At 38.8% G+C, this 72,089-nt stretch overlaps 2 protein-coding genes and 1 long non-coding RNA gene across 4 annotated transcripts in view; 1 reads left to right on the forward strand and 2 right to left on the reverse strand.

Moving 5' to 3' along the window:
• Positions 1-13,371: 13,371 nt before the first annotated feature.
• On the forward strand, positions 13,372-31,217 carry SRRM2 (serine/arginine repetitive matrix 2). Its single transcript, XM_087915505.1, is given in 18 exon segments — positions 13,372-13,669; positions 14,937-15,209; positions 16,085-16,189; positions 16,336-16,515; positions 16,917-16,994; positions 17,146-17,208; positions 17,745-17,771; positions 18,258-18,308; positions 18,388-18,477; positions 18,574-18,763; positions 19,233-21,215; positions 21,217-22,732; positions 22,735-24,136; positions 26,070-26,327; positions 27,269-27,397; positions 27,513-27,629; positions 29,200-29,215; positions 30,158-31,217. Coding segments are annotated over 17 exon segments (6,771 nt in total). The 5' UTR covers positions 13,372-13,669; positions 14,937-14,970; the 3' UTR covers positions 30,485-31,217.
• A 5,465-nt stretch (positions 31,218-36,682) lies between these two features.
• Positions 36,683-39,844, reverse strand: LOC113451319 (uncharacterized). Its single transcript, XR_015739937.1, has 3 exons — positions 39,788-39,844; positions 39,009-39,131; positions 36,683-36,821 (listed from the first exon to the last, which is right to left on the reverse strand). It is a non-coding gene; the product is annotated as an uncharacterized LOC113451319 (long non-coding RNA).
• A 27,937-nt stretch (positions 39,845-67,781) lies between these two features.
• The window catches only part of ELOB (elongin B), a 9,803-nt gene continuing 5,495 nt past the window's right edge, over positions 67,782-72,089 (reverse strand). The window contains exons 3-4 of one of the 2 annotated variants that reach the window (XM_026711740.2): positions 71,824-71,932; positions 67,782-68,121 (exon numbers count right to left, since the gene is read on the reverse strand). In XM_026711740.2, coding sequence (XP_026567525.1) covers positions 68,012-68,121; positions 71,824-71,932 — 219 coding nt within the window. In that variant the 3' untranslated portion in view covers positions 67,782-68,011. Of the gene's footprint in view, positions 68,125-71,823; positions 71,933-72,089 lie in introns of both variants that reach the window. The other variant, XM_026711737.2, reaches the window with a different exon arrangement.

Genomic DNA, 72,089 nt, shown 5'->3' on the forward strand with positions numbered 1-72,089 from the left:
GAGGAGAGCTACTGGACTCTGCATAGAGTCATTGGATGGAAGTTCCCAGTTCCCACTGCCACCCGTGTTTGAATGCGATAGGGTACTGAACGATCGCAGTCAGATCGCAACACCTGAGGTCATAAGTAGCATGCCCTATGTACAGCACCGGGTTCATCACTTCCCCGGTCTAGATCCAGAGGCTGAGATCTTACTCTTGCTGGGAAATAATGCCCCATGTGCCTTTCTCTTCTCCGAGTCAGTCGGCAGCCCTGTAGATGGCCCAGTGGCCATCAAATCTCCACTAGGATGCGGGATCATAGGAATTGTCAGTGTCGATTGGATTCAGGCCCCAACCAAGGCAAATGCCTTAGCACCATCCATTCCAACAGCCTTCTGATGCCTTCTAGCACCATTGAAAACAAGAATGCTGTTCCAGACTAAAAGGCCACCGGTGATCAGTACACTTTTGCTAGGATACTCTAAACGGCCGCCAGCAACCACCAGACATCCACTAAGATGCTCTACACGGGCATAGGCCTCCGCAACACCCTTTCCAACAGCTTCCTGACGCCCTTTGACACTGTGGAAACAAGAATACTGTTCCAATCCTAAAAGGCTGCCAGAAGTGACCACCAGACTTTCACGATTGGTACCAAGGGTACCTGTCAACCCTAAAAGGCCGTGAAGCGACCACCAAACTTTCACCATTGGCACCAAGAATACATGTCAACCTAAAAGGCAGCCAGAAGCGACCACCGGACTTTCACCTTTGCCACCAAGAGTACCTGTACACCCTAAAAGGCCACCAGAGGTGACCAGCAGACTTGTACCAAGGGGCCGAACTTGAAGATTGAACCTCAAGCTTTGCATGCTTTGCTTTGTTTGATGCTTTATTAATGTCTACTGTTTTTCTTTGTTATCTAGTTAACTGTTTATCTTAGTTATATAGTTATTTGCTATTCAGATAGTATTACAGTCTACTGCTTATCTTAGTTTATAGTTAATTATTTTTTTCTTCTCTTAATAGTAGAATAGTTGGATAGTTAGGTAGCAATTGTGAGCTGTCCCCTTAAGGGAATGCATCATGGTAAATGTAGTTAAGGTCTCCTAGGAAATGTAGTCCATGTCACGTGACCACATCTGTAAACATCTGTCACTAAATTGACCCTCAATGGGTCGGGGAAGTTTTCCTCACTCTTGGCTGAACTCATGGACTTGTGGTAACTGTTCTACTTCTATCGTTACAAGATGGGAGAAAAAGGATAGGAGATAAACCATCTTTCTACCCATAAGACAGATATGCAAAGGATTGGCCATTAAAGAAGAATGTGAGTTATGAGGATACCTGATGAACCAATAAAAGTACTTTGTTATGGATGTTTTGTGGAGTTTTGTTTATCTATCTGCATCTGTACAGGATACAGAACACAGACACTTGGCAACTGACTCATATGTATGATGGTTGCAGTGTGCTGGGTCATGAGATCCTCTTTTGCGATTGTCAAACAAAATCAATAGGGAATCCAGATTCACTTAACGATCCTGTGACTAACTTAACCACTGCTGTGATTCACGTAACAACTGTGGTTAGAAAAGGAGTGCTTACCAATATCTCACTTAGCAACAGAAATGTTGGGGTCAGTTGTGGTCATAAGTCCAGGATTACCTGTATTTGTTTAATCTATGGTTTGGTAAGCCCTGCCAACTCATCCAAGAAATTACACACTGCTCAGAAGTAATAGTAAGGGCTTACAGACTTCCCTGTAAATACCTGATTGATTTCTCTGAGAAAATAGTTCTGCACTAATGGAGACTTTAATCTGATTTACACCTTGAAGGACAGCCCATGCCAGGAATTTGAGAACTGAATTTGACAGAATTTGGTACGGCAAGGAACCAGCAAGGTAAGTTTCACCCTGTTAAACCCTAGGTTTCAGGCTGCTTTTGAAAGCATTAAGGGAATAGCTGCTGGAAACCATTAACCAATTTCAGAGAAGAATATGCAAAGATATTCTTGTTTTTCTGACCTGTGGAAGCAATATAGAGTTGCCACTGGTGCAGATTGTGGCAAATATTCAAACCTGCAGAGACTTTAATTTTTGTTCTATCACGCCCCCTTCTGGGCTTTACAGCATAGCTCCATGATGCTTGCAATCCAATATTTATTTATTTATTTATTTTATTTGTCAATTGCTTACAAGATAATAGGTATAAGTAAAAACATAGTTATGAATACATGAAATTGATACATATAAGGAAAAAAAAGAAACAATAGGACAGGGATGGTAGGTACGTTGGTACACTTATGCATGCCCCCTACAGACCTCTTAAGAAAGGGGTGAGGTCAATAGTAGACAGTCTAAGGTTAAAGTTTTTGAGGTTTGGGGAAGAAACCACAGAGTCAGGTAGAGTATTCTAGACATTGATCACTCTGTTGCTGAAGTCATATTTCCTGCAATCAAGTTTGGTGCGGTTAACCTTGAGTTTGTTTTCTTAAGTTTTCGCGGATACTTACATGTATGGCATTCAGCTTCGTTCCTTGAGTTTGTATCTATTGTTTGCTTTTGTATTGTTATGGTTGAAGCTGACGTATTCATTGACAGGTAGGACATTACAATGTATGATTTTATATACTATATTTATATTTAAAGGTTATGTCAACAAGATTTGCGTATAGAGTTCTGTAAAAAAATTAAATAAGATTTTTAATTTAACTCTAAGATAAAAATAAAGAAGAAATAAAAGTTAGGAAAATAAGAAAAGGAGATAAAAAAATGCAAAGAGAGAAAAGAAAGTAATGACCTCTGACTTACTTCAGAAACAACACAACTTCAACTTTTTGCTTTATATTTCACAGCAATTCAAGTATTTCTATAATTATAAAATAATTCTAATCATCAAAATCTAAAATCAACATTTTATATATTTTTAGTTTTGAGTAAAAATTCCAGAAGAGGTTTCCAACTGGAAACAAAATTAGTTTAGTTTAGTTTACCTTATTTTCATTGCACTTTGTCCAACAAAATCAAACACCATCTTCAGTGCATATCCTGGCCATGAAAATAAACACAAACACACATCCTTCACACTTCACACATAGATAAGTTCTTCAGGGCCATCTTAGCAGCATTATGATCCCTGGGCAAAGCTGTGTACTGGGGCCCCTACGACAGCTACTCACAGGAATAAAAATATAAATGATTGATAAAATTAAACATATATTTATTTCATTGGCACTTCCAACAAAATTGGGGTTGAAACATTAAAAACATGCTGTGCAGCAAAACTAATCAACATGATAAACATTTGAACAATACTCGGCTTGAAAAACACAATAATACTCAGTAAACCATACAATTGCTATATTTATATGATATAAGGTGCATTGAAGGGTTAACATACACAGATTATTATGCTTGTGGGGCCCACGGGCAAGTGCCCATCAGGCCCATGTGTTAAGACAGCCCTGAAGTTCTTTTCTTTAATGAAAACAGACAATTTTGCCATTTCTGCCAACTTTGTCATCTTTATTATCTAATCTTCCATTGACCTTGTATGCATATAAGATTCTTGTTGCTGTCAACATAATTACAACATTTCAAATTTTCTTTCAAGGTCTTTGTTCATCAAATCTAAAAGAAAATCTTCTGGCTTCAGTTTTATATTTATTTTAAGTATCATTTGAATTGAAGTAAAAATTAGATCCTGGTATCAAAGATCCTAGATTCTTTTCTTTATCACAAATCCACCAGAGATTATAAAAAGTACTCTCTTTAGGAGTTCTGAAAAAGTTAAAATATAAAATAATGCTCAGCATGAAGACACTTCTATCACACAAAGTTAATTGTGTAGCTGATCTCTCCTATGTATGCGTATGTATTTTTCTCTCTTCTATTTTTAATTCATCCAGAATGTGGCATCAAAGAAGAATTTCTTTTCATTCTTTTTGTTATTGACTGTTCCAATGAAGTAAAATCCTTAAAATCTGATGACCGATAATTGATATTGTAGGAAATATCCTAAGCTTTGCAGAGTATGCTGTGACAATTATAGGAAGGTATGCCTAACTTTCCTATAAGGAAGATGAATTCTGGGAAACATATCACAAAATAACATTGGCATGTTAGAACAGATTCAGGGCAGGGACTAACAAAGAGATGAAATGCACAAGAAAACATGATATTGGTGGATCAGGAACAGAGACAGGTTCACTAGAAAAGATGGTCAGAAACTATTCTCCACTGCCTCCAAAGCTATAAACTAGAAATAATAGGTAGGTACCATACAAGTTGTAGCTACCCATCTTTTGCTTAAATGAAGAAAAAATCCAGAGCTGGCGTCACGACGATACGGCATGCGATCTTGGAGGTCTGAGATTGCTGCTGATATCTTTGCTCCTGGATGGTCCAAGTGGATCTAAACCATCCCGAAGAGATGGTGAATGTAAAGAGCGCATCCTGTCGATCCCAGGGATATCGCAAAGTTCCTGGTAGATCCAGGAGAAGCTCTTTTTGCCAGCAGCAAAGAGGCAGCCATTAAAACTGCTGAAGTTGGGACAGCTCCGAAACGAAAGAGAACGGAAAGAGAGTGTGTGCCAGTTTGGTGAGAACTTTTTCTTTATTCTAAGATCTGAAAGGACATCCTAAGGAAAAGAAAGAATCTGTAAAAGTTTTGACAGAAGTGATTAAGTGGCAATTTTAAACAGGAATGTCAAAGTAATTTTTTTTCCTCATTGCTGGATTTTCTATACATGATCATATATTTGGAAACTGGACTGGTTTTTTCTTTTCCATGTATTTTTTTTCTCCTTTTTGATTTTGTAACATTTTAGGCTAGAGACTCACTTTTAGTTATTTCTTTTTTTAAAATATCTTTTTCTTTTTTAATTCTTTTTTATATTTTTCTTGGAAAAGGAGGAGGAAAGTGAAAGCAAAGAAACTTTGTAACACTGCCAACTAGAGGCTTGGAAATATTTTATTTCTCCCCTGACCAGACAAAGCTGAGAAAGAAAGAACTGAGACTTTTTTTCAAGGACATTGCTATTTGATAAGATAGAGGGAAGAGCATGGGAGAGTATTATTGCAGGTGCTCTTCTGGGTTTCTATCAACAGCTGGAGTCTGGTGATGAAAACTAGGGGAAAAAAAGGTGATAAGTTTTTGGAGAAGAGAGTTATAATAAGAGCCTTGGATAATCAAACAAAGTGCAGTGTGTTCTTTTTACTTTTTCTAAGTTGTGTTATCCCTCCTCACCAGCTTTATTTTATTTCATTTTATCTTTTTTTTTTTTTCAATAGCTATTTGGATCTTTGGCTTTGTCGGAGCTTGTCTTTGTTTTTCTTTTTTTTTCTTTGCAAGTCCAATCTCTATGCTTGCTTTTTATTTTAAAGGGAAAGCTTTAGTATTAATGTTTCCTTTTTTTTTTAAAGGGAATAGCCTTTTTTCTCTTTTCCTGGTATTTTTGTTTTTTCATTTACCTTTCTGGTTTATTTTTATGCACTCTTTTCTATTTGAGGCCTCTCAATTGGATTAAGGTGTTGAAGAACCTGAAGAATTTTTCCTTTTCTTTTTTTTTCCAGCCTTTTTCTTCATCTAACTACTGATTTGATTAAGGTATACAAGAACCTGAAGAAATTTTGTCCTCCTTTTTTTTCTTTTTTTATCATTACTATTTGGCTTCCTTTTTCTACTATTTTTATTTCGAACTACAATTGGTCATTTCACAATTGTATTAAGGTTTAGAAGAACCTGAAGATTTTGAATTGCTTAAAATGAGTAGGAAACTTACAGCTCCTGGTTCTTCAACTTCTACTTCTACTTCTCTACCATCTGGAGGACAACGTTCAATACAGACAATGTTAAAGCAAGAAAAAGAACAAGAAAAAGTGACTCTGCAGATGATTATGCAAGGAATTCAAAATATTCAAGCAAGATCAGAGAACACTGAACAAAGAACAGAGAACATTGAACAAAGAACAGAGAACATTGAACAAAGATGAAACCGATGAAAAAGTGGAGAACATCCAACAAATGATGTTGAAGTATGATGAGAGATTCCAAAAAATTGAAGAAGATAAACAAAGAGACAAGAAGATTGGAGATATTGATAATAGATTAATGGTGGTTGAACAAGATAAAAGTGGTATGTTGAGATGGGAGATGGATAGATCAGAATTCTATCTTAGATTCCAAAACGTAGAGGAAGAAAAAGGACAAAACTTAGCTGAGATAATGACAGAAATACTGGCTGAAGCTTTGGAACTAACTCAAGAGAAGATGATGGATGGAATAGATGAGGTTTATCGAGTTTTCACAAGATATGCGATGAGAAATAGCTTGCCAAGAGAAGTTCACATTAGATTTACAAAGAAAGCCGTTAAAATGCAAATATTGCAAGTGGCAAAAGAGAAAACATTGAAATATAAAGACAAGGAGATTGTGGTCTTGAAACAAATACCCAGAAGAGTGAGAGAGATGAGAAGAGAATACCAATTCCTGACTAAAATGCTACTTTAAAAAGAGGTGAATTATAGATGGCTGATTCCAGAAGGTTTAATGTTCACATGGCAAGAACAGAGACATAGAATTGACTCAATTGAGAAAGCAGAATTATTTTATACAGAATTTTTGGAGGGAAAGAGGAAGAGGCAGAAAAAGAAATCTCACTAACTGAATTCCAAGTGTCCATATTTGATGAAGATTTGAATAGAATATAAATTGTTTTTTCTTGGGATGTGATCTTCCCCATATAACAATCAAATTTAACTCCTTCATCATTACCATACATATCTTGGGAAGCTCTCTTTTCCCCCCTTTGTTCTTCTCTCCATTACTGTGGTCTTTTTGATAATCAGCAATAGAATTAAAGTCTCCTATGATATAAATATTTCTTTTTTCCAATCCTACTATCTTTCCATAAAGATGCTTAAAAAACTTTTTTTGATTTCCGTTCGGGGCATAGATTACCACTAAGAGAATTGGGATGGCATTAATCCAGAACTGCAAAACCAGTTCTTCCCTCAGAATCCGACCATATTAAATCCGCTTTCAAATCCTCTTTAACATATACTGCAATCCCTTTTTTTTTTCCCATGTCTGCTGGTGCGGTAAAATAGTTTCCCTAATTTCAGACATTCTAGGTATTTTTCAACTGTTTTGTTTATATGAGTTTCTTGTAGGCATATTATATCAGCATTTTGTTTGGTTAGTTTAGCTATTATCCTTTTCCTTTTTATTGGCGAGTTTAAACCATTTATATTAATTGTTAGTAGTTTCTTTTCTTCTTCCTATGTGGAGTTTGCAGCAGGTATTTTCTTTTTGCGCAGAAAAACATCTGTTAACCCAGATGTTAGTGAAAAATTATATTCTTCAAGTTCCTCTATGTGGAAGGATCATGTTCTGTATAATCATAGAAAGTTATGCAAAGTTCTTTTCTTGTTTTCTAGAATCATTTCAGCGATTTTGGTAACTACGTTTCCCACTCAAGAGCAATTATTTGCTACTAGTTACTACTTCCTTATCTGTCTTGTTATGAAAGCTTGAAAATATCTTAAATCCTATATGAAAATATGTTTACATAGACCTACACTTGTAGTTTTGTGAAAAATCATCTTCCCCTGTTTATGTGCATCATGCAGATAGCTACTTAGTCATGTTGGGAAGTGTGCAGTCATCTACTGTGTAAAAACACTGCATTCTCATATATTGCCAAATTATATTTTGCCCAACAATTGATTGTTAAACCACTTGTGAACAGTGAGTAAGACAAGATGTATGATATCCCCTTGCTTGATTAAATTTATAGATAAATGTATTAGAACTGCTTGTGTAGTGAGATAAGAGATGTGTTGCCTGGGAACATGAAGGTCCATGTATTTTTGCATTTAAACAATGCAGTGTTGGCTGAGTACCCAAAAGATTTGCAGTGTGACAGATTGTATCATGCAGCATAGACCTGAAAATTAATGTATCAGATCAGGACTGCTGATCAGAAACACGAATGAACAATTGCAAGTTATACATAAATAGCAATAAATTAGAGCAGAGAGATGAATTTGTATTCTTTGGTAGAATGTTAATTTAAAATATATGGAAAAATTGTAAAGCATACAACCCACAGTTGGAAAGGGAATGCGATAATTTGCCATGGCCATCTCCTCACAGAAAATTCCATGCAGGATAACTCAACATGATAAATGTTATCTGCCACTGTTTCTTTGACATTATTGCCATATAACAAAGAAACAGTGGCAGATAACATTTATCGCATTGAATTAATGTCTGTAGTGACTTGTCCCATGGTGAGTTGGCTGGGATTAGATGACTGTGGTGAGTTGGCTGTGCTGAATTTTCCTTGATCCAGTGGAAAGGTAAAAAGGTTATAGATAATTTGTGGCCCAGTTCAAGAAATGAATGTCAATGCTTGGTAAGACAAGAAGAAACAGAGTCAAGAATAAACAGGTTATGATTACAAAAGTGAGTAGCCAGCATAAAAGATTTACATTGAAGTATTTTAGTTATGTGGAAAAAATAAAAGGGGATCAAATAACAAATACAATGAAAAAAGAGTGAATGGATCAAGATGAAAAAGGAGATGATATGGGGATATATTTTTAAAAAAGGGTAGAGTTTTTAAGAATAGAGGGCAATGTATTAATCAGAACACTGATGTGACAGAAACAAGGATGAGTTGCAAAAGTAAAGAGGCCTTAATAGCTATGGTAAATGGTGTTGGCATAAATTAATTTTTATTAGTTTTTCTCTTACCTCATGGTTCTTCTGTTTACTACCACTTGTTTGCTCCAAAGGGAAATATGGAAACGCATCACTAGATGAGTGGTTTGTGAAATATTTTCTTTGTGTTACACACTGGGCTATAAACCACAATAATTTTATTTATATATTGATATTATTTATACTGATTCCCAATGACTAATACAAGTTATAATGGCTTGGCTGACAAACTATACTAAGTATTTTTTGTCTCCCAAAACTTCCTATCAAGAACCCAAAAACTGGTCTAAATAAGTTTTTCCCTTGTGCTATCACTCTGCTGAACACCTAATTGTCTGTGTATATTTATCTACGTAATAGGTAAATATACAATAGTATTGTAGTATTATTATTTATCCTTCTTATTTATTCCTTTCCTTTGATTGGGATGATAATGATAATGATAATTCTGTTACTTTACACGTACACTAAGTGCTTCTGTTCCGGAGATAAATCAGAGGTGGGATTCAAATTTCTTAACAACCGTTTCTGTGGGTGTAGCCTAATTTGTGGGTATCGCTTGGTGGTCATGTAACGGATGGGTGTGGCTTGCTGACTGGGCATGGCTTGGTGGTCATGGCTAGTATGTAAATATTATAAAAATTTATGTAAATATTGGTGTTTTTTTTATAAAAGAGCAACTTTTACCCAAAAGCAGGCAAAGCAGGTGGGCAGATTAAGTTGCTCACGATATCACAGATTCACTTAGAGATCTATCTCCAATCAGCTACCTGAGTTTTCACATAAAATTTCCTTGCAAGCAAACTCATAAAATTTGCTGACAAGCAAACTCACAAAATTACCTCACAACACACCATGTACATAAATATTGACTTTTTATTAAAAAAAGAGCAACTTTTACCCAAAAGCAGGCAAAGCAGGCAGGTAGATTGAGTTGCTCACAGAATCACTCAGAGATCTACCTCTAATCGATTACCTGAGTCTGACTGCAATGAAAAGTAGAAGCTTCAGTCCTAAAGAAGGTTCGGCTCTAAAGTAAACACAGTTTGCTGTGTTCTGCTTGATTGGTGTTTCTAATATCTTCTGTCTGTTTTGTGTTTTTTTGTGTGTGTCTTGATTGGCTGGCAACATTGTGTTCCTGTATTGGAGGCTTTTAGTGCAGCTTGGCTCCGAGTAAATGGAAAAAACCATTCTGGCACAGCAGTAGGCTAGCCCCAAATTTAAAACTGAAACAACTGTAAAAGTCTGACTCACAGACGAACACAATACAGAAGCCTGATGATTGCAGATGAGATTCTGCTGAAACGTTGCTACAACTTTAAAAGCACAACTATAATGACGTGGGAAAATACCTGAACAAAGCTGAATTGGGCGTTGAGGTAGTCAATCCCACAACCACCCAGCACAGATAAACTCCGTGGCCAAAACACTAATCACCAGAACCAAATGCCTAGCAGACAAGACACACATAAAGACTGAACTATGCACCCTGACTAAAGTACTGATGGCCAATGGCTTCCACAAAAGCAAAATCACCGGCTTGATCCACAAAAACACACTGAGACATATTAGAGACCTAGAAGATAAACAGACCTACGGAACAGCTGTCCTGCCCTACATAAGAGGTACTACAGACAAAATCAGTAAGATATTACACAGGCATCACATCAGGACTGCCTTCAAAACAGACAGAAAAATAGCAGCCATCCTTAGAAACCCCAAAGATAAAATTGAAACGTTGCCTAGATACTTCTAATCTATATCTATCTATCTATCTATCTATCTATCTATCTATCTATCTATCTATCTATCTATCTATCTATCTATCTATCTATCTCTTCACAGTGCTTTATAGCCTTCTCTAAAATGTTTTTAGAGTCAGCATATTGCTCCCAACAATCTGATTTTATTAACCTCGGAAAGATGGATGCTGAGTCAACCTTAGGCCGGTCAGAAACTCTTGGCAGTAACAGATAATCAGAGTTGGAAGGGACTTTGTAGGTTATCTAGTCCAACCCCCTACCTAAGCAGGAGACCCTACACCATTTCTGACAAATGGCAGTCCAATCTCTTCTTGAAAGTCTCAAGTGATGGCGCTCCCACAACTTCTGAGGGCAAGCTGTTCCATTGGTTGATTGTTCTCACCGTCAGAAAGTTTCTCCTTATTTTCAGATTAAATCTCTCCTTGTTCAGTTCCCATCCATTATTCCTTGTCTGGCCTTCGGTTGCTTTAGAACAGGGGTAGGGAAACTTGGCTCTTCTATCACTTATGGACTCTAACTCCCACAATTCCTGAGTGAGCCATAAAAGGTTCCCCATCCCTGGCCTACTGGTTTTTCAGTTGTGGGGGAAATCAATTTTTGACTTGAATGGCACTGTTTAAAATGCAAATATAGGACATATTTTAATATACAAATGTAGGACATATTCTTTATATGTCCTACATTTGTATATTAAACAGTCCCATTCAAGTCAAAAAGTGATTTCCCCCACAACTGAAAAACCAGTAGGCCAGGGATGGGGAACCTTTTATGGCTCACTCAGGAATTCTGGGAGTTGAAGTCCATAAGTGATAGAAGAGCCAAGTTTCCCTACCCCTGCTTTAGAAAATAGCTTGACCCTTTCTTTTCTGTGGCAGCCCCTCAAATACTGGAAGACCGCTATCATGTCTCCCCTGGTCCTTCTCTAGCCAGGCCCAGTTCCTGTAACCGTTCTTCATATGTTTTAGTCTCCAGTCCCCTAATCATCCTGGTTGCTCTTCTCTGTACTTTTTCTAGAGTCTCAGCATCTTTTTTATAGTGTGGTGACCAATTTTTTTTGATTTTTGAGATTTTAATTTGGTGGTGTACTTCTTAAACCATTGTTCTTATTGTATAAGTGATTTTCAATTACATCCATTTTGTTCAAGTATAATCTGTGGTCAATTTTATTAGATACAGCAATGTGTTTATAAGATCACCTCAGACACATGACCTGCAATTTATCTTATCTCCTTGCTCCCCAGTTCTCCATTATTGCATTGTTCACATCTGATGGGTTATTAATTTGCATTGGAACTGTGCCTTCCCAGAGAACAGATTTTACAAGGGGTATTTTCTTTTTTTTTTTATGCAAAAACTATTCTAATTCATTTTAATGAATATATATACCAAACCACTTTAAGGCAGTACAAACTGCTCTTTCCTAGATGAGTGCCAGAAATCAAGTTTGTAAATGGTGAGAAAGGATTTCTCACCATTGGTTGTATTTGCAGGATATATCAAGCTCAAGGGAGCCCACCACTTGGTAAAATGATAAAGACAGCCTGTGAGTGATTTATTAATAATGCAACCTATCATGAAATTCAGTAAAATTTGAGTTGAGCCAAGCAATGCATACCCGTTTAATCATGATTACGTCAAACAAACTTCTTATATTACATCACAAATTGATTTTCTTTGAGGGTACCAGGTAATATGAGCATAGTAGCTTGAAAATCTTTTAAGTAAAGTTAGTATGCATGAATTGCTGTATTATTGTATGACTGAACAACTATGCCACATTTTGACTTCTGTAGTACCACCATTAAGCCTTTTCACTGTCCTGGCAACTCTTGGGGCAGTTTAGAATATAACTCTTGGGGCAGTTTAGAATATTAAAGCTGAGGGGCATCTGGGAGCTTAAGAAAGTCTAAATCGATTTTCTATTAACAGAAGAAATCAAATTTCCCAGCATTTTGTTCACTGTAATGCAGATTCTAAAAAATAATATTGCCACTTTCTACCATTGAATCCAACGTATCACATCGTGAAACAGAAGACAGCTTTAAAAAACAAAACAAAATGGAAGGCCCGTGCATGACGGGAAAACATAAGCAGCATGGCTATCGCTTTAATCCGCCCTCTTGCAGTAGTACGGAAGATTTTTTAAAAAGTTTTCCTTTGGGCTTTACGGGAAAATCTCTCTAGGAAAACAAGTCACTTCTTTTAATTTACAGAGGAGGGGAGTTCGCAATTCCTAATAGAATGTGTACTCCGCCTATATAAGAAAGTGGGCCGACAGCTTTGACAGGATAATCGTATCTTAACTACAATTCCCAGCATTCTTCGAAAACCCAATGCTCACAGGAATAGCGTTTCAGGAACGTAGACACGATGCACATGTCCTCCGCCACAAAATTCTCGCGAGATTTACTCTACCTTAAACTCTAATTTAGAACAGCGCGGTGGTTGACGGGAGGAACGGATATTTACATCCCTTTTTCCTTCTTCCACCCCCGCCCCCCCGGATTGGAGCTGTATTTCCTGAAGTGTCTTGCGCGTCTGTCTGTCTGTCTGTCTGATGATAGCGACTGAACGACAGAGACAAAAGAAAGGAAGTAAGAGGAGAAAACGAGAAAACTCGGTCCCGAGGCACTTTTCTCGCTTCCCCCAGAGCGCTTTAGGAAATGGCGGCCGACCTTCGGGCTGCCTGCGAGGCATCTCGGGATAAGTAGTCTTTATTCTCGTCCTGTGCGGGTAGGGAGGACCTACCGAGCCGTTTACGAACTCCACTTCCCATAAGCCAACGGTCGGAGAGGGTTCCTGGCGAGAGCGAATTGGAGGGGACGGAGGGAGGTTCCAGGCTACCTCCTGCCCCCACTCCCCCTTCCCCTCACCCTCCGCCTGCGCCGCGGCGGCTGCTGCTGCGTCGGGTGAGGGAACGCGAGCGAGTGGCGCAGGCAAAAGCCAGAGGCGGGGGTCGGGGAGAGAGACGCGGAGAAGCAGCAGCCTGGAGGCCGGGGTGGCGCGGCAAGCCTGGGGAGGTGTGCGTGTGGAGGGCCAGACGGTGCCGCGAGCTCGGTGTGTGTGTGTGTGTGTGTGCGCGCGTGTGTATGCGCGCGCGTGGGGTGGACTTTACGGGTGCTGAGGTAAGAGGCAAGCGAGGTTTGCCCTTCGCGTATTGGGAAGGCAGGGAGGACCTCGAAGCAGGGGTAAAGGTGAATTGCGGGCCTCGGGAGGCCTTTGGAGGAGGAGGAGGCCTAATGGGCTGGGATGCTTGCTAGAGAGGAAGGTCGGGCCTGAGGTGGCAAGGAATTAGGATAGTGGGCTGACTAGGCCTTACAGGTCGGTAGGTTGAGGACTTAGGAGGGAAGGTAAGAAGTAAACGTCACAGCAGATGGCAGCACTTACCAAGCCTTGGCTAATAAAAAAAGAAGCAAAGCAGTTTTTGGGCCTGATTAAAATGTATACAGGGGGGACCACCATTCAATTCCCAGACTATTAGATTAATCTAAAAAAAATTTAAAGACACCGAGCAAGCTATTTCGGTTATAATGTTACTAGAGAAAACGATATGGAAATGAGTTGTAGTTTTGTAGTTTATTTATGCTGTTTGTAGGCTGAGCTGGACTTGAGAGCTTCCTTTTAAAAGAGTACAAGGCACGAACTTGCTCAGTTCTTGAAAAGATAGTAGAAGTCTGTAAAGGAGGAAGGAAGATATACAGTATAACCCATTATTACTAGTAAATGATAGGGATCTAGTGGGTAGGTGGTAGCTTTATAGGGATGTTTAGCCTTTAAAAGGGGTGGTGGTGGTTTCAATGATAAGCTTGTAAAAAGATTAGAGGAGGAATTGTGCAGGCCAATTCTTACTCAGAAGAAAGTCCCAGTAAGTTTTCATGTTAATATTGCTTCCTTTATTGGGAAGGAAATGTTGAATGGGAACCATTGGAAATAAACCAGAAATATCTATTAAGGAAATATATATGAAGATAAAACATCTGAATGCAGGTGTTGAATCTTGAGAATTGAGGCAAAATTGTGGGCTGAATAATTTTGGATAATTGACTACAGCTTTTGGTTAGGGAAAACAAGAATGGATAGTTGGGGTGTGGTTGCAGTTGTATAGAACATATGAAATTATTTAATAAAAGGTTTTCTCTAGAATGCATGTACCATTAATTTCTTCCCCATTGTTAACAAAATAAAAATATAGGATCTGGTGGTCAGATACAAATTATGAATAGGAAGGAAATAGGCATTTTTTAAAGGAAAAATGTGGGTGAGTGATAAAATGTGCAATTGTCTGGGATGTAGAATGGATTTGAGAATAAGGAATTTTTAACCAAAAGGAAAAGTAGTCAGTTCATAGAAAAAAGACTGCAGTATTTCTTGATTGCACGTGGTGGAGGATATATCCATACAGTGATGTGAAAAAAACGTTCCCTTTATTTTTTCTTCTGCTCTTCTCATAATGTCTTTAAGTATCAGGCACCAGAGGTGCTAGTCTGTGAGAGCCATGTACAATGGAATAGGACTCCCCACTCCCCGGGGCAGTGGCACCAACGGTTACGTGCAACGGAACCTCTCAGCAGTGCGTCACAAGAAGGATCGGACTGACTACAAGTCAGAAGAGGAGCTGAGGAAACTGGAGTCATCTTTGGTTAAAAAACCCAACCAGGACATCCTGGATCACGAGCGCAAAAGGAAGGTTGAGTTGAAATGCTTAGAACTGGCTGAGCTCATGGAAGAGCAAGGGTGAGTTGTTACAGGATAGTCAAGGCTAAGACATTTCCAAGAGATGATGGTGATCAAGAAGAGCTGTGAGAATAATAATGGTCAACTGGTAGGAGCAAATAAACCAACATTATTATTAGAATATACAGATTTGGGTATGATATAAGTATGCTTTTCATCCAACATTTATCTTTTCCGGTCTTTGGCACTCAGCTTTTACAAAAGGGAGTCTTGTTTATTATTTGTTTGGAATTATTAGCAGAACAAGTATTTAAAATATAATATCTATATATTGGATAAAGGAATACAGTGTTTGATATTGTATGTTTTTTCTATGTTCAGTTTTCATTTTGAGCAGTGGATTTGTTCAGAAAACATTTTTTATCAAAATTTAAGAATAAAATTTTTACATACTTAGTAGAATTTTGGCTATTACAAGTCTTTTAAAATTGGATAATCATAATTGGGATATACTAGAAATGAAAATGGTTGAAAATAATATGTTTTATACCAAAGTGCCTAATATAAAGCATTTTTGAATATTATATAGAGATCCATGGTAATAATATGCCATAATAATGCATAGTGTAGTCCAGTAAGATAGGCTATTATTGGCCACATTTTTCAGAGATTAATGACCAGAAGGATTAGCAAACTAAATTATTTGTTTGTGAAAGATTCCTAGCAGAAGCAGAATTTGAACTATTTTTTTTTTTACATTTTTGTTTTAATCACTATTCTATACCAAGTAAGGTCTTTATTTTCTGTAAGGTGAATTCTTGGATCGTCTATAATCCATGCATTTTAGAAATATTTTCTTACCTCATTTGAGTGATTTAGTTTAAATAGAACGTCTCTTTATAGTCTGCTAAATTTTATTTGGATGCATGCAATAGGTATGGAGAAGGGGAGATTCAGGAGAAAGTGGCCACTTTTCGGATGATGCTTCTAGAAAAAGATGTGGCACTTGTCAAAGAGGGGGAACAGCAGCAGAAGTCTAGGTAAGTAAGGCATTTGTGGATTTTGTGTTGTTTTGTCATGACAGCTTCTTTTTGTCTTAAGAAAAAAAATTACGTTTCAATCTGTATATTGATAGGATCCTTGTATTGTGATATATTTGTTCTATTAACTATTTCTTTTTCTCCAGTATTACAGAGACCCATCAGCTGGCTGAGGCCAATGAAAAGAAGAATGAGAGACTGCGAGCTGCTTTTGGGATCAGTGATAGTTATGTGGATGGCAGCTCTTTTGACCCCAATCGCAGGGCCAAGGAGGCAACAACAGCTGCAGTGGCTAAACAACAGCAAGAGCAGCAGAAGCAGTACAGGTATAAAGAATCCCTACTGGAAGAAAATAAACAAGAGATGACAAGGTAGCTCTGATTATGTCTGCTGCACTAAAAAAACAACAAGAGTGAGCTTTTCCATTGTATTAGGAGACTTTAAAAAGACAACTGCAAATAAAGTACCTGGAATATTAAACAAGCATTGCACATAGGTAGTAAGATTATATCTTAATGAAACCCCTATAATTTATGAGATAGTTCATGATTGATTTCCATTCTTGACTAGAATTTCTGGATAATTGATTTCATTGTACCTGTGAGAAATTTTATTTTTTGTAAGAAAAAATACTGAAAGATAGGATTGATAATAGGCCGATGCTTATGTAGCATGTTGTGAATTGAATTCTGGAATTTTGTTTATTGTTTGGACTTTGTCTTCTCAGTCTTATCAAAGATTCCAGCAGTTCTAGGTCACCATCACCAAAACAAAAGAAGAAGAAAAAGAAGAAGGACAGAGACAGGTGGGTGGGTGAGGCCAAGACACTTAAATTCTTTTTTTCAGACTCATTGGATTCAGAAGAGGGGTAGGATTTAGATTTGGAAGTAAGAAAAGAAACTTTTATACTTTAAAAGTTTTTCAGAAAATGTATCTTGTCCTTTTGGTTTTTCAAGGTCTGAGAGCAGATCACCTTCTCGAAGAGAAAGGAAAAAAAGCTCAAAGAAAAAGAAACACAGGTAAGGGGATTGTAAAGAGGTAATAGTGACTGGCCTCTAGTGTGAGGATTGGATTTTAGGGACTGTGGTGATATTTACTAAGTCTTTTGTAGTGCTATCTTCAAAAATATATATTTTTGTATTCTTTTAAGAAAGCGTCAATTTCCCCCCCTGTATAGTAAAAAGTTTTTGTATAAAAATTAGGGGCATACTATCTGATAGGCTTGCATTTCTCACTCTGTACGCTGCATTTACTTTTCCAGAATCTGCTTAAAACCATTTTCGATGGGATTCATGGGCAGAATTCACATTTGTAATCCAGCATCAATTTTGAACATCAGCCTTGCCTTGCTAAAGTTATTGGGCATTACAACAATTTTCTGGTAACTTGGGAATAAAGTCTAATATTGGAACAGGAAATCTGGTACATTTTTAATGACCTGAACACAAATTATATAATTCGTGTTCATTAGACACGCTGGCTGCAACTGATGGAAATTATAATTAAAAACACCTGCAACATCAGATTGCCAAATCGTACTCTTTTTTTATTCTAGATCAGAATCAAAGAAAAGGAAACATAGGTGAGTCTTAATAACCATTAGCCATTTTAAAAATGTTTGGAGGTAGAAGGTAGTGGTTCTTTCTGTTGGTTCTCAGAATCACCTAAGCTGCAATGAATTAAATTCAATAATTTGAATTTATAGGGCTCCACGGGTCTGGTTTCCAAAAGTGCCTTAGAATGTGTGAGAGTTGCAAGTGTAGCACTTGTTTTCAACATCTTAAAGCAGTGGTGTCTTTTCATGGGATTCTGATTCTAGGGAAAAGAGGCTGCTTTAAGATTTTGTACACAGCAGCTGTGTGATCCCATGTTTTCAAAAGCTGTGTATCTACATCTAAACTTTACATTTATTTTGTGACTCTGAATTTGGAGTTGGCATGTTAGGGATAGTTATTATTGGATATTGCTAGAATAGATGTCCTGTGAAGGATATGAAAGTAACAGGGAGAAACAGTCGCTGCATATGTCACTGTTCAACAATGATTCAAAACAAACTTTTCCCCCCCAGATCTCCAAGCCCCAAAAGCAAACACAAATCCAAGGAAAAGAAACGGAAGAGGTAAAAAAATCACCTACCTGTGTTGTGCAACCATAATTGATCTTTTTTTGCATGCAACTGATTCTCATTTTTAACTCAGGTCCACCAGTGAGTGTGCATCTCAGAAAGACTGTCGGGACCGCTCTTCCTCCCCAGATGGCTCTTCCTCATCAGATGCTTCCCATAGCAGGTAAAATTTGGCGAATCAAGCTTTCTGTCTTGTAAATAGTTATTAAACTTGGGCAGAGTCTTGTGGATTAACCTTCTAATCATTATTTATTTACAGATCAGGCAGCCCCATTGTTCAAAAAAGGAGCTTCCTTAGACAGCAGAGCAAGTCTCCTTTATCAAGTTCACGAAAACAAGAAACAGAAGTGGTTTCTAAGAATTTGGGAGAGAAAGAGCGTTCATCTTCTGCTGAGCCTGCCCGGCGAGGCAGGAGCACAAGTCCTCGAGAAAGCAGAGAAAAGCGGGAGGTAAAGAATAACATATGCATTCGGAAAGTGAGAAACATTACATAAATAAAGTCACTTGGGACAAAATGACTTAGGAATACTGATTGGTTCATTAAAATTGGAGAGGAGAAATGGTGGATTCTAAGTTATTTTTAATATATTAAAGCAGTGTCTTCCTCAAGCTTAAAATCTAATTATAGTTTGTTGAACAGTGTGTCCAACTTTTTGTGACGTGGACTTCAACCCTCAGAATTTTCCATTGAATGTGCCATTGCTAAGCATTCTGGGAGTTGAAGTCCACACAAAATCACCCAGGTTAGAAAATGCTGTTGTAAAATGACAGCTAATGAGTTGCTTAGAGTTAAACAAGAATTCTAGTGATCTTTTCACTTTCAAAATGCTTGCAGTATGGTTGGGAGCTGGCTGCTGATTCTTTTTGCTTTTTTTTCAAAGGATAGTTCTAGTTACTGTTTTTTATATTTCTGTTTAGAAAATATCCAAGCATTCTCCAGTATGTGAGACCCTTCAGCATTCTCCAAGTCCATCATCATCTGTCAAAGAGAAAGAAAGAGATAAGGACAGAAAGTCTGCTCGGCACGGGGGTCGAAAATCCACCCCCTCAGTTGAGCATGATCCAAAGGGCATGCATCATTCTCCTGTGCTGAATGAACTTTCTCGAGAAAAACGTCTCCCTTCTAAAGAGAAGAGGTCTCCTTCCTGTTCCTCTCCATCTACCAAGAAGCAGTCAGAAGATCGTAATGGGACTCTTCCATCATCCAAGAATAAGATTTCTCCTGATAGCAAGGAGGAGCTTACAGCTTCCTCATCTGCTTCTAAGACTGTTGAGACTAAGTTGAAGAAGATGTCGTGTGAGGACTCTACACCTCAGCGCTCATGTTCTCCTTCAGAGAGTGGTAGTTGCTCCTCCTCTTCCTCCTCTTCTCCTTCCCCACCAACTAAGCCTGGTCCAGTTTCTCGCAACTGTTCTCCAGAGGTCCCTCCCAAAAGACAAGAGAAGGAGAAAGCATCTATTCAGAGAGAGAAATCTAGCTCATCCCCTGAAATCTCTCGTTCTGACCAAAAGCAGTCTTCTAAGACATCTCTACGTGAACCATCCAGCACCCCACCAGCTAAAAGCTCCAAATCAAGAGCCAGTCGGAGGGACAAATCTCTCTCTCAAACACCCACTACTCATAGAGGTAGATCTCGGTCCCGGACCCCACCTAAGAGAGGTAGATCACGCACACGTACCCCACCAAGGAGGGGTAGGTCTCGTTCTCAGAGACGTGCTCGATCCCGTTCACGTACTCCTTTGCGAAGGGGACATTCTCGAACTCCCCAGTGGCGAGGCCGTTCGAGAACACCTCAACGATGGGGTAGATCACGTTCACGTACACCTCCCAGATGGGGTCGATCCCGTACACCTCAAAGGCGTGGTTGGTCTCGTTCTAGAACACCTCAAAGGCATGGATGGTCAAGAAGCAGAAATAGTGGAAGATGGGGCAGGTCACGAACACCGCCAAGAAGAGGGAGGTCACGTTCAAGAACACCAAGAAGAGGCAGGTCTAGATCAAGAAGTCCCCCCAGGCGAGCAAGATCCCGCTCCAGAACACAACCGAGAAGAGGCAGATCAAGAACTAGGACGCCTCCCAGGAGAGGAAGGTCAAGTTCATCTCCAAGAAGAGAAAAATCCTTGATTTCAGCCAGACGAAGCAGATCTGTGTCATCTCCAGATCGGAAAGTTGGCAGAATTTCTTCTAGGAGAAGTCGATCTGAATCATCTTCAAGAATGAGGGAAAGATCTAGAAAAGTGCTAAGACGTAGTCTTTCTGCATCCTCTCCTGAATCAAGAAGGTTAAGACCATCTCCCAGACGTAGTCGATCTGGATCACTTCCAAAAGCTAAAAAGAAAACTCGGTTGTCTCCAAGGAGGAGTCGTTCAGGTTCTTCTCCAAGGTCAAGGAAGAAAAGATCAAGAACACCTCCAAGGCGCAGTCATTCTTGTTCTCCAAGAGTAAAAAAGAAATCAAGATTAAGCATCAGACGAAGTAGATCCAGCTCTTCTCGAACACGAAAAAAGAAATCTCGATCACCTAAGTGTAGCCAATCCAGGTCACCTCCACCCCTCAAAAACAAAACCAGAATGTCCCCTCTGAGCAGTTCTGGTTCATCACCAAGGCTTACAAGGAAATCTGATGTTTCCTCAGTAGCTGAAGAAAAAGCTAAAAGCACTTCAAAAAGAAGTCGATCTAGTTCCTCTCCAGCACTGCGGAAGAAATCAAAGTCTCCTTCAAGACATAGTATATCTGGGTCTTCTCCAGAACCAGAGATGAGATTACCAAGAAGGCGAAACAGATCTGAGTCTTCTCCAGAAGTGAAAACAAAGCCAAGGGCAGGATCATCCCCAATGCTGAAAAAGGAAATGGGATCATCTCCAAGACAAAGTCGGTCTAGTTCCAGTCAATCATCCAGCAAAGGAAAACTCCTTATCGCCAGTACAACGAGCAGCTTCTCCAGAATCAAAGTCTGCATCTCCACTGCAGCAAAGCAGATCTGGAAGATCTGTAGGAACAAAAGAAAAACCTAGATCACCGCACCGAAGACAGAGCAGGTCTAGATCACCTCCGGCTTTGAGAGAGACATCTCTTTCTCCCCTAAGACCAATTGCATCTGGATCTTCATTAGAAATTAAGAAGAAATCTTCACCACTGGATAAATGCAAAAATGAATCCTTGGAGTTAAAGAAGACTAGGTCATCTCCAAGGAAAAGCACATCTGGCTCTTCTCCAATGACCAAAGAACAGTCAAGATCACCTCCCAGGACCAAGTCAAGATACTCTCCTGAGATGACAAAATCTTCACCTTTGAAGCAAGTCCGATGTGGACTGTCCCCTCAGGCAGTGAAAGAAAAATCTCCTTCCAGGAGAAGTGAATCCAGATCATCTCCTGAAGTAAATGGCAAATCTAAAACTCCTCCAAAGCAAAATAAATTCCAAGAAGTGAAAACAAAATCTGGATCTTCTCCAGGGCACAACAAATCCAGTTCCATGACAGAAATGGAAAGTGCTTCACTTCCATGCCAAAAGAGTAAATCAGGTTCATCTCTCTCTGGAAAAGAAAAAATGCAATCTTCCTCAAGACAAATGCCACCTGAGTCATCACCAGTACTTAAAAAAATAGATATTCCATCAAGGCGGAGTAGATCTGGATCTTCCTCTTCCTCTTCTTCTTCCTCCTCCTCCTCCTCCTCCTCTTCCTCCTCTTCCTCTTCCTCCTCCTCTTCCTCCTCCTCTACTTCTTCATCAACATCTCCAGAAGATGATAAATCTCAGTCACCTCCCAGACTTAGTTGTTCTGCGGGGCTGTCGGTCAACATGAATAAATCAGTTTCATCCCCAACACAAGGCAAAGAATATTCTTCTCCAGAACCAGAGAACAGCACATTTGTAACTGTTACGAAGCACAATAGACCTGGATCTTCTCCAGAAACTTCTAAAGTGTCAGTGATGGGGCCCAGATTACCCTTAGAGAAGAAAGGGGCATTTAAAGAGGCATCCCGAAGAAGTAGATCAGGGTCTTATTCTGGGATTAAAGAGAAGCCAAAAATGCACTCTAGTGAGAGCAGTTCAGATTCTTCCCCAGAATGGAAAGAAAAATCTGAGAGCAGATCTGTGTCACCACTCAGACCAAGAATAAAATCAAAAACACCTCCAAGACGTAGAATATCCAGGTCACCACCTAGATCTAGACCAAAATCCAAAAGTCCTCCAAAGTTTGGCAGATCTGGGTCTCCACCAAGACCTAAGTTGAAGTCCAGAACGCCTCCAAGACGCCATAGGTCTGGCTCATCTCCTAGACCCAGAATAAAGTCTAGAACGCCACACAGACAACATAGATCTGGGTCATCCCCAAGATCCCAGATAAAATCCAGAACACCAGTTCGACATCATTACAGAGCTGGATCATCTCCAAGACCTAGAAGGAAATCTAAAACCCTCCACGACGACGTAGATCTGGATCACGAGCAAGAGAAAAATCTAAAACACCAGTTACAAGAAGACGGAGATCTGCATCACCAGTGAGTCCTAGACGCAAATCTCGAACACCTCCAAGACGTGGACGGTCCAGATCACTCTCCAGAGAAAAATCAAGCACCAGCACACATCCACATTGGTCTGAGTCATCATCCTATAGTGACAGACCCAGAATTTCTTTGCGACAAGAAAGATCTGGCTCTCCCTCCTGGAGGAGTTGCTCCCGTTCACTCTCCAGGCGGCGAGATAAATCTCGGGGTTCATTGCGGAGGGAACGGTCAACTTCTTCTCCAGCTAGAAGCCGCTCAAGATCCTCTTCTTGTCAGGAGAAATCTAAACTACCACACAGAGGTCATTCCCAATCGCCAGTACAGATGTTGCAATTATCCCCTGCAACAAGTCGGAATGCATCCCGTTCACCTCCCAGATTAGATGCATCACGTGTAACAGCATCATATAAAGGCATTGGGTCCAGAGTATCCCCTGATTGTCAGTTTTCTCCTATGAGGAAGCATTCCAGATCAGGCTCCCAGGAAGCCTGCACATCTCCAGGAAGAAAGTCTCGCTCTCCTCCTGTTCTAGAGAGATATCCCAAGTCTGACATCCAAGAGAAGCCAGCAAGCTCCTCTCTTTGGCACAGCAAAAACAACGTTGCTATTCCTTGCGCTTTAACTCCACCTTGTGAGGAATCTCCTAAATTGCAAAAGGCCCTCTCTCCTGATCCATCTATGCTACATGACTTACCTCCAGTGTCAAAGAATGGTGACTCCAAAGCCATCCGAAACAGCCAAGGAGATAGGAATCAGAGCATGTACCAAGCTATAATTAAAGATGATGCAGGGATTGGTGCACCTTTATCGGGGAGAAGTAGTTCTCATGCAGGCTCTGTCTCTCCTGTAAAAGCTAAATTGTCATCCCGCTCCTCTTCCTCCTCTTCCTCCTCTTCCTCTTCTGCTTCCTCCTCCTCTTCTGCTTCTTCAAGCCCCTTACCAGCATTGATTTCTGTCCTAGTCCCATCCCCCAAAGAAGAGGAGATTGTATCTGAAGGAAAAGTAGCAGATAGATCTGAGGTGCACTTACCTACCCTTGAGGCTGAGTCGCAGTTGGCTTCTGTCCCCATGGAGGATGACACCAGGAGTAGCTGTCCCACAGTCCTACAACTTGCTCTTCCCTCTCCTCCACCTTCTGCCCCTTTGAAGGCAAAGAGAAGTTCATCTGCTTCATCTACCAGTTCATCATCATCTTCGTCTTCCTCCTCATCCTCATCTTCTTCGACTTCTGATTCCGAGTCCAGCTCATCTGAGTCCAGTCCCCATGATCAGGCAGCGAAGGATCTTGAGGCTGAGATTGAACTGAAACAGTAAGAACCTTTCTTCTTAGTAATCCTTTTTTTCCATGTCTTTTATGCTGTCTGCAGTCACCGTCAAGTAATATCCAACATCCAGTTACAATGTATGTGCACATTCACTTATATTTTTCATGTCCTTGTCTTATATCCTTTCTAATCCCAGTCTCCGGAATGACATCTCTGCCATAAAAAAGATGTTACCCATAGTCCATAAGAATTGTCTCAGATATTCTGTGCAAATATATAAAATAGAGGCATTGTATAACACAGCCAATGATGTTTTTGTTTTTAGTATTGCTTAAATTTAAATTCTGAAGTTTTGATTGAACTCTTGCATCAATTGAATTCTAATCTAGCCTCCTTTATAAGCAAACATCAGCTCTATTTTTATGCTTGGTTGTGATAATGGGGGAAACAAGCTTTCTTCCTCTGACGTGAAATCAAACGAGCTCATGGGGCAACAAAGTCTTACTTGATTCTAAGACAATTTCTGGTGATAGATGATTTCAGAGAACAGGAGCCAGATGAGGAAAGGATCTCTGTTGCAACGTGTCCATTCTGGTATGAGGGATAGCCACTTGAGTTCAGTAGTTGGGTCAACTGTATGGGCACTGGCAGGTTTTGGATGTGCCCATGTACAGAGTTATCACTGTGTACACTTTCCAGCATCTGTATTTTCCTCTGTTCTCATATAATAGTGCCAATTGAAACGTACGTTTTCACTCATCTCTTCATAGGTTTGGGTTTTTTCTTAAATTTCTGTAGCTACCCAAATCAACCAAGTGACTCTTCAGTATGTAGATCTGATATTGTATACCCTTCAGAAATGCTTCTTCATTACTCATGCTTTTGAAAGATTGTAATGATGGCCTTTATCCACCAGAGGTCGGGTTTGCTGATGTTACTGGATGCTACTAATAGACACTTGTATTATATTCTTATGGAATCTAATTTTGCTCTAGGTCTAGGTTTTAGAGTTTGTACTCCATCAGGATATGCTTGCAAAAATGGTTGATAATCTTTCTTGCAAAATACGTATTTTACAGAATTTAAATGCAGTATTTGCTTATGTAACTTTTATAATTCTGCTTTCAAGATATTAGTGTGGAGAACTAGGTGGGTTTTTTTTGAAGACTTGGAATAGCAGAACAAGGAAATGACTGTAGAAAATTAATGGGATAGCAAGAGATTGCTTGATAGAACCTGTAATTAAAACATTGTTCCATTTTGAGTCTTTGGCTGTTTGGGAAGCTATTTGTTTGCAAGAGTAGCCTAAATCTTCAACTCAAGATATTTGTATTCTGGATCTGTTAATGCAAGTGACTCATCTCTGCTTCCTAGGAGATGAGTCTCTGTGAAGTAGCAGTAGCCTTTGTCAGTGGAAAACCTAAGCTGTTCAGTTCCCAGCATGATGGATTCTTTTAATTAAAAAAAAGGAAAGTAGTGTGTTGCAAAATGTTATCAGTTTCGATTTTACTTTATTTCCAGTAATGTTTCTAGACTTTTCATAAACTTCAGGAGCATGTCTGGAAGGAAGCTGCCATAGGGGGCTTAGTTTGAAGTACCTATATATGTAAGGGAAAAAAAAGAAAAAAAATAAGATGGAGGGTTAGTAGGTTAGTATTGTAAGAAGTAACAATGTCAGTTTTCTTTGTGGCATTTTCGGGCTGCTTATTCCAACCAAGGCTGTCATTTTGTGATGCATAAGTTCCCCTATTATAAATATTTTTTGACTGATAAAAGGCTGAATATGCTGCTAAGAACAAATTTAAAAATTCTCAAATCAGCTGTTTCCCTAGACTTTTCCCATAAACAATGTGAATTGGAGTTTGTCTGTCCATTCAGAAATGTGAGTTTCTTCAGTTAACCTGCCTGAACCTTCTTTCATTTGTTGCAGCCATCCAGTCTTTAATTATACCCTCTTCCCTTTACTTTTCTCGTAAAGGCCACCATGCCCAGTGCTGAAAGAGTCTAAAAGTGATGAGCAACCTGTAAAAACGGGCAAACGCAAGTGCCGTTCTCAAAGCTCAAGCAGTTCAAGCAGCAGCTCTTCCTCTTCTTCATCCTCCTCTTCCTCAGCTTCTTCCTCTTCCTCCTCTTCATCATCTTCATCATCTTCCTCCTCAACGCCATTGCCTAAAACAGGAATCCAGGCAGTGATGAAGGGCCCTCCGAAGAAGAAACCATCTCCAGAGAAGAGAAAGTAAGTATTCTTACTGCTAATTAAGAGGTATACTTTGAACCTGAGAATCAGTGTTCTATTCTTTATTGGCAATGTTGTTGAAGTGTGGAGGTGAACCAGTTCTTCCCTTCCCTTCCCTGGCTTGGCATCCTAAGAGGATACTTTGTCCTGTTTGCTGAATGTTTAGAATGGCTTCTGGCATTACATGCCTAGTGCAAATGTCATGAGATCTTGGGGAAATAGTCCAAGGAGACTGCCAAATGCTGAAAGAGCTGTGGAAGGTTTGTGGCACTACCTTTTTTGCATAGATGTGTATCAGTTATAATAGGACTGCACATGGTAAGCTGTACCTAAAAGTACTTGAAGAATATTGCAAAATATGACTTTAAAAATATTTGTTAAGAACTTTGTGGCTTATAAGTGATGGTATTTTCATTGCAGTATCTTGTTTTGCCATGTTCTCCTATGGACACAGAGTAAATTCTGGCTACTGTATTTGATGGTCCTGTTTCTTTTAGAGTAGTATTTACAATATTTACAATATTTTTATTATTTTTTAAAAATGTAAAATACAAATAAAGACAATGGAAAAAAGGGAAGAAAAGGGAAAGATGGGTAAAATGAGGAAAGAAAGAAAAAAGAAAGGAAGAAATAAAAAACAGTGATTTCCAGCTTCTTTTATTGCAGTGAAGTACATAATACAGTTATATCAACTTTTTACTGTTTCTATTATGATCTACTTGATTGTCAAAGCCTAAAATGAAAATTTTATTTTCTCTTTTGAGTATAAAATCCAAAAAAGGTTTCCTGGTGGACACAAATTATTTACATTCTTTCCCCCAATTAATGCAATTAAATTTGCTATCTCTGTTAATCCTTCATCTTTTCAATCCATTCCTCCAGTTAGTGTCTCTTTCCATTTTTGACCATTATTTCTAACCATTGGCTCTTTCTATTGCTAGGTCACGCAGCCCTAGAAAACCAATTGATTCACTGAGAGATTCGCGCTCTCTGAGCTATTCCCCAGCAGAACGACGTCAGATTTCTCCTCCTCCTGCCCAACTCCCCTCTGCTCCAAGGGATCGACGTAGGTAAGTCTCTTCAGCAAGTCTTACTTCCCTTGACTGAGAAATTGTTTAGGAATTATTTCCATAATGCATTTAACATGGAATCCAAGTCAGTTTCATACCCTTATTCTCTATCTAGAGACAGGTCTAGGGATAGGTCCCCGCAGAGAAACAGACAAAGCATCAGCAGGTCTCCAGGACGAAAACGGCGACGCAAATCTCCCAGTCCCCGAGCTCCTCGTCGCAGAACTTCAAGGTAATGAGCATGACTTGCTAGTTTTAGAAATGCCTAGCAATTGTTAAAGGTCCTATTAAATGTAATGATTCGACTGACTTGACTGAACTTATTCTGGTTTTATTAATTTCTGGTACTATGTTCCTATTCATTTCTGAACATATGGTGAAATTGTGCTAGTGTCTTTAATTCTAAAATCTCCAGCTTGAAGTTTATGAATTATTCTTATTTACATTGAACTATAAATAAACTGTTTGCTTCAAATAATCTGCCAGAGTATCAATATCATCTTTATTTCCATGAGCATTATTTGTTTAGTGGGCCTGTCTAAAAAAGACAAAGCTAAGCTGAGATAATAATGGTAGGGAATGTCCTGGCTAGACTGGAGGTCAAAGAGGATTATCCTTGCTAATTTGTCTTCTGGTAAATGGATAATTTGTGACTATATCCACTATGTTTCTTATCCACTTGCTCATGAAATTTAAGCTGAAAGCAGCTGGGGACTCTGTTAATCTCAAAGTGTGCTGTCCCATTCTCGCAGACAAACAACTGGTTTAGTGAGTTTATGAATATTCCCCCGCAACTGCCTTCACCAAAAACCCAGAACTGTTCCAATTAAGTCCAGCCACAAGCAAACCAATGTTAATCCACAGAGCAATGGTCAACAAGTCCACAAGGCATTTGAAAGATTCCCAATCAAAATAAACCCATCAGACAAAATTAAATCAACAATACAAGAAGGTTCACGAGGCAATTGAAAAGTCCAGAGTTCACAAGGTACAATCCAAGTTAAGGCATCAATCCAAAGTGAGGCAAGAATCATGACCAGCAGAAAACACACAGCTAGTAAATGAACGTGTTCCTAACATTGCTTCCATCTGTTGTGCTAAATAACCAGCTTCTGGTGCAGCCCATCAAGAAGGGCAAGGCTTTCTCCTCACGAGTAAACTCGCTGACCACCTCTGCTCCTGCCTTTTCTCTGCCCTACATGTTCTTGGATGAGGGTATAGAAGCCAGTTCCTCTTCCTCATCACTGACTGACTGGCATCAGCTGCATGTTTTCTTCACCTGAAGCTTCAGGACTGTCCTGGCGCAGCTGTACTTGAGCCAAGTCCCTCTTAGATGGATGCTTGGAGCCATCAACCAGACGTGCCTGGAAGTGGTTCATCTTCCTCTGAGCTGATAGCTGGGAAAGCATTTGGAAGAGTATCACTCATAATAGAGTCCTTAGGCTGAACACATCCCATTTTCAGAAAATGTTCTGGTTCATTTTCTGATTAATTTGAAGTGTGAGATTCAGAGAGCTATAGATGAAGCACTTATTGTTTTGTTCTCTTGAAACTTATCAGAGCTGACTTCTTAAGTTCTGTAAGACTTGACCACTCTTCTTCTTTACTTAAACTACTTATTCTGTATTCTTTAGCCTGAAAAGCTCCCATAATAAGCCCCACTCAAAATACACACACAGAGAAAAGGGAATGAGAAGCAAAAATGAGGTGACAATTTATATGTAATATTTTATGGTTCCTAGAATAGTCTGGTATGATGAAAATGGATTATTCATTCTCAATGATGCCTTTTCTCTTTACAGAAAAGAACAAATACAGGTAGTCCTCGACTTACAACAATTTCTTAAGTCACCGTTTGAAGTTACAACAGCGCTGAAAAAAGTGACTTTGTGACGATTTTTCACATTTATGACTGTTGCAGCATCCCTATATGGTCATATGATTTACATTTGGATGCTTGACAACTGGTTTATATTTATGACAGTTGCAGTGTCTCGGGGTCATGTGATCCCCTTTTGCAACCTTCTGATTAGCAAAGTCAATGGGGAAGCTGGATTCACTTAATTACCATGCGACTAACTGCAGTGATTCACTTAACAAATGTGGCAAGAAAAGTCTTAAAATGGGGCAAATTCACATAACAAATTTCTCACTTGGCACTATAAATTTTGGGCTCAACTGTGGTTGTAAGTCAAAGATTGCTTGTATTCCTGATTATTTCCAAAGGTAGTTGATCTGAAGGCTCTTTGTAAAGAGGGTATCCAAACCCCATCAGTGGCAGTAATGGGTAAAAGTGGTAGTTTCTGGTTTTTGTTGCCACTTCAGTAATATTGGTTATCTTTTCTCAACTTGGAGGAGTAAAAGAGAAGACTTGCCTTTTACATACTGTTAGGGACATTTGCTATAACTTATTTCTAAGTAAAAATGGCTTTTCTATGTTCTCTGTGTGTGGATTTTAGTGTATGGAAGTGTATTAATCTGTTTTCATGCTTAGTACATTGGAAATACATTGGGCTCTTAAAATTGTTTAAGTGGTATTATACATTTCAATATATAAACTTTTCCCCTCTTTTAATTTTCTTTTTTCTCAGTCATGATCTTTGTACCAGTAGTATTTCAGTGATCATGTGTCCTTAGTACAACGTACTTTAAAATATTTGTATATAGTTATACTGTTCACCTAAGAGGTTAGTTGACAAGAGGTTGCCAACTTACATTTTGCATTACTTAATTTTTTTCCCCCTCCCTTTTCTCCCCAAGGTCCCCATAAGCCTTTTGGAGAGCGGAAAGTCCTTGTCCTCGCAATCACAAACTGCGCCACCCCCAGCCTCCAGTGCTGTTCCAGGTGGGAGCCCCCACCTCCTGATGTCCATTGGAAACCAGTGTGTTTGCATGGGGGGGAGTGGAGGTTTATTCATTTGCCATCACCTTTATATTCGCATTAGTTTTTTTCTTTTACTGTCCCTATCTTTATTGCCCGTCATTTGTCGGCAGCTACATTCCCCTTGTCCCTGGACATTTCTGCTCAACACCCACCAGGATCCACAGCCTCTATGCTCCTCTTCCTCTTCTCCCAACAGTTGGTGATGTTCATTTGATTTTTTTTCCCCTCTCCTGTAAGCATTTTTTCCCCTGTGCGTTTTGCAGCTAAAATCTTTACTTCTGTGTTTTGAGAGCTGTCTCTTTTTTTGTTGATTTAGACTTAAAAGGTTTTTAAACAAACCACACAATGGGTGGGTGGGAAGTAGAGGGATATGTGATCTAATCTGTTCGATTTAGTGTTTCTCAGATACCTCCCCCCGGAAATGGTGGAGGGTTGTAATAAAAAGTTGGAGCGCATGTTACCAACCCAGAATTAGATGGAAGGCAGTGCTATTTAGTTGCTACTTCGTTTCCCACTGTTTCTATCAAGATTTCCTGATGAAAAACAGGCAGTTTCTTTCTGTAGCCTGCAACAGTGGAGCTGATTCTTGGTGGTGGTAAAATTGAGGGTTAAACTATTCCTGCTCCTCCTCCCCCCGCGAACAAAATGAATTTAATATGCAGTGCTCTTTTTCCTTTTTATTCTTCCCTCAAAGGATATTCTTTCATATTGATCAGCTGAGCCAGGTCGTGAGGGGTTAAGTTTGGAACTGGAAAGGGGCATTCAGGCATTTTAGGGGGAAGATGACTGAAATTTTGCTGAGAAGAAGCTGAGAAACCCTAAATCAGGGAGGGTGGGAACAGAAGTTTCTTCATATTTCTTAAAAGCATTTAATTTTTTTTTTGATATGTACAGCAAGGAGATTTTTTCTGTCAAATAAACTTACGAAATGCAAAATCTGTTGTTGAGTCATTCAGAATTTTCTCTTAAGCCTGGTCAAAGGAGATCTTCACTTAAATACGTAGGTTTTTCAACATTACTGTTGCTTCTTCCTCTATTTAGTGCTTTTTGTTTGAAGGATAAATGAATGGCTAGAATAAAAGTACTCAGATCTATTTAGAACACATGCATGCACACATTTCTCCATTCAATCTGCTGAAGATTGTTGTTTCCCCTGTCCAGTCACATCCAACTCCAGGGGGCAGTGTTCATTTTCATTTCCTAGCCAGTGTTGCCCGAAGACATTTATATGGTCGTGTCCAGCATGACTATGTCGAAGCACATGGAAGTCTGCAACCTTCCCAACGAAGTACTTATTTATCTACCATACATTTTCATGCTTTTGAACTACTAGGTGGGGTAGGAGCTGCAGCAAGTAATGGGAGCTTACCCCATCATGCGTCACTCAGGTCTTGAACCTGGGCTGTCAGCTTTCCATCTGACAAGCTCAGCATTATTATTGAGCCACTGGTTAAAACAAATTCAAAGGCAACCTTAGTAACCCAAAAGTTCTTAAACCTAAACTTTTTGTGTTCATTTTGTTTGGGCAGAATTAATAATAATGTCCAAACTACTTACTTCCCTTTCAAATAGAAATAAATTTTCAAGCAGACTCTGCAATATACCTTATTTACACCTATGCTAGGTGATTAGGCATGCATAGAAATCTTATTTTCTTTAAAAAAAATCACTGATTTTTTGCACATTTGAAACATTGCATTTGAGAGCAAATTCAGATTTGAAGAAATAAGATTCTCTCTTCCAAGAATAAAAGGAATACAGGAATGGCTATAATGCCTCTAGCTTTTAATGACACCAATATTTTGTCTGTTGTCTGTTCTCTCTCAGTTTAAACACAACTTCCTGTCAGTTGTGTATCTTCCTTGCAGCTGTCTGCTGTTAGCTTTTGGTTACTTGTCTACGTAGGGCTCTGTTAAAGCCATCCTGGTTTGTGTTTTGCCCATTTCAATCTTCTAGCTGAAGTATAAGTAAATATTCTAGGATTTTTCTATGAATTAGTATTCTGGATGGGGAAGAGAGGAAGAAATCTAGATATTAATTGATCTTATCCATCATGTCTACTAATACATGTTAAAGCCTACTCTTGCCAATATTGTTTGTTTTTGCTGTTGCTTAATAAAGGAAGATGCATGCCATGCCAGAATAGTATACAAATGGTGAACCTCCTTTTTTCATTCTCTTCCCATCATGTCGTATCACAAACTGATACAAAACTCTTGCCATAGAATTTCACATTTTATTGTTTGATATGTCTGAGCCCAAAGTCATCTTAGATTCATGGAGTTAACTGTCATTACTAAGAGAGGAAAAATTACACTGCAACATAATAAAAATTACATATTTTGACTGATCATTGTCATGCCATGCCCCACCTTTTTTTCTCTGCCATTCTGTTTCTGTTGCTAGCCTTACATATGTGGTAGGTGTTAGTGGAATTCAAAAGTCTATTTCTCAGCATGAAAAATAAACCATCCTTAAATTATGTGGAACTATATAACCCCAGTAAATAAAACAGAAGTTCCCTATCTGGCAGGAGTTTTTACTAGCTATGCAACTTTAGAAAACAATGTGTTACTATATTTAGGCAAATTTATTGGATGAATGCAATAAATTAATTGCATTTTTATACATGTTTCCTGTTCAGCAAAATTATTAAAACACATGGACCTATTCTGATTAGCCTGGAATTGATAATCTTTTTGTCCTTGAGGCTAGCATAGGCAATAAATGGCAACGTGTGATATGTCACTAAATATTAAAGAAGCTCAAGGTCAATTTGGAGAGCCTCAGAGATGGCATCAGTAGGGTTGTCCTATCACAGCTAAACCTTTTCATTTTTTTTGTTGGTGTTTAAGAACAGGAATGAGAGATCATCGTGGAACACATGCCATTTGTACTCTTAACCCTGTAAAAAAGTCTTAAGTTTATGGATGATTTAGGCCTATTTTAAGGACTTTAAAACAAACCACTTTGATTCCCATTTGTAAACTCTGAAGAGGAAAAACAGATCTGGAAAACATTGTTTATGTGAAAGTGTAGTGGTTAAAGGTAGCATTCAGAACAGGAACCACTTAGAAGCTTCTTGTTCCATTTCCAACCCTTTATTTTAAATAAAAAAAAGTTACCTTACTAAAATGGAGTCATTCGATAGCTATATTTTGCTGGATGGGGACCATATACAGCCCATGGATTGCCTGTTACTCATGCCTGCTGTTTGTTTGTCCTTGGCAATAGATGGGGGATTTTAAGCCTCTTTCTAAATGCTGAGTCATGTACCTTCAAACTGGTAAGAAACTCATGTTTTTTATTTTAGGGAATAAGAAGACACCTCATGTTCTGAAAGCTCCTGAGAATCCAGTTTCCTTTTGTGTCCCTTTCTTTACCATAGTTGTAACAATTCTTTGAAATACACAATATGACAAATAGTAATTAAGACACCAGAACCGGGTTGGTAGCCATGATGGGAAAGCTCATGAATCTTCATTTCAGTACTTTAATCCTTGAGAAAGATACATATCTGGAAGTGATGCCTGCACAGGATTTTCAGGTAAACTGAATTGCACTTTAATTTTCCCATGTGTGCTATGCAGACTTTAAAACAGATGAAGGTTGGGGTGTATAAAAATAAATCAGGGCTGTAAATGTGGTAAAATGTACTTCCCCTTTTCATGTTACAAAAATAAAACAACTCTGTGCTTACCCTTTTCTCCACATCCTTAGTAAGTGCCGGTTCTTGAGGCAGGCAATGTTTCACGTGAACTGTTTTTGCACTGTTAGATGTTCATATTTGCATGCATTCATATCGTTGGATGTAACAAGACTTTGTGTGTGTGTGCATGTCCTTTGAAGCCTTATCTTGGACAAATCCCTGCAATTTTCTTGCCAACATTTTTAGAAAATAGTCTGCCATTGCCATCTGAAGGCTGAGAGAGACTGAATAGCCCAAGGTCATTCAGTTAGCTTTGTGGCTAAGCCAGTACTGAAGCACATGGTCTGTTTCTAGCCTGGTGCCTTTAACCCTTAGGTTTGCTTTAAATAACAATATTTGATTGATTAGATAAATTATTAATTATTAGAAGCAGAATAAGAAGCTAAATGTTGATCCACTAAAATATCGAGGTTTTTGTAAACAAGGTCCAGTTTAGGCCAATAGATTTTTTTGATATTTTTTCTCCAATGGAACCTAATCCAACTAATGTTCTCTGTATCTAACCAGCAAACTGGTTAAGAACACAACATCACTGAATTTGAAGTTTTAAAATGCCTGTTTGTTGAGCCCTTAGCTTTTCCAACCTTTGTGAATAAATTCAATGTATATTTGTGTTAATATTTTATTTATTTTCATTACACTATTGGACATTAGATATTTCAGTATTAGGGAGCTCCTTCCACATACATAGTTACTAGCTTATCCTATCATCATCACCATCATTCTTCACACTTCAGCCAACCTCTTCCCTAAGTGGCAAAATTAATTTAGGTTTGGAGGGAACTATATAATGAGTTTCTAACTGTAATCAGCAGAAAAAATAAAGCTTAATGAGTTTTGAATTTGGCTTTGCTCAACTAAAAATATTTTTGTTTGACTCTTCAAAATGTGAAATGTAGTTTAGGAGATAATATAATTGATGGAAGATGGAGGAAACAGCAAAATTGTATGAAGAAAAAGTACAAGCCAAATAACCACTTTATTAGCTTTCTCCTTTATTTTACTTAAATACAGAAACATGCAAAATTGTCCTAAATGCAGCATGGGGAATTTTGAGTCCAAATGCTAGGAAAGAGGGATGAATATAATGCCAGTACATCAAAAGGAATCTGTGCTTGAATAAAACATTGTGCAATACAATGTCTGGACAATCCAACAATACTTACATGTTATGCTGCTGCTTGTTTTCCATTCTTGACTGCGTTGTCCCTTGTTGCCTCCGTTGCTCACAGTACACTCATCCATAAAGTAGGAAACACTACACTTGGACACAAGCGTTTAGTAGTGCTTTCTACTTTATGGATGAGTCCACTGTCCATAAAATGTAGCTTTGGTCTGTGACTGGCTTTCACTGTTGTCTTCATCCAGGACCACCTTCTGAGCTGTTCTCCTCCTAAATCTCCCCTACCCCACCTGCTGTCAGCTCCCTGGCGGCTAATAAAACAGAGAGACGCTAGCAGGAGGAGAGGTTTGACAGTCTGTTTTGTGGGCTTAGGGTGAGACAGCATTTTAACTAGTATTAAAAGTACTCTTACTACCCAGATACATTCACAGCCTACATAAGGTTTCTACTGCTTCTAACAACAGAGAGTAAAATGGCGAATAAATTAAATCTGGATAGGTTCACTGGTTTACTCTATATGCACATGGCAAAATTGTGTAGAAAATAAGGCTCCAAATTCTCTTGAGAATGGCTATTTTTTTTTCCATTTTCCTTCTCTCTGAACATCTATTCCCCTGTCCCCTGCCTCAGTTGTAGGAAGACTAAATAAATAGTTAATTAAGTTAGAAAAGGAAAAACTGGTGCTTGACATTCCACCTTTTTAGATGGTCATTTCACATGACTCCTTTGAACCAGTTCACATAGCAAAGTGCTGAGAATATATGAATATGTGCACAGCCTGCACCATTTAGTAGTCTGGGTATTCCAAGACCAATTTAGAAAGTCAATGCTCATTGTGCATCGCAAATTATTTTTATGCATTTCTTCCTATCTTAACTTGGTTCTCCCTACGCAGTTCTGATTTCTGGAATACTTTCCCCAAATGTCTTTGTGTGTAGTGGGCCGGGGGCCGGGGGGGGGCGGGAATAGGAGAAAATTTTCTTTTGCCCTAAAAGGTATATTTTGGGTGAATGTGCAAAACCAAAACCGAATTGTGTGAAACTGAACTAAATTTCTTTTTCATTTCCTCACCCTCTTTTTAAGTGCTAAGCATATTGGTTATTTATACAGGGATTTCACTAATAATGGCAGAATTATTTTTTAAAAAAACAGGTATGTCTCTTGAAGTCTTCATGTCATTGGTCCTGAAGTAAGTGTTAAAATCGGGCTTACCTAGTGCATGTTTAACCAAAGAAACTTTTTTTCCAAATTGGTAGCAACCATTCCAGTTTACTTAATTTCCTACACTTGTTTATGTTGTATGTTTTGCTCTAGAGATTACCCAGTAAGTAGGCTGATATTAGAGATAGGTAAATTGATGCATTTCAGTTTTTCTGCACATGCACTCTGCTCAAATAGCACTTGGAGTTGCAAGATTGTGTGTCAATTGTAGTTCAAAATTTTGAAAGGACTCATAATCACTCTATACTGGATTAGAAATAAATTGTCTGTGCTTGAGGTTTTAGCAGAATGCCTGATCATTATTCAAGAGTGGTGATGAATTGGAAAAAAAATATCTGAGTGAAAGCTGTTGAATGACATTTCTTTGATACTGCATTTCTCAATCCTCACCTTGAAATCGCTTATTTTCTTTGGCCGAATTTGGTGTTTTGCAGATTGTGGAGACAGATGTGTGTAGTTCAGGTTTTGTTGTAGAAAGCAAGTATTTCTATTGAGAATTAAAAAAAAGTTGAGCAATTAGCTTTGAAAACCAATATAATTTAGCAGTCTGGTAACTGCTGCATATTAAGAAGTTGACTTCATCTATCTTAAAAGTCAGGCACTTTCAAAAGCAGCCTAATTTAGTTTTAGTTAATGAAAAAATGTTATTCACACTAAATCCTACTTAGCACACTAAATCCTATTTGAAGTTCCTGCCTTCTCCACTCAATTTAGAGAAACAATAAACAGGTAAACTTTCAGTCAATCACGACTTCATAACATTTTGAGGGAGATAAAATGAAGAGTGATCATTATGTAACTTGCATTAAGTTCAGTGAGAATAATGGGAAATAAATCCAACAAATAGATTTAGTAGAGATAACAGATGAAAGCTGAGAAAAGCAGCCATCCACATTGATCAGCTCCAGTATCTTACTATCATTAAACAATGCAGCCTAGTGTGAATAGCATACCTATTTCATAATGCCCAATCAGATAAGCAAGACAAAGTATAGCTATTTTTTTTAGGGTACAGTACTATAAAACCATGCATTAGCTTGTTTAATGGGTAAATGTAACTTTTGGGGGCAGCTACAAGTAAACAGGTTTAGTGTGAAGCACTTTCACATGTAGTCTATGTTGTGTAGAACTATTTTAATTATGTTTTGGGGTTGGGAAATGAGATGCTACGTAGTATAAAGAACATTTCTTTAGAGAATGTTTGGTTTTTGTTTTAATTTCAAAAGTGATAGACAATTTACCAGAATACAATTTGATTTAATTAAGCGAATATGTTGTTTTTCAATCATCGTACTAAAGGGCATATGATGTAACGTGTTGCTTTACAGAGATTAAAAAACAAAAATTAATATATCCATTGACTCAGAGAAGATCTCATTTTGAATATAGGTATGGTCACATTTTCTTGAATATGACTTTTACAGATAACAGTTTGACTTATTTCTAAATAATAATATAGTATACGGCAAGCAGAGCCATAGAAAAGCAGCATAAGAATTTATGGCTGTCATATGTTGGGTTATCAGTAAACATTTTTGAAATACAGTGCAAAGAACCTGTTGGCTTGTTCATAATTCCTTGGAAGAAATCTAAGGGATTAAGCCCGAGTAGTACTTTTAAATAAAGAATTAAATATTCTATTAAATATTTTCCAAAATGAGCCAAAGATATATTACAAAGTAAAGTTATATTATTAGAGTAATTTTAAAACAGTGGATATATATTGATGAAATTTCTTCCCCTAATTTTTTTCTCAAAATATTGACATTTAAAGAATATTATTATGGTTAATGTATCTAGAGATCCCATATCCATCTTTCTTTTCTTCATTGTCTTTGATCTTTCCCTGCCCTTCTACCTATTAAAGCAGCAGTTTAGACATTTTCTTTTATGGAATCATTGCATTGTTATTGAAAGCGTTAGGGTCCCATTACAGAAACATCATACTATGTAGGATCACTCTGAACCTCCACTGAAATTATTTTTTTTTAAAGATCAAAAATTTTGAGAAGACAAAACACTCATAGATTATTTGATATAGAGCTTCTGTCAAAAATCTTAGGAGATTTTGGGAGGAAAGCCAGAATTTTAAACAAGAATATTAAAAATCTTGGAGATTTGTATTCTCTTTGGGTTTCAGCCATTTTAAGAAATATATTTATTTCAGCCACCCGCAGTACTCTTGCAAACCATTAGTGGCCTCTGAACCACATGTTGAGAATTATAAGATCTACTGTGCATTGACTTAGACAAAGGTGCTTTTTCAAGAAGCAACTGGACTTTCTGGTTTTTTCTTTGAAGTCATTTCGTTTTTCATCCAAGAAGCTCCTTCAGCTGAAGAAGCTTCTTGGATGAGGAGCAAAACATCTTCAAATAAAAAAACTGGAAAGCCCGGTTGCCTTTTGAAAAAGCAGCTTTGGGATAATCATGACCTGGATGACTGAGAATCTCCATATGATTAACTTAGACAATTTATACTTTCTTCAATGATTTTTGACAAATGCCTTTCAACTTTGCCTTTAGAGCATTATTGTTAAGTAAGGATCAGGCACTTTCCTACAGAGTATGCTTTTACAAACTTTTGAATATGAAAGGATCACTTCTGCTCCTTTCTATCTTTGACATTGCATTTCACTGGTTCCAAAATAGAGGAAAAGAAATCAAAGAAACTTACCAGTCAGTCTTGATTCAGGGGCAGGATTCATGAAGGACTGTATCCCGAGTTACGGAAGAGTTTTCAGATCAAGGTTCTGTGCAAAGGTGCAGGGATTTCCTTACACCCTAACAGCATAGGTTTCTATACAGAAAGAAACAGCGTTAGAACAAGTGAACAATGGAACAGAAGGTAAAGAATTCCTTTAAAACACCATTAACACTCTTGGGCTGGAGAGGGGAGTTGGTTTGAAAAGAAGTTTGGTTTTCTTTCTCAACACTAGAGGGCACGTGATTAAATTTCAAAGTTCTCTGACACAGTGCCTGAAGAAGCCAAAATGTGCCCTTGCTGGCATCTCCGCCATATTTCCTCTTGTTAAGTCAGATTATGACTTATGTAACTTCCCCATTTTTGCTCTCAGTCCTAAATATGTTTAAAGTAGGATAATATGAGGAATATGGATTTAATTTTTTCTGTCTTGAAACATTTACTCGCAACCATAGATATAGGAATTTAAGAGACTTAAAGACAACAACCCATTCTTTATTCCACCTGCTTCTTGTAAAAATATGGACTTAAGGCACTCCTTTCTCTATTTTCCCTTTTGAATGATTTTGCCCTGATTTTTGCTCAGAATACCTGACTTGAAATGCTGGTAAGTGAGGCTCTCAAGGAGCCCCATGGACCCATTGTCTTTTACGAGACAAATGAGTCTCCTAGATTCATAGCTGAAATTGAAGCAACTATCCATAGAGCCCCACCCTTTCCCTTAACAGCTCATAGCAATTTTGTAAAGCTACCTCTTGATCGTTTGCAATCTTTCCGGACCACCAGGGAAACCAGCTGCCAGATGAAGTAGAGAGAGATGGAGGCAGTGGTGCTTGGCCCATTTATAGAAGATGCCTCGTCACAACTCCCCGCCTAGTTTCTCCTCCCACTCGAGAAGATAATCACATGACTCTTGCTATCTCTCCCTTCCCTCCCAGGCCCAAACCACAGGAAGTGTCAAGAGGCCTCTCTTCTCTTAACTAGAGGAGGAAATTATATCTACCCACCCTGATGTCTCAGAATTTTGCCTCCACTCCTCCCCATATACAAGGGAGCTGTGGTTAAATCTATTTGTGGGGTAGCTCTAAGCTACGTGAAGCTATAAGCAAAGGGAACAGGCCAAAAGACTCAGGGTGAGTCTTTTGAAAATAGAAATAAAAAAAGAAAATAGTGTGATCCTGAAGTTACAGCAGCTCTAAGTGAAGTTAAACTTGGCAAAGGATGTTTTTTTTTTAATTTTAAATTTTTATTAAAAATTTAAACATAAAATTTTTAAACAAAAATTCAATGTCTACATAAACTGTGTTGTATGGGTTAATCTTGAGAAATAGTAATAATAACAATGATATTCATAACAATAATAACCACATAATAATGATAGTATTTCCCTATCCATTTTAGTGAATCTTCTATGTAATTAATCATTCTCTTATGCTTTTAAATGTCTAACTTCTGTTTCTGCTAGTTAGCCATTGATAGAACAAATCCCATATTAAAAAGTATTCAGTTTCTTCTTTCTTCTTAATTTTGAGTGTTAATCTATCCATTTCTACACATTCTAATACTTTTTTAAAATTACATTTTCATCTGTAAGAATCTCTTTATTTTTCCATCATTGTACAAACACAATTCTAGTTGCTGTTAGCACATGTAAAATTAAATATGAATTCCCTTTATTGTATTTTTCTGCTAGGATACCCAGAAAATATATTTCTAGTTTTAGATCTGGTTGCTTTACCATTTTTTCTAATCATGTGTGTATTTTTGCCTATTTTTTTTGCCTTTGGACATGTCCACCACATGTGATAGTACAAACCTGGTATCTGATTACATTTCCAACATTGACTGGACATGTCCTTAAACATCTTTGCCAGTCTTGCTGGTGGAAAGTGCCATCTGCAAAACATTTTATATAGATTTTCTTTGTATGTATTTGACATCGTTAGTTGTAATTCCTATCCCACAATTTCTGCCATTTATCTAACTCTATAGTATAACCAAATTTTTTAGCCCATACTATCATTGTTTCCTTACTTATTTTTCTTCCATTTTAATGCTCAGTAGGTAGCAAAGAATGTTGAAATGTGTGATAGTTAGGCATCCCCGCTGAACTATGCTGTATTCAAATGTAGGACAGTAAAGACGTGGTCTGTGGAACTGTGGAGTAGAAGCCTTTCTTCAGTGGAATATATCTCTCTTTCAAGAGAAGATTGTGTGGTCCCTTCTCTATACCCACAATTATTCTCTATTCTCACCATAGATATATCAGTACACATTTTGGAAGACCTCTGTATGTTAACGATGAAGCTTGAACTACTGTTAGTGGCTTTACAAATCTGTTCCTTATCACTTTGATTATATATTTTATTTTATTTTTTGTTTTGCAGTTGGGATATGTCCATGGAAATCTGTTTATCCTCCTTAGTAATTTACCTTGCATAATTAACAGGTAATTATTACCTTGTGAATAATCATTTAACTAATACATCTGAATTTGGGCATGGACAAATTGGCCAAAATTCAGGTCCATGTTTGTCTGGAAGCATTTCTTTTTCTTTGGGACCACCACACTGCATTGGATGTTCATTCCAAGGATGGTCCTGAATTAGGATTGGTGGTATTTGATTTTAGTTCTAGCAGCATACTTAAGCACTGGCTTTGGATTGAACTCAGAATATCTTCTGATACTACAGATTTTAGGGGATACAACTCAGTTGATATAGGGAAACTGTCAGATGCTTATGTACTTGGGCAATCTTTTGTACTATGCTCTATCTTCTTGTCTTTCCCTTGCCACCTGTGTGGAATTAATGATAATGTTTGATGGTATTTTTAGGTTCCTTCTTCATAGCTTCTCTTACGATGTCTCCATCATTCCTAATGGATCTTGTGTTTTGCTTTATGTATTCTACCAAGGTTCTTTGAGAACATGCCATTAGCAGTTTCATCAAATGGCTTCCATGCAGAATGTGGCAAATCATTACATCCACGTTTATTTGAAGGCACATTGGTGAAGATTTTTTTAACAGATCTTTTAGGTTTCTACTGCTCGAGCTTGCTTTATTATTTTTCTGGGCAACTAGACTCACTCCCAAGCAAAGCATAACCTTTTGTTTTCTAAGAATACTTGTGGGAATGTTGAGAAACCCAGGAGCATTCTTAGAAATAAAAATAATGTCCAAGGCATAAAAATAATAGAAATAAAATAAAATGAGCTAGACCCTGGTAAAATCCAAGAAATATGTCACTGAGCATGTTGCCATTCTTGCTGCAATATTGGGGATCTAGGGAGTAATCAGTATTTGTCTAGACACCTTATGAATCTTTGTAAAGATGTTTTTCTTTCCAGACTCTGTTGAACCAAGATTGCTATTAACACTTTATGACAATTTTGCAACAGGCAGATATCAGAAGTAGATAAACAATCTTTTGAGTATCTTGCTAATTAATTGAAAGAGTCTGAAGGTATCTAGGTAGAAAGAGCAAGCTAAGGCCGTTCATATTTTTATCCCTGAAATTTGAATTGTAAGTAGGAGCCAGAATTAAAGAATGATATTTCCCAGGTTTTTTTTTTAGTTGGAAGCTAATTGTAATTCATCATGGAGACATAACATTAATACATATTGGGTGTGCTGTTTGTATTATTTTATTTCCCTTTCACCTAGCTCTTAAAATAAAACTCCAAAGAGTATAATTCAAGAGCTGCAGCCTGCATCATCTTTTCTGTGATCTTCAGACCTTTTTGAAGGGTGGAGATTCTTCTTTTTGAGTTTCTCAAAGTTTTTAAAAGGCAGTGTAGATCCTAATGCTCAAAGCTTGATATAGTCCTGAAATTTATAGAAATTGAGCACCTCTGCCATAAGGTGATAAAGTCTTACCTAGAGGACTCATGATAAAAGAGGTGAAATTTACGACTCCATAATAATCTCTTGGGTGTTTTAATTGCTCAGTTTCTTTTGCACAAATTCTATGTGGTGCAAAAGAAACTGAGTTATTACATTTTCCACAAAGCTATTACATTTTCCACAATGGATGGCCAATCTGTAACAGAAAAAAGATTTTAGAAAGGTATTGCTTTAGAATCTTGAAGACAAGCAATGGCAGAAAGATATAAAAATTATAGCTGAGTATAGCTGAGAAGAAGTAAAACTGATGATCTGGTGCAACTCACAATCTTTATTCTGAGCAAACATCTACACACACCTATTAGCACAAATGAAACTCCATGGCTGGCTTTTTCTGTTGGCAAGAAGTTTGTATGAACTTTAGATAGCTATATTGTCAATCCAGGGATGTTCAGAGACTGGGGACTGATTTAGATGGGATCAGATGTTCTGCTTTGTGTCAAAAAGTAAGAACCCCCTGAACTCTGAAAAATTTGTGGATCTGCCTTCCTATTAATCTCATTGCCTTACTAATTAAAATTCCAGCAGCACTTCCCACCACCCCATACACGTATGATACAGGCACATATATCATGGTTCCTCAACTAGAAAAGATAACCACTCAGATTCCCTGTCCCCACTCCCATTCTTCTAAACATCTGTATGCTTAGAAGGACACACTATCATATTCTTTTGTTGATGGCCTTACTTTGCAAAAACATTAGAACCCATGCTTTAGAATTACTATTAGAAATTTATCAAAATTGGAATCCCTACAGATTAGACTTTTTAATACCTTAATTTGAGTAAGGATAAACTACATAGCTGTACTTAGTGTCAAGTAATTGGAAATTGGCTGATCTGCAATTGTTGATCCTTGCAGAAATGGGCCAATTACCTAATATACCACAAGCAAGCCTTGATATGCAATCTTCTTCAGATTTCTTTAAATCTTTTGGATTCTGTACAGTGCTATACTTCATATCTAATGCCAGTTTCTAGAGATGGTTTATATCAGATTCAAAGGATTTATAGACATTATGTAGGACCCCATTTCTAGAACACCAGCATAAAGATTATTTTGGAAGTATTCTTGTTTCAATGAAAGGGGCAGAAATAATTGTAGTGATTCTAAGCTTTTTTTGCCTGAACAGTTTGACCCAAAAAACATTTGGAGAAAAGATGGTCATTAAACTATATAAAAGCATCTTTTGAGATTGTTTGTGGATTTTTTGGAGGGTGGGGTAGGATCGTTTCTATTATCATCGAAATTGACACAAGTCATTTCTTTCTCTGAAAGACATTTTTTATAATACAGTACTGAATTTAAATATATTTATTATAAATATATTTACTATTATTAACCCTTTACATTAAAAAAAATCTTTATAAAATTAAAAGATAAAATGGGGCAGAGAGCCTATTGGATACCTTGGTTTTAGATAATCCATCAAATTAACTGCTTTTGCTCATAAAATTGGTTAAACATCGTGTGTGAGGGACTGACTCTTAAACAAATATCTCAGTATATTATTATGGGCTATTTCAGGTATTATATTTATATGTTGTATTTTTACCTTCATATCAACCTTGTATCTTGAGCATGTGTGTAATTGGTTTGGGGACCAAAGAATTGAACCCCAATTCTTCTAATCTCCAAGCCAAAAACTCTGTTGTCTTCCTCTATTAAATGTGTAGAAAGATAACAGATAATCAGAGTTGGAAGGGACCTTATAGGTCATCTAGTCCAGCCCCCCACTCAAGCGGGTGACCTTTGGTTAAACTCCTGCTTTGTTTCCAAATTCACACAATTCCAAGTTCTCATTTCTTATGTGTTTTATAGAGGAAGTGTTCCCCTCTGTTGTAAATACAGGCACCAGGGAGGCCTGAACATAGCAGACTAATATTCATACATCTGTAATTCAGGAATTAATCTCACTCATACTATTCTTTAACTGATTTTATGAGTGTGAACAGAAGTTAAATTGTACTAGGAATGAATCATCTAAAGCTATATTAGGGTATAACTCCCCTTATACCAGTCCAGTGCAGACATCCATTTTGGCTGAAAGCATGAGGGAACCAATTTGGAGAAGACTTAGACTTCTTTTTTTCCCACTCTCCTTCCCTCATCCCCAAGCAACATGATTGTATTCAGTTTTCCCTTGTGGTTTCCTGAACATACAAGAACATCTTATCTGATGAGGCAAGAGTGCTTTTTATCTTTTAAGGAAAGCAGGCAATGGTGTTTACAACTAAGATATTAGTGTCTCAGTTAATGCTCTGTTAAGACTTTTTAATGATGGGCAGTTGTGTGACCGTTGTCTTGGGCATCTGCTTGTGGATTTTTCAAAGGCTTCCAAATAATCAGTTTGGCAAACTGAATGTTGGATAAGATGGGCCTTTGGTCTGATCTATCAGGACTCTCATTTCATTCTTAGGAGAGACAGTTTGGGAGCTACAGAAAAAAATTCATCTGTCGTGACTTAACTTTTATTTTTTAATGATCTGGGTTCCTCCCCCTCCCCCCTTTTTTTGCAGAAGTAAGGTGACTTCAGGGGAAAGGGAAGTTAATACCATGTGGGCAGTCTGGAGGCATTACACCTTTGTTGCAAAAAATATTTGATAAGACACACAGAGAAAGAGAGCCATTACTTTCTAGTATGTCAGACAATTACAAATACAGATAATAGATACTCAGAGTTGGAAGGGACCTTGTAGGTCATCTAGTCCAACCCTCCACCCAAACAGGAGACCCTACACCAGTGGTTCTCAATCTTCCTAATGTCGAAACCCTTTAATACAGTTCCTCGTGTTGTGGTGACCCCTAACCATAAAATTATGGCTCAGTTCCTAAGACCATCGAAAATATGTGTTTTCCCATGGTCTTAGGCGACCCCTGTGAAAGGGTCATTCGATCCTCAAAGGGGTCAGAACCCACAGGTTGAGAACCACTGCCCTACCATTTCTGACAAATGGCAGTCCAATCTCTTCTGGAAAGTCTCAAGTGATGACACTCCCACAACTTCCGAGGGCAAGCTGTTCCATTGGTTGATTGTTCTCACAGTCAGAAAGTTTTTCCTTATTTCCAGGTTAAATCTCTCCTTTTCAGTTTCCATTGTTCCTTGTCTGGACTTTGGTGCTTTAGAAAATAGCTTGATCCCTTCCTCTCTGCGGCAGCCCCTCAAATATTGGAAGATTGCTATCATGTCTCCCCTAAGACTAGCCAAGCCCAGTTCCTGTAAACTCAATTAAATTACAAACTCAATGTAAAAATTAAATTACAAACTAAATGTAAACTGCTCCAAAGTTGATTGCAGAAAGTATGAGTGGTCATGCCTGGAATACTCTACTTGACTCGGTTGTTACATCCTCTAACCCCCACTCCTTTAACCTTAAACTATCCACTATTGACCGTACCCCATTCCTAAGAGGTCTGTAAGGGGCATGCATAAGTGCACCATCGTGCCTCCCATCCTTGTCCTATTGTCCCCATTTATTCGTACTTATTTCCTATATTCTTATTCAAGGTTATACTTATACGTAAGATCTTGCAAGTGATTGACAAATCAAATAAACAAACAAATAAATAAACAATTCATCTAGATAGGGAGACAATCTTCAATGTTACAAACAAAGAAGAGCTCTTTCTATTATCTAGATTTGTCACTTTAAAATTTTTAAGAGGCAATGGGTTAAACACAGGGCTACTTCTGAACACAAAATATATATTCTGAATATGTTATCCCCCCCTTTTGATTCAGGGATATGAATTGTGAACAAGTTTAGTGTCATGTGCATTAGAAAAACAAACTGGAAATTCTTCTTTATGTATTATATCTTCCAGTTGATTTACTGAATTTGGCAGTTTCCTGAAAGGAGAGAACCTCTATTGAACATCATAATTATTTTATAACCCATCCATAAAGATTCCACCTCTAATGAGTAATGGGTTATAATGTTATAACAGTCAACTGCTTTCTGCTTTCTGGAAACTATCACTGTGTCCCATATTATATAAAAAATGCCTTATAGAAAACAGATTTTCTATGTGATACTATTCAGATATTTAAAATATATTCTTCTAGTCATCATTTCTCGACACTGAAACATACACAGTTCCCTTAATATCTTCTCATGAGGCTTAATTTTCAATTCACTATTATCCTTACTAACCTTTTTGCCTGTTTCACCCAATTCTTCTGAGTCTTTCTTAAAGTATGGTGTCCTGAATGCTTAAGAGAATAGCTTGTGGAACACTGCTATTGTGTCATTTGCAGTGTGAAGTAAATTTCATTTATTTTTCCCTACTACATTTGCATTTATTTTTAAAGCTGTTCCCCACCCTATCAAGTTTATTTGAATTTTGTTTGTACTGTGACTTTTGTACTGTGACTTTTGTACTGTGACTGTAGCAGCTATTCCTCCTACATTTGTATCATCGGCAAATTTGATCATTGTTCCTGCCACCTCTTAATCCAAGTCATTAATGAAAAATTTGAAGAACTGTGCCCAGGATAAGTCTGTGGCTACACACTTGGCATATTGCTCTAGTTTTAAACTTAGATTAACAGATTTGGAAGGGAGTTTGTAGGTCATCTAGTCCAACCCCCTGCCCAAGGAGGAGACCCTACACCATTTCTGACAAATGATAGTCTAGTCTCTTCTTGAAAGTCTTAAATGATGAAGCTCCCACAACTTCCGAAGGCAAGCTGTTCCATTGGTTGATTGTTCTCACTGTCAGAAAATTTCTTCTTATTTCCAGTTTGAAGAACTATTAATGAGAAATAACGAGGACAGTTTTCAAATCAATTTTTTTATCCACCCATTACACATGCTACTCAGTCAATGGAACATTTTGTCAAGTACTTCTCTGAAATGAAGCAAATCCACAGCATTTCCTTAACCTATGAAGAAAGTTAATGAAAAAAAATGAAATAAGATTAGACTATTAAGACTTGTTCTTAACAGCTCCATACTGACTTCCACCTCATTGTTTTCAAGATTCTTATATATTGAATTTTCACAGATCTCAATGTCACAATTACTTATTGTGGTTCCTTGGGCCTAACTTTCACTCTTTTTGAAAACGGGAATAACAATTGCCCTCTTCCAATCATCTGTTAATTTATATTTATTTATGTATGCATACTTTTGCGTCAGATGTCACTCCTGATCATGGGCAAGTCCATGCAATTTTCTAGGAAATGTTTTCAGGAGTTGTTTGCCATTGTCTTTTTTCAAATTCTGAGAGACTGACTGGCCATAAGTTACTCAGTTGACTTCTGTACTTAAAGCAGACTAGAATTCAGGTTATCTTACCTTAATCACTACACCATACCTTCTTTCTACATGGTAATTTAGGATTTCTAAAAAGATTTATCTAGGATTTCTAGATTAGAAATAGAAACAGAGAGCCCAAACTGGTGTAGTGATTAAGGTATCAGGCTAGGAACCAGAAGATTGGGGTTCTTGTCTTAGGCACAAAGCCCATTGAATGACCTTGGGCCAGTCACACTCACTCAGCAATGGCAGACCACTTCCATAACCTTGTCTTGCCAAGAAAAGGACAGAGACTTGTCCAGAAAATTGTCCAGAATAAACATAGGCTTAAAAGCACCAAACAAAACAAAGGAAAAAAACAGAGGATACAGTTTTTGTTAGACCATCAGCCAGTTCCTTTAATAATAATAAGGAACTTCTTATTAAGTGTAGAAGAATGCAGCATAATGTTTTTGTTTTGGTCTAATGAAAATTCTATCCATTGTTTGGTCTTGGAGATTTGAATTCAATAACAGTGAGTACTTTCAAGTACCCTTAATCCTTTAAGTTCAGGCTGATATTTTGATGTTTCAGCCTGGTCCTCATTTTATTGATTGAATGAATATTTATATTCTTAGAAGTCTATACTAAAAGAAGAGGCCAATAATTCTCTCTCTTTATTTTGTTATGTATTTGCTTGATTTATACCTTAGCCTTCATCTAAGAGCTCAAGGTAGAATAATTAGTTTTCTTTCTCCCAACAATATCTGTATGGGAAAGGTTAAACTGAGAATGTGCGACTGACCCATAGTAATTCAGTGAACATTTATTGCCAAAACCAGACTTGAACTCAGGTGTCCTTAGATTATTTAGTTGTCATCGTTCCTGAATAACTCTTTATTTTATTTTCCTCTATTTTGAACATATCTGATGTTCATTTTTTGCATTTTGTCTTAATTCATCTGTTCTTTAATAAGTCTGAGAACATCACTACCGTGTTTCTCAGAAAATAAGGCCGGGCCTTATTTTTTTTTGACCCCCCCAAAAACGGCTAGGCTGTCTTTTCAGGGTGACTTAATTCCCCCTCCTTGCATCCTCGGGTGGGCGGGCAGCGACGGCTTGGATGTTGACCTTGGTGGGGCACTTCGTTTCGGGAGACCTTCCGCCAATGTTGCTTTCCCTTCTCCCTTGCTGCTGTGGCGTTGAGCAACGGCATGCCATTTGGCACAGCCACGTACAGCCAGCCAGGTCTCCTCCCTGCAACCGGACCCCGGCGAAGACACTTGGCTTCAGCCGCTCCTGTCGCCGCCTTCCCTTTGCCTTTGAAGGCAAAGCCAATTCTTTTAACAACGACGCCCTACTGCAACAAAGACTCCCCCGCCCAAGAGGGCAACCCAATCCCACATGGGGAGGTGAATCTCCTGAGGCCGCAGTGCAGGATTGGCCCATCTCGGGAGAAGCGCCCAGCCGCCATCCCTGCCTGGTGCTGGGCAGAGTGCGAAGAGCTTCACCTGGGGCGCCCATCTCAGCTGACAGGCGGGCTCTCCTGCCCGGCAGTGGAGCTCTCACCAAGACAGCAAGCGCCTCACTGCCAGACCCTCTGCTCATCCCGCCAGGGCTGTGCCAGAGCTGTGTGGGCTGGGCAGGGCTGGGAAAGCGAGCCGTGGGTGCGCGCCCACCTGCCAAGCAAAAGAGCCAGGCTGACCTTAGCTTGGTTTCCTTCCCAAGTCCCTCCAGCACGAAGCCAAAGGGGCTACCAGGAGAGGCTGCCCGAGGAAGTGATAGTGCCCACCCATCTGCAGACAGGGAGGCGAGGTGATGGCAGTGTTGCTTCCTGGGCCGGCGGAGACAGCCCAAAGCCGCCTGTCCTTTCCACCCTTCGCCCAGCCCGCCCCCGTCCCCACGCATCTTCAAAGGCACCGGCAGCTCCAAACGCTGCAGCGGAAAGGGCATCGGGTAGAGGCTCTGACTCAGTGGGGCTCAGCTTGGAGGAGGATGCAGTGCAGGCTGTCACCTTGCCTCCTTGTCCACGGATGGGTGGGCGCTATCACTGCCTCGGGCGGCCTCTCCCGGTGGCCCCTTTGGGTTTGGGCTGAAGGGACTTGGGAAGGAAGCCAAGCTTGGGTCTGCCCGGCTCTTTAGCTTGGCAGGCAGGCGCCTACCCGCGGCTTGCTTTCCCGGCTCTGCCCAGCCCGCATGAGTCTGGGGTGGCCCTGGCGGGATGAGCGGAGGATCCGGTGGGGAGGCGCTCACTGCCTTGGTGAGAGCTCCACCACCGGGCAGGAGGCCCCGCCTGTCAGCTGCACTGGGCAGGCGCCCCAGGCGAAGCTCTTCGTGCTCTGCCCAGCGCTAGGCAGAGATGGTGGCTGGGTGCTTCTCCCGGGGTGGGTTGATCCTGCCCTGCGGCCCCGGGAGATTCGCCTCCCCATGTGGGATTGGGCTGCCCTCTCAGGCAGGGGAGGCTTTGTCATACCGGTAGTAGGGTATCATTTTTAAAAGAATTGGCTTTGCCTTTGAAGGTGAAGGGAAGGCGGCAACAGGAGCACCTGAAGCCATGTGTCTCCACCGGACTCCGGTTGCAGGGAGGAGGCCTGGCTCGCCGTGCATGGCTGTGGCAAATGTTGCAGCATTGCTCTAAACGCTGTGGCAGCATGGGGAGAAGGGGAAGCAATGGTGGCAGAAGGGCTCCTGATACGAAGTGCCCCACCAACGCCAACGCAGCACCATATCCGGGTATGCAACAAAAGTACTTCGTAATGGCAAGCTCCCCCGCCACCTGCCCCATTTTGCATGTTTAATATAGGCCTTAATTGGGGGGGAGGGGCTTAATTTGATTTTATGCTGATAAAACATGCTGGGCCTTCCTATTGGTGGAGGCTGTATCGTTGGAGAAACACGGTATCATATCGAGGTACTTATCGCTATTCTTCCTTGGTGATCTGTCCCTCTATTCATCTCCTGCTTCTTAAAATGTCTTTTTGGACTGCAGGATATGCACAGCTAACCCAGCAGTTGCCATTGAACATCAGGTATTTTGGAACCCCAGTGATAAAAGACAGTTACCTTTCATGGAGGGAAGTAAGCTTTGGCATACTATAAGGTTCCGTCTTGGGTCCAGTACTCTTTCAATATCTTCACAAATGATTTAGATGAGGGAATAGAAGGGGAACTCATCAAATTTGTAGATGATACTAAGCTGGCAGGAATAGCCAGCACCCCAGAAGACAGGCTCCAGATTTGGCTGGAACTCGACAGCTTGAATACTGGGTCCTATCTAACAAAATGAAATTCAATATAGAGAAAAGTAAAGGCTTACACTTAGGCTAGAAAACCAAAGCACACATACAGATTAGGTAAAACCTGGCTTAATAGCAGGAATAGTGAGGTGGCTCTTGGAGCCTTAGTGGACAATCAATTAAATATGATGTCAGCCCTGAAGTTGACCTGACTGAAGCCAACACTGAACCAACAGTGTGTGACAACAGCCAAAAAAGCCAATGCATTAACATTAAGTTGCATTAACAGAGGGATACAATCAAGATAAAGTGAGGTACCACTCTATAAAGCCTTAGCAAAACCACACCTAGAATATTGCATCCAGTTTTGGTCACCACACTATAAAAATAAGATGCCGAGACTCTAGAAAGAGTGCAGAGAAGAATAACCAAGATAATTAGGGGGCTGGAGGCTAAAACACAAAGAACAGTTGCAAGAACTGGGCATGGTTAGTCTAATGAAGATAACAGTGCTCCAATATTTGAGGAGCTGTCACAGAGAAGAGGGGGTCAACCTGTGTTCCAAAGGGCAGACAAGGAATAATGGGTGGAAACTGATCAAGAAGACATTCAACCTAAAAATAAGGATAAATTTTCTGATAGTGAGGACAATTAACCGATGGAACAACTTGGCTTCAGAAGTTGTGGGAGTTCATCACTGGAAGCTTTCAAGAAGAGACTGGACAACTTCTTGTCAGAAATGGGATACGGTCTCCTGCTTGAGCACAGGATTGGACCTGATGACCCTCCTTTCCAACTCTGTTATTCTGTATTCATCTCTTTCAGAAATACTCCACTGGAGAGGCCCACCATCTGATTCAACAAATCTGTTGTTTATACGACATTACTGAATCACCTTATTTTTTTCCCTTTCATTTCCTTAGCTAGGAGTATTCAGTTCAGTATTTGCAGCCAAGAAAAGAGTAGGGGGAAGGGGAAACTACTGAGACCCAGCAAAGAAGATGAGGCAACCACATCCTGCCCAGAGCCTGAGAACAAACTTGAAAGCCCTCCTGAGCTTGTCTGCGTTTAGTGTGTTACTCCCTCCCTCTCCTTTGCAGCCTCCCTTGCTCAATTGGCCTCCCGTGCCTTCACTACAAGAGCTAGAAGGTGACAGTGGGGGAAAGTGAAACAAAAAAGAATTGCTAGGAAGCTGGTAGAAAAAGTTCTAGAGAAGGCATTGTACCATACCCTTCCCCTCTGTGAATATGTGCCTCAAATTAGTGTTGATTCTTAGTGACCATCTAGATACAATGGTGCTTAAATGCTTGGCAACTCTTTTGAATTTTCAATATTTCTGCTCCACAGTCCTAAAATCAAATAAAGACAACCCAATTAAACAAACAAGTTAAATTTGATCATGTATTTATTCAGGGAAATGAACCAACTCTACATATTTATGTGTGGCAAAAGGATACGAACCTCTAGGATTAACAGTTCATTTGAAGGGGAGATAAGAGTTGGGTGTTTTAATCAATAGAATGGTAATGCAGTGTGAGCCTGGGAAGTCCTGCTTTAGTTAGAGAATACAATTCTGGGTGTTCAACTATCAAAGTCTGATCTTTATAACATGTGTGGAAGTGTGTCATGGCTGAAACAAAGGAGGTTTCTGAGGACCTGTGAAAAACAGTTCCTGACCCTCACCAGGCTGGGAAGTGTTACAAAACTATTTCCAAATGGTTTGCACTAATCTACAGTCAGGCAAATGGTTTACAAATGTAGGCAATTCAACATCTTTGTTACCCTCTCCAAAATGTTTGACCAACCAAATCACATCAAGAACGAGATGTGTAAGATTTTGGAAGATCTCAAAGAAGCCCACAGTAATGGCTAAGGAACTAAAGACTCTTGCATTGATAATGCTGGTGTTCATGAGACTACCACCTGGAGAATACTGAACAATGATGTGCATGGCAGACTTGTAAAGAAAAGACAACTACTTTCCCTTGCTGCCCACCAACAGTTTGCAAAAGGCTACATGGATAGGCCAGAAGGTTATCAGAAGAATGTTCTGTGGACAGGTGGGACTAAAATAGAACTTTTTGGCTTGACTGGAAAGTTTGGTGAAAGCCAAGGATTACATTTCACCTGAAGAACCTTATCCCATCTGTGAAACATGATATCATAGTTTGGACTGACTTTGTTGCCTTTGGACCATGACTGCTTGCTATCATTGATGGAATTATGAATCCTAAATTGTATCAGAAAATTCCACAGAAAATGTGCATGAACTGAAGCTTAAGAGGAAATGGATCATGCAGCAAGATAATGACCCAATGCACACAAGTTGTACAACCAAAGAATGGTAAAAGCAAAAGAAAGTCAATATTTTGTGATAGCCAAATCAAAATCTTGGTCTTCAGTTTATAGGATTGTTGTGGAAGGACCTGAGGCAGACAGTTCATGCCAGGAAGCCTACTAAAATTCCTGAATTGAAGCTCTTCTGTAAAGGAGGAATGGGCTAAAAAATTTCCAGACTCGTGTGTAGGGCTGATTGACAATTATCAAAAATATTTAGTTGCAGTTATTATGCTTAAGGGGTGCACACCAGTTACTGAAAGCAAAAGTTCACATACTTTTGTCACACACAAATGCATAGTTTTGGATCATTTTCCTCAAGGAATAAATGAACAAGTTAGAAGTTTTTGACTCATTTAGTGAACAGGATTCTCTTTATTTAGCTTTGGGACTTGTGTGGAGACCAAATGATGTCTTGGCTCATATTTATGCAGAAATATTGAAAATTCAAAAAAGTTCACAAATCTTTAAAATCTCCACTGTAAATTTCCTCCATGCTGATCTGTCCCCTACCTGGTCCTTCAAGTCTTCTGATGGTGCATATCTGGCCATTATAAATGAGTCCATCCAACTTGTTTCTGGTTGTGCTGTTTTATTTCCTTCCCCAGCATTATAGCATTGTTCAGAGAACTTTATATATGTTTGCATAATCTGTCCAAAGTACTGTAAGATAATTTGCCATTTATGCCTCTAGTGAGAATTTTGGATTGATTTGTTCAATGATCCAGTGTTAATGATCCAGAAGACTTGCAAGGTTCCTTCCAACTCTATTATTCCATGTTCTATTATGGTTTTCTTGGCTGTCTGTTATATTCTCAGGAGTCTGTTCCAACAGTATGTTCACCAATGGCAATACTCTTCCTGTCCTATTTCTTCAGAGTTCAATTTTTGCATGGATAGATTGTCACAGGGAATATCATAACTTGCATGATTCTGAAAAGATTCCGATACAAGACAATGTGATCAGGAAACTATTAGAATGTGCAGAAATGAATAGATTAGCACTGGCAATTAATGAAAAAGAACAAACTGAATATTATATGATATGGGAATTATTTGGTTGGAAAAGAAAAATGGAAATTAGAAATTAAATATATGAACATAGAATATAGATATATAGAACACTTATGAATATATGAATATAGAGGGGAAGGAGTTAAGGATATGGTTACAATGATAAGATATATCATGTATAATAGTTTAAAATAAGAATGTAATTATTGTTATTATGATAAGGAAATTGTATTAACCATAAATATTATTGCACACGATATTTGTACCCCAGATGACACACTGTTTAAAGAAAAGATGGAATGTTTGTCACAATAAAATAATAAAAAAAAAGACGCTGCATTTTAGATATAGATGCTTCATGGCATCCAAATATCTTTTCCAGCCCTTCCTCTCTAATTCATAGTATTTTAGCAGGAGGGGTCCTGAATGCAAAGGTCTCTTGCTAATATTTCTATGGCATTTGTGGGGATTAACTATTTCTTTAGATTAAGTTACTTATTAATTTAATGTTTAGTATTATAAGTGAGGGTTGAGTGGTTCTATAGTTGAGAAGTACTTTATATTTCTTGCAAAATAGTTGCATGGTGCTGCCACCAAGAAGGCCCTGCTCTTAGCCACTGCACTGCATTGCACCACAATGGTAGGGTCATTCCAAGCCAAATTAGAGCTAATACTTCATTTGTCTTGCTGGGCTCTTCCTGCCGTTGCTCTTGTCAATACCAAATCAGTCTACCAGAATCCACGAATGCATGAGTAGGCAAACTTTGGCCTTAGAAACTATTTTTGATTGAGACTCATTAATGCTACTGCTATCCAAAGAGGCAATTACCAACATTGCAGTTTCTACCTTGAGAAGGAAAGCATGAAAGCAGTAATGTAGGTCCTAAAGTAGATTTAATATAGTCATTTTTAAACTTCCCAAAGAACTAACTGTCTAAATATGTAAACTCACCCATGTATTTAAGAAATCATAGTTCCCTCTATTGCTGCTCCCAATAAGTCTTTAAAAGAAAAATATCTTGCCAAAGGTTTTGCCAATCTATTCAGGGAGACCAGCTGAGACCCCTTTGTTCAGAAATTCCTCATCTTTGGGACCAACCTATTATTTATTGTACACTGAGTACACATAATAAAATCAATAAATGTGCAAAGTATATCAGTCATGATTCCAGAAATGCAGGCACGTAACATTCAATTTTCAACAATCAAAGTCTAAAATGTCTATGAGAACAAAGGTATTTTAGCCTGGAACTGGAAAATATCATATAAATGCAAGGTCCTGCAATTCACATTTTCTCTTATATCTATCTTAATTTACTCATCAATGATATTTAAAGCTGGTCCCTTTAAATTTGGGAGGGCTTTTTGCTTGAAAGTAAAATAAGCCTAATGATCCTTCCAAAGGTGCTTTTTCAAAAGGCAATTGGACATTTTTGTTTTTCTCTGAAGATGTTTAGCTTTGCATGCAAGAAGCTTCAGTTGCCTCTTGAAAAAGCACCTTTGGGATAACTGTGACCCGGATGACTGAAAATCTCCATAGACATTAAGCCTAATGATCCTTTGTTACAAGCTACTCTGTCATGGCTTAAGGTAGGGCAACTTCCTTTGTTTGAAGAGGCTTAGATACATTACTCCAGATGGACAAATAGCTGGTTGCCTTTATCATTTCTTCCTCTAATCTAGAGTATCCCAACTTTGGCAACTTTTAAGATGCATGGACTTCACCACCAGAATTTCCCTACCAGCATGTTCTAGCCAGTTCTTGGTTAGAAAATTGTACTTTTCAAAAGGCTGGATTTACTCTGGAGCAGGGACAGACCTGTAATTTCTCATCTCTGCTCTTCTTCTCAAGTGGTCTTGTATAGGTAGTCTTCCTGTTACAGGTAGTTGAAAAATGACCACAATTGAACCCAAATTTCTGTTGCTAAGAAAGAGATTTCATAAGTAAGTTTTGCCCATTTTACAATCTGTCTTGGCACAGTTGTTAAGTTCATCATTGCAATTGTTCAGTTAGTAACACGGTTGTTAAGTGAACCTGGCTTCTCCATTGAGTTTGCTTGTCAGACAGTCACAAAACATGATCATTTGACTCCAGAACATCATAAATAGAAGTCAGTAGACAAGCATCTAAAGTTTGATCACATAGCCATGGCCACTTATGTCGTAATGGACATAAGCGTGAAAAATATGTCACTTTTTTCAGTGCTGTTGTAACTTTGAATGGTCACTAAACAAACTGTTGTAACTTGAGGACTGTCTGAAGTCCCTTTAACTTTCTGCAGTGGGCCCCAGCATTATTTTGTTCCTCAGTGGCTGTCAGTTCCATAGCATCATGTCATCCTTTTTCCCTTAAAATAATGCCTATTTTTATAGCCATACCACACAACGTACGGAAATCACATGCCCCTTGTTACTGCCCTCTTCCATAATATGAACTTTCCGAATGATTTTTCTCATTCCTTTTGTGTATTACTGATTCTCTTCGACATGATTGGGAGATGCTCTTTCACAAGGAAGCACTAATGTGAGGTTTGGAACGGTTTAATACATGGTAGAATTACAATCCCAAAGGTACTTTTTTCTTTTCTTTTCTCAGGAAGCAACCGGACGTTCTGGTTTTCCTTTGAAGACATTTTGAGAATTCCAGTTGCCTCTTGGGAAAAAAAAGCACCTTTGGAACAACCAGGACTTGGATGCTGAGAATCTCCATAGACAGATAGAATTACAAACTAAGTTTGAACAGAGTGTTGGTGCTTTGTCTATGGCCAAGCTCATCAATTTGTATATTTTCCCTGTGGATTTGGATCTGTTCATGTACCCTTAAAGCATAGCATGAAATTTCATAGGTGTAAGGTTTTCCTTATCAATGAAGTGGTAGAAAAAGATCTCTCTTACTAATATGTAAGTTTGGGGAAAGAAATTGGCAATCTGACATTACGGACAGGGCTTTCGATCAACAGTGGCAAACCTGTTTTAAACCTGCAATACTGGCTTGAATTGTGTGAATTTGTGATTCCCAGACATCTGGAGGGCCTCAGATTGAGGGCATCTGGTTTAAAAAGTTGAACTAACATAGGAATTTCTACAGGATCTTTTTCCTAAATAAATTGAAGCAGCCATGTGATTAAATAAACGGGCCAAACTCATATTGACTTAATGGATTGAACCTGGGTAAGTTAGTGTATGAATTAAACCTTTTTCCCCTTGAACAGAGTGTACTTTGTGTGTGTGTACACAGAGGAAATTATGTAGCTTATTTATTGCAAGCATTTCCTCTGTGGTGGTGAAGAGGAAGAAGTTGTTTGATAGGGATTTTTATACACATAATTAACATTAAAACCAATCTTGTTACCAAAATTAATCAGGGCATTAAAATGATTAAAACACTGCACTGAAAGGTATTAAATGGTTCGTTAGGGGCTACTACATACTTATGGGTTCAACATACAAACATCCAGGTGGAAGATATCATGTATATCTAAACCTCAAGACTTTTATTTTCTACTTTTACTGATTGGGCTAAAAAAAGAACTAGTTAGTAGCTTTCCTTTCCCTCACCCAACAGCCCACCTGCTTCCTCTCCAATTATACTGTTCTATTCACTTCCCCATTCTGGATGCATGTATAATTGTGGGGGAGAGCAGAAGTGGGCTTAAAACCTGTAAAAGTTAAATCAACATTATTGGAAATACCCTTGTTCATTGTCCCTGTACAATTGTTCCTTGGATCCTCATCATGGAGTCATCTGCATTTCATGATTTTTCAGTGGTATAGAATTTGGAAAAAAGGAAAAAAAAATAAGGCATTTTTTTCCTATCTATTGTAGGTGATTTTTGAGTCTGGAATGATATGCAGCAAGATAATGAGGACAACGTTAATGAATACCAATCAAAAAAGAATTGGATTTAATTATCCATAGTGTAGGTTGTTTGAAATAATTGATATTTATGTAAGACAGGATTTGTTTGAGAGCTAATTAATTATTCTTAAGGATGAATCAATTACATTAATTTAAACAATTCTCCCTAACCTGGTTCAGGTTTCCTCTCTACTATGGATACACACTGTAGTATTGATCAGTCATTCTCAAGATTCACATGTTGCACTAAACTATGATGAACTTGTGAACTAGTTTCTGCTTATTCCTAAATCAAAAACTATGTTTTCTATACCACTGTGGCTGGATTTGAACGTTACAGTTAGGTGGAACCAAACAGAATTCATTAGAATTAAGTATCCGATGTCAATATAACCTCTCAAGCTTTAAGCAGCATAGTTTGTTTTTTTTAATCCTTACCTGTTTAGTTTAAAACAAAATTTCTAAATGTCTGCTAGGCTTCGTGTGCTACTTTGGTTTTCTTTTTCGTTTTTTACAAAAGCAGTGCTCCCTCAAAACATGCATGTGAGAGAAATTGAATTGAAACATTAAATTCTTTTGATACTACCACTAATTTGCGTGTAAAGCTTTTGCCTCAATGCATATACACATATATATTTGATGAATTATAGCATTTAATTAAATTCTAAAAGACATGTCCCCCTTCAATTAATTTTTAAAAGCAAATAACAATTTATTTCTGATTTTTAATGTTTTTTTTAAGGTATGGTCTTGGGTGAAATATCAGTACTTGTTTCATCTCCTGAGAAGTGGAATTTCAGAAAGCCAGACACAGTATAAATGAGAATGGCCTTTTTCTTCCAGTGAAACGTACCGTGGCCACCACTGAGATACAATGTAAAGTGTCTCTCCTTCAGAACTTAGGAAATAGATGTGCTTGAATGGGAAGAGATGGTCCCTAAGATATTTTGGACCTAATGCATTTAGAGCTTAAAATATCACCATTGCTCTGAGATGGGTGTGAGAACAAACTTGTAATCACTGCAATCCTTGTAGATCTTGCTGCAAACATCAGTCCATGTTGTCATTGCATTCTGGATTGGTTGTCATGTATAAATAGGCACCAAAGATAAATTCTTTGTGTGTCCAATCACACTTGGATAATAAAGAATTCTATAAAGACTCTTTAAAAGTAACCCCTATCAGATATAATACAGTTCAGTATCTAGTCTACATGTCACCTGGGCATGTGTTACTGTAGTCCGATCTGATCTCATCAGAAGTGAATGTAGTTGGCAACCTGGCCAAAGGTACTCTTAACTGTAGTTACCACCTGAACTGAAATCTGAAGCACCAATAGATTGTTAACTCAATTCTTCAGTGAGGTTATCATGAGACAGAACAAGCTTAATTCCTATTCCTGAATCTGACTGTTTTCTAATCACAGGGTTCTTTTGTTGAAAGATTATCTTTCAATTCACTCAACCTCAACCTACCAAGCTTATTGTTGCCATCAGATATCCATTCTAAGCATCAATAAGTACTCTGGTACTAAATGAAAATGAAAAATATAGCGCATATCCCACATATGTTGATAAGGCACTGCAAATCTCTTGATAATATTTTCTAGTAATTTCATATAAACATACAATGCAGGTGTCAAAATAAAACATGGTCAATTTGTGTCCAAAGGGCTGTCCATGAATTTTCCCAACATCAATGTATAATGGTACCTCCTAAGCCTACTCTGGAAGGCCAGTAGAGACATACCTTGCCTGTGGATAATCTATAAGGATAACTAATGTTATATCGCCATTTAACCCAAGCCTACATTCAGATTACAATAGAGCTAGTTGATAGAACTGAGATGCTACAAGGCCTTTAAGCACCTCACACAGGAATGTTACATTGGAGTTTGGAGCAAATTGTCCAACTTGGTGCATCCCAAGTGGACTTCTTCAGTAGAGGTTTCCCAGTCTCCTTAAATCTGGATAATAGAGTTTCTCTCAGTGAAGCATTGACTAGTCGGTATTTGATCAACCAATCTTCTCTTGGTTATCTTAGTCAGCCAGGAAGAGTCAAGGATCAAACACGCATGTAGCTGGCCTTGTACCAGGAGTTTTATCTACTTGCATTGGGGAATGGGGGAAAAAAAGGAAGAAAAACCACCCCCATTTCTAGCTTAGTGCAGAATGTGAACTCCTTTAGTTTCTGTCCACCTGTAAAATGGGCTTAATTATGAAGTTAGTGAGGCTATTAAAAATAGCTGCATTGAAAAGAACTGAAGATATTCCCAAATAATTAGTTATGACCTGGACTATCAAATTTCAAAAGAAAACCCCAATGTTTGTTATGGAAATTTGACCCTTTGGACAATGTTTTCTGTTTTTGTACTAAATGAAATGTAATGTACTGAGAACCTCATGCTAGATATGGAACAGGAAGGACCCCTCCTTTATGTGTGATGGAACAGGTGTTTTTGACATGATAAAGGACAGAAGGCAGACAGGAGAGTCACATTTTGATATGAGCATGGGTCTGGGTGCAAAGGGAACAGGCATCTGGAGTCATTCACTTCCATTCAGTCCTTCTGTAACCATTTAAAGATGTTCCTCCTCCTGGCTCTTGTACATAAGCTCCTACGTGTAGTTCCTTCTTCTGTACACCCCTATCGTTCTTGCTCCATTTTTCTGCCCAGAGAATCTCGCTTTTCAAGTCCTGACTCTTATCCCTCTCCAAACCCATGGGTTCCCCCCCCACTTCCCCTGTGACAAAACTTTAAGCCCTGGTTTCCAGATCCCTTCTCTGTTCCTCATTGCAACCTGCTAGATGCTTCCTCTCCTCCCTTCGCTTGCTTGGCCAGATTGGCGTATATGTGTGACTGAGACTTCCTGCTTGGGTGCTGCACTTAGGCTTCATGTGATTGGATGTGTGGTGAGCTATAACGCTCATCGCCAATTGCCTTATATGGGCAGAAATTGCAGAGAAGAATCAGGCAAGGCTTTCGCCGCCATTTTATGAGACAGGATGTGGTTGGCTTGCGGTCTCGGCTAGCAGAAAGACGTTTGCTTCTGTGCTTGTTGAGGGGGGAAGGGGAATTGTCACCTGCGAGTACTGTAGGCTCACTGACCTGTTCCGAAACCTTCTTGGCATGTTTCCCGCTGTACATTTCCATTGCCCTCCTTCCTCCGGCTAGGTCCTGTAGCCTGATTATCAGCACATGCACCAAAATTACTCTCAAGAAATTTACAACCAGAATGTGTATTTTGTGACCATAGAAATTTGTTGATCAATTGAAAAGTTATGATCTGTTGTTTGCTCAAAAGGACATGTACAGTATATGGTTGTAAATCAGGATGTTATGAGAAATTCGCCCCAAGGAAACGGATGGCAGCCCGCTGTTTTTCTTGGAAGCAGTCTTACTCAGAATCTTAACTTACTCAGAATCTTAACTAAAGAGCTACGAAACTACAACTTGGAAAAACACCTTGACGTTTGCACTGATTTTCATACAAGTGTAATCTTTTGCAATTAGTGCAGTATGTCTTTTCATGGGCGATAATACCTAAAAAGTTTGGTTTAGAACAAGAACTTTTCATAGCTTGGCTTGTCACTAATATTGCTTTGGTTTTCCTGATCAGTGATCTCTTATCAGGGAAGAGAAAGGGGGAAGATGACCTTGTGGACCTTTGATCAGTTAAGAACATTCAATATTGCTGACTATGATATCTTAATAGACTTGGCCCTGTGGGTAAAGAGGCAAAATGATACAGTAGTACTGTTCCTATCTGTGCAAAGCTTTGGGTGATGTTTATTCACCCTTTGGCAATTGTGGCCCATCTTATCTCCTGTGCTTTTTGTATATCTAGGAAGCTGCTTCGTAAGTACTTCTGATGACTTGTTGTTCTGCTTCTCCACATTATTCGATTTGGGTGAGACTGTACAAATGCCAAATTTGTATCTGGATCTAGTGAGGGCTGTGATGACTTGAGTTTGAATAAGAGCTAGATGGAAGCTTTGTAGACATGGTTCCTGCATCTAGTGATTGGGTGTAGTTGTCTAAAGCAGCCGAGGAAAAAACACCTTATGTATTTTTCTGGTAGCAAAAAGCTAAGCAGGGCTGGGCCGGATGAGAGATGACCAGGAAATAACAGGACTATAGGTGAGATTGGAAAGCTAGGGAAAAAAAATTCTAAGTATGCAGTGACAAGCCACTTCTGTAATATTGCTAAGCAAACTAGAGGTATCCGCGAAAACCATCAGGAATTGAGTTTTACTGGACTTTAATTTTCTTAATGGATTATTCTCAACACATTGGAGGTGAAGCTGTCTTAGAAGTTTCCATTGTAGAATGGATTAGACTTGGGGAGAAGAAGAAATAGCATTAGTAAAATAGTACTATTGCTATAACATATGAAGAATGATTGCAGGAACTGGGTATACCTAGTCTAATGAAAAGAAGGACCAACCTATTTACCAAAGCACCTGAAGGCAGGACAAGAAACTATGGATGGAAACTAATCGAGGGAAGCAATCTAGCTAAGGAGAAAATTCAGAATCAACCAACCGGTGGATCAAATTGCGTTCGGAAATTGTGGGTGCCCCATCACTGCAGGCTTTTAAGAAGAAACTGGACAACCATTTGTTAAAAATAGTATAGCTTTCCTGCATGAGCAGGGGGATGGACTAGATGACCTCCAAGGTAGCTTCAATCTGTTACTGTTAAGGTCATGAATACATGGATATTTGTTACAGGATACATTGAACAAACACTACACTGCCTGTTTGGACAGCACAAATTTATATTTATGGATCTATGAAAAAGCATATTCTTTTCAAACATTACTGGTATAGCAACCAGCACTTTCTAAACCTTAACAGGTAGATAGATGAGTAATTTCTGCTGAAATGCAGAAACACTTTTCTACAGTTTTGGGGTAGTTTCCATATTTGCTTGTCCTCATTATGCTTCCTTCCTGTCTCACTTCAGTAGTTAAGTGGAACTACACTGCATAAAAAAAATTACAACTTTAGCTGTTTAGAAAGATTGTTTTTTTAAAAAACATATATTTAGCTGGAAAAGTACTATATACAATGCAGAATTGGTTGTTCTAGAGTTTGCATGCTGGTTGGCAAAACGTCTATATTTTTCCATACGCTATATGATAATCTGCACAAAAATACCATAAATAGACAATTCTAGACGTGGTTGTAAGGAAATGGCAGATGCTAGTCACACATGGCAGAAGATGTAACCTTGTTATTTTGAGAGCTCCCCAGAGTTTGGAATATGGTGGGTGGTTATATAAATGTTTTAAATAAATAAAAAAATTAATAAAATTGTTTTTTTATAACTGGTGGAAATTCTTATGGCTCAGACTTCAGACAGAATCATAACCTTTACAATGGATCTTCACCATTAAATAATTAAGATGGTCTCTTAAGAAAACAGTTGCAGACTGAACTGAGAACAAAGTCATGCTTTCAAAATACAATTCTAGAATCAGAGAATAATCTACATAAAGAAGCAGCCTGACTCAATTTTACACATGCTTGACTAAATATGTCAAAATAGTTTTTCTCTAAGGCAAGGGTTTCAGACTCAAGGCCCGCGAGCTGCATGCAGTGCTTAGATCTGGCCCGCAGGGCTGTCTTGGAAACAGTGAAGGATTGGCCTGTGGTGCCACTGCCAGCGAAAATGGAGGGCCACATGCAGCCTTCCTGAGCTCTATTTTCGCTGGCAGAGGGTTGCAGGAGACCATCACAGTTGAAAATGAAGCATGGGAGTCCACTGGCAGAGTGCTTGGGCCGCCACAGGTGTGCCTGACATGAATTTTAACAGAGGGATATAATCAAGATCAAGTGAGGTACTAATACCACTCTATAAAGCCTTAGTAAGACCACACCTAGAGTACTGCATCCAGTTTTGTTCACCACATTATAAAAAAAATGTTGAGACCCTAGAAAAGGTACAGGGAAGAGTAACCAGGATGATTAGGGGATTGGAGACTAAAACATAGAACGGTTACAGGAACTGGGCTTGGCTAGTCTAGTGAAGAGAAGGACCAGGGGAGACATGATAGCAGTCTTCCAGTATTTGAGGGGCTGCCACAGAGAGGAAGGGGTCAAGCTATCTTCTAAAGCAACTGTAGGCCAGACAAGGAATAATGGATGAAAATTGAACAGGGAGAGATTTAACCTGGAAATAAGGATAATTTTTCTGACAGTGAGAGCAATCAATCAATGAAACAGCTTGTCTTCAGAAATTGTGGGAATTTTATCATGGAAGCTTTCAAGAAGAGACTGGATTGCCATTTGTTAAAAATGGTGTAGGGTCTGCTTGGGTGGGTGGGTGGGAGGTTGGACAAATGACCTACAAGGTCCCTTCCAACTCTGCATCTGAGTAACATCCCGCTGGCCATCGCCACTCTGCCTCCCCCTGCCCCACAAGGTCAAATTATACCCTAATATGGCCCTCAATAAAAATGAGTTTGACAACCCTGCTCTAAGGAAATAAGCATAGGCTGAGTTCATACAACATGCTTAAGCCACCGGTTTGCTAGCCTTGAGTTAATGGGTGAGTTTTGTAATAAGCAAGTTGTAGTGTACGTAGTAAATCATGGTTTAATGTAATGTGTGACCCAAGTCATAAGTCCTAAAAAATAATTAGGTAACAATTTCAATTACCATTCAGACAGAAATTTACACAAATTATAGCAACATAGCTGAGATTCTTAAGCACAGGTCTCATTACATAGACATAGCTCATGACCATAAATTGTAGCTATCCAATCAGATTAAAGTTTCCCATTTTAGGGGATGTCCTTTGAAAGCAAACTATTTTCTACCAAAGTGGACCAACACTGAAGCCAATCAAATGGGCCCCCTCTCCCCTCATTGGATAGTATGTTGTGAAAGACTGTCAGTTCCAGTGTAGAAAATGGTGGAAGATATCAACAGTCACCATTATAAAAATAAAACTGCAGATAAGTATATGAGAAATTGCCTTTATAGGTAGACATAGAATGGATCTCCAGATTGAGAAATAGAAACAAAACATATTTAAGGAAAAAAGTCCAGTCCTCTTTTGCTTTTATAGTTCTCATCACTTTTACATGCTGAATACATGTAAAGAGAGATAAGTCTAGTAAGCAGCTCAAGGAAAAGCCGTACTCTTGTTATAATTCTCACAAAATATCAGACTGTCTCTGGGTTTCAATAGTTGTTGTAGACAGCAGTACAATAGACAGTAGTACAGTTGCTATGTTCACAATGCTGGTTTCTGCACTGATATTGGACTACTTTTTAGTTAAATCAAGGGATTCAGGAATTGTAGTCCAACATACTGGATGAATATCAGTTTGGAAAATTGGTTTATCAGTTATAATGAATTCGAACACTCCAGCCCGGAGGTCAGAGAGACGATGCAGTCTTCAGTGAAGTTTTAATTAAAATGGCCACAGCAAAGATTTTATGAAGGGAAAGGAAACATATGTGCTACTCTAATTTCTTTATAAAAATGGTAATCAGATTTTAAAAAGCCCTAAAGTTGCCCAATATAACAAGCACGACTTTTTCTGAGCTATGTTTTTCATACTCTCCGGATTCCTCTCCCCACCTCATGCAAAGGAAACATGAGACCTTTACTGTTAAGTAGAATTTTAAGACAAAGTATGTTTCAACCTCCATATTCCATATTGTCTTTTCCCATTGGTCCTTAATTTAAATGTGATAAACAGCATACTTGAGATTATCCTGCTTAATCTTTAACAAAGCTGTGGAATGGGCTAAATGAGTTGCTTGCTTGATCAGAGAGCTAGCATAAGATTACAGAAAAAGCAAGTGGAGATCTTAAATGTCTTCTGTTCCACACTTAGAGTTCCTAACTATACAGTACCTTAAATATTTAGTGCCCCCTGGTGGCCAGCTGATTGCATTTATATATTGTCCTTTTGCTTATGAAAATAAAGTAGACGCCTGAAACTTAGGAGAGCGTAAACCAGCCCATTGTGCCTTCCTCTTTTCATTTCTAGCACTGCTTTTTACACAGGACTGCTAATGGCACATGGTGTATGGGCATTTTAAACAACAGTTTCTTTCCTGTGTCAAATCAAAACCTATTTTTTTTGTTATCTCATGGATGTGGGGTACTTTTGTTCAAAAACTAATCGGCATTTATAATTATTTCACACAGACCTTGTTTGGCTGTCTTTTTTTAGAACCTAGATATCAACAGACAAAGGAAACTTGGATTTCTCCAAGCAATTTTAGGTGATGATTTCAAAGTTTAAGAATGACAAAGACATGGCCATAAAAGTGGCTAATGCTTTCGCTTTAGATCATCCAGAATAGCTAGCTAGCTCCTATCTCGCATCTGCACAGTGACACTACAGGAAACTGCTGTTGTTGCCAGCTTAGGTGTCACAGACTAAGCTCTCAACTTGCAATCTAGATTTAGTTAAAAAAAGAAAGGTGGGAGAGTGAGAGAGCAATACTACAGTAATAAAGTGGGCTCACGTAGGCAATTGGTATTTTAATGTCTCTAAGTATTTTAATGTCAATTCCATCAGCTTTAACCAGCACATCTAATGGGAAGAGATTGTGAGACTTACAGACAGCCCAAGACATGTACAGGGCACCAGGTTGCCTGTCGTGAAGCAGAAAATTAACTGAATGGGTGTTGCAGTGACATGTGATTACATATAGCCGTTTCAAGGGGCCTAATGTTACGTAAGATATGAGGAGTCTGTCTTAGCTTTGACTGGCAATAGGAAATTCACAGCTTGAGGAAAGCTGCCTCAGAAGACTGATTCTCAGTCTTCCAGGTCATGGTTGTCACAAAGGTGCTTTTTTTTTCTTTCAAGAGGCAAGTGGACTTTGTTTTTCCTTGAAGACATTTCACTTTTTGGATGAGAAGCAAAACACATTCAAGAAAAAACAAAGAAAGTCCAGTTGCCTCTTGAAAGAGAGAGAAAAAAGCACATTTTGAAAAGTTGTGTGAATAGCGTATTAAATGACAGATTAGCTGTCTTCATTTTTAAGACAGCAGGAAAGAGTTTGACATAAATAATCATTGCAGAAATGTTTATAGAATAATTGTCATGATATCACATCCCCTTTGTCCTAAGGCTCCCTTTCCATTTCACTGCACAGGCATACAATGCAAGACAAAAAGGGGGGAAAACAGCTGACCTTTTTATTATTTTTAAAACCAAAGTTAAAACAGCTCTGTCAGATGAGTGAGGTTGGGCTTAAAAGAGCGACATGTGGTCTTGCTTAGAGGAGGAAGGCTAAAAGATCAGACACAAGGGATGATGCCATATCTTTCTCCATGTCAGATGAGGCTGGGGGAAGAAGATTCAAGGGTACCATAGGTTTGCAGCAAATTCCACAAGCCTTGCTCTTTCACTGCACTGCTTGCTCATTAGTGCTGCTGCCAGAGTCCTGGGGCTTCATCACGTCTGGGAGCTCTGGGGGGCTGGAGAAGGGATCGATGCGAAGGCCCTCAAAGACATCTTCTGAAGGGGGAGAAAGACATGGATGAATGGTCCTGTTTTATGTGACATCACTGGTTATTATAAATCCCAAGCCAAAAAGTAAAGATCATGAGAAATCCAAAGCGGTGGCGAACTAGTCAAGCACATAAACTGCTCACACCTATTTTTTTCGTTCAAACAGTGACCGCTTAATCCTGATTAATTCTTAACCAGAAGCAGCATATAAGCGTTTTATTTCTATACCATTCACACTGATGAAGTCACATTTGGAATCCTGTATCCAGTTCTGGTGACCATAATGCAAACAAGATGCTGAGGCCCCAGAAAAGGTGCAGAAAAAAGCAACAAAGGTGATAAAGGTTTGGAGGCTAAATTATATGAAAAACAGCTAAAGGAATTAGATATGTTAAATATTCTTTTTCAAGACGCTACTGGACTTTCTTGTTTTCTTTGAAGACGTTTCGCTTGTCATCCAACTGACAGCTATGACCTAGATGACTGAGAATCTTCACAGACATTAAGATATGTTAAGTTTAACACAGAGAAGTATTCCAATATTTGAAGGGCTACTACAGAGAAAATATGCTTTCTCCACAGCACCTGAGAGTAGGAGAAGCAACAACGGGTAGAAGCTCATCAGAGGGAGACCTAACCTGGAAATAAGGAGGAATTTCCTCGCAGTGAAAATTATTCAGCAGGACTTGTGGCTGATTCATCATTGCAGCTTTTCAAGAAAAGACAACTATTTGTCCAAGATTGTTTGAGGACTCCTGCCTTGGGCAGTAGGGTGGACTAGAATAGGGGTGTCAAACTCAAGGCCCGCAGGTTGCTTAGATCTGGCTCATGGGACCAGCCTGGAAACACCAAAGGACTGGCCCATGGTGCCTCTGCCAGCAAAAATGGAGCGCGGGGGTGTGCGCGCTCCATTTTCGTTCGCATAGGGCTATCAAAACAAAAGGAGAAATGTTTCCCCTTTTGCATTTGAGCATGCAGGAAGGGACAGGAAAGGAGAAAGGGAAAGAGGAAAACCAAAGAAAAAGAAGGGAAGATGGGAAGAGATTAAGGAAGGAAAAATAAGGAAAGAGGGGAAGGAAGAAGAAAGGAAAATGGAGGTAAGGAAGGAAAATGAAGAAGGGTTGAAAGAAGGAAGGAAAAATTATGAGAGGGTGCAAGGGTCTCAGGAAAGTCCTACCTTAGCACTTGGACACATTCTGTGTCACATCCATCCGACCCTCCAAGATCAAACACAATCCTGATGCAGCCCTCAATAAAATTGGGTTTGACACCCCTAGCCTAGAAGACCTCCAAGGTCACCACCAACCCTATGATTCTATGATACTTGGGTGTCAGTAACATTATTAATATACTTTTCTTTTGGTTGCCTGCAAACCTAGGGGAAAAATAGTTGTTATCCCTAAGCAAATCCTACTTGCTTTCATTCTCTACAACTCCATGATGATTTTTTAAATCAGTGGCTTGTTTCCCATCTGAGATTTTAAAAAAATCATCACTATATCTATGCCCATCTTTCTGCCAAAACCAAGAGTCCAGGCAAATAAAAGAAGGAATAAAAACAAATAAATTATGTAGGCCTTAAGTGACCCATATCATGCTCAACACAGGATGTTCCAGCCATTCAGAAGTGTTCCGTGGTCAACAATAACCAATTTTGAGCTCAAAATTGTGATTTAAGCTTGAAATATAGTTAAGAGGCAATAAAATAGAAGGAAAATATGTTGGATATATTCGCTGCCTTGAGTTATTTGTAAAAATAATAAAGCCAGGATATGAATAAATACATTTTCAAAGTGTCCCCAAAAATTGATTTCAAACTCTTTAACAACTACGTTGAGTTCAAAACATTATTCTATTTATTCATCAAAGACCTGAAAGGGACAGCCAAAGATTTAACAATATAGGGGCCATCATGACTTAATACGGCCTTACAGGTTATAACCATCCCTTCCAATTGATTTGGGGGAAGTGTAGAGACACATAGGGGTGATGTTTTATAAATTGTCAATTGTGGCTGCAGTTAGCAGCTGGATTCTGGACCATCTCAAGATTCCAAATGTTTTATTTTCTAAAGCACCAGAAGGCAAAACAAGAATGGGCGGAAATTAATCAAGGAAAGAAGCAACCTAGAATTAAGGAGAAACTTCCTAATAGTGAGGACATCTAACCATTTGGCTTCAGAAGTTGTAGATGCTTCATCACTAGAGGTTTTTAAGTTGTCTGAAATGTTATGGGGTCTCCTGCTTGAGTAGGGAGCTGGACTAGAAGACCTCTAAGGTCTCTTTCAGCTCTTTTCTACTCTGATTCTGATTGAGCAAACTTGCACGGGGCATTTTACAATAATTCACATTATTGTAACTGAGCAGCTTACAATCCAGTGAGACACATGTTAAAATTTATCAACTTCTTGCTTTGATAAAATCTCATTTTCATCCTTAAGGGATTCTGGGGTGTCTGGTCTGTTTTTGAGAATTTAAGCTTCTGGAACAAGACTAAACCACTGGGAGCTGCATTTTTTTTTTTAATGTGAAGGGTAATAGGGATGCAGCTGATGAAGCAATTATGCAAAAATGTGTGGGATGAGCCTCCCCCCCTTTTCTGGAAAGTAGTGATTTTATAAGTAGTTATCAACTTACAACGATTCATTTGACAATTTTATGAAGTTTCAATAGCGCTGATAAAATGATTTAGGGTAGGGTTTCACACTTATGACCACTGTAGGGTCCATGAAGTCACATGATAAAAATTTGGAAGCTTGGCAACCGGCATTACTTTATGGTTTCACCATCCTGGGGTCATGTGATTGCCAGCTGCAACTTTTGTAGGAGGTTTTTGATAAGCAAAGTCAATGGAAGAAGCTGGATTCACTTAACAATTCACTTAAAGGTCATAAATTCAGGTATGACTCACTTAATGACTACATCATCTAGTGATAGAAATCCGTGTCCCAACTGTGGTCATAATTTGAGGACTACTTGTACTTTAGGAAGTACCTTAAGCCTGTTTCAAGGCTTCTATTGCAGTTTGTGTATATTTTTTGCCTCAGTGTAAAATGGTAGATTTCTATGCTGCCAATTTTCAGCACTACTGTGTTTCCTCAAAAATAAGACCTATCCTGAAAACAAGTCCTATCTAGCTTGATTTTTATGCGTGCACCAAATATAAATCCTACCCCCCAAAAAGCCCTAGTTATGATCCTGCCCACTTGCAGCAGCAGAAGTCAGGCAGCAGCGTGTCAGGGGTCGGGGTGTGGGAGGCTTGGCTGCAGTGGTCCTAAGGTAAGCATGTAACACATCCCCTGAAATAAGACATTTTGGAGCTAAAAGAAAATAAGACTGGGTCTTATTTTTGGAGAAACACGGTAGTAGTCAGTGATCAGGGACTCCTGAACCAGATCGGCTCTAAGATGGCAGATGCTAAAAACTCTACATGGCATGTGCTGCAGATACCTGATATATCTAGCTATACATTAACACCACTACTGGAAGCGATCTCCTGGCTGCTTGCCATCTTAAGTGTGGCATTATACCATTACAGTGGGTCTTTTCAAAGGGAGCATCTCAGGCAAAGAATATTCTTCTAAGACAAATTTGGTCAACGCCCTTAGATTATCAGTGAAAACCACTTCCTTGTCACAGGCTCCTAATCTTCAATGGCAATGTTGCGTTTCTTTGGTTTCAAGAAGTATGCAACAACTTCACTCACCACTGGCTCTGAAGGCCAAGCCGACTGTTGCTGGGGCCTGGGGTCGTGCTGTCTGACTGGTGAAGCCGCAATCTCCAAGAGTTTTGCTATCATCCAACAGTTGATCATCCTAGAAAATGTGGTAATTTGAACCAGGATGCAAGAGAAGTCTCTTAAAAAAAAGTCTGGTAATCATGAACTACTACTTAGATGTGTAGTTAAAATCAAAAAATTGGCAGTGAGACTGCAAGCTCTGTTTAGGACATGGTTTAACTGTCCTATGCGCA

The sequence above is a fragment of the Pseudonaja textilis genome, chromosome Z (genome assembly GCF_049901715.1).
Source record: "Pseudonaja textilis isolate UNSWEBS1 chromosome Z, rPseTex1.2, whole genome shotgun sequence".
NCBI classification, from domain to species: domain Eukaryota; kingdom Metazoa; phylum Chordata; class Lepidosauria; order Squamata; family Elapidae; genus Pseudonaja; species Pseudonaja textilis.